Source organism: Vicia villosa, unplaced genomic scaffold (genome assembly GCF_029867415.1).
Source record: "Vicia villosa cultivar HV-30 ecotype Madison, WI unplaced genomic scaffold, Vvil1.0 ctg.000742F_1_1, whole genome shotgun sequence".
Classification (NCBI taxonomy): Eukaryota; Viridiplantae; Streptophyta; class Magnoliopsida; order Fabales; family Fabaceae; genus Vicia; species Vicia villosa.
The window spans coordinates 653,571-725,659 of record NW_026705331.1 but is presented as its reverse complement, the minus strand read 5'-3'; the positions used below and the strand labels follow the sequence as shown (position 1 = coordinate 725,659).

The window sequence follows — 72,089 nt, the reverse complement described above, 5'->3', positions numbered from 1 at the left end:
ACAAGGAAAATACTGAGAGCAGGATATTATTGGCTGAGGATGGAGTCAGATTGCTACCAGTACGCAAAGAGGTGTCACAAATGTCAGATCTACGCCGATAGAATTCATGTGCCACCATCTCTTCTCAACATACTCTCTTCCCCCTGGCCTTTCTCCATGTGGGGAATCGACATGATTGGAATGATCGAGCCAAAAGCGTCCAACGGACATCGCTTCATCTTGGTAGCTATAGACTATTTCACCAAATGGGTTGAAGCAGCTTCATATGCAAACGTTACAAGACAAGTTGTCGTCAGGTTTATCAAGAATCACATCATCTGTCGCTACGGCATTCCTAGAAAGATAATTACTGACAATGGGTCAAATTTGAATAACAAAATGATGAAGGAGCTTTGTGAAGAATTCAAGATTGAACATCACAACTCATCTCCTTACAGACCAAAGATGAATGGAGCTGTAGAAGCAGCTAACAAAAACATCAAGAAAATCATTCAGAAGATGGTCATCACTTATAAAGATTGGCATGAAATGCTCCCGTTTGCTCTTCATGGTTACCGTACATTTGTACGTACTTCGACTGGAGCAACTCCTTTCTCCCTTGTATATGGCATGGAAGCAGTCCTACCCATAGAGGTTGAGATCCCATCAATGAGAGTCTTGATGGAGGCGAAATTAACAGAAGCCGAGTGGTGTCAAAGCAGATTCGATGAATTGAACTTAATCGAAGAAAAGCGCATGACAACTTTATGCCACGGACAGCTATATCAACAAAGAATGAAGAAAGCTTTCGACAAAAAGGTTAAACCTCGCACAATCAAAGAAGGCGACCTTGTACTCAAAAAGATTCAATCTTTTCTCACAGATTCGAGAGGGAAATGGACTCCCAATTATGATGGCCCCTACGTGGTCAAGAGAGCTTTCCCAGGAGGAGCCTTAATACTCACGACTATGGATGGAGAAGAATTCACCCGTCCTGTGAACGTCGACGCAGTCAAGAAATACTTCGCCTAAATAATTAAAAGAACAGCTCGCTAAGTTGAAAACTCGCAAAGAGCGGCTTAGGCATAAAAGAGCGTCTCGGTGAATCGAAAACCCAAAAGGGCGATTCAGGCAAAAGTTAGAGACATAAAAAATATAATAATCAATCCCGGTAGACTTAAAACCCGAGAGGGGTAGTTTACGCAAAAGTTAGGGATATATGGCAAGTAACTGTGTTCAGGACAAACTTGATCATTCAAAAATCCATAACGGAGTATTCATTAGCAGTAGGTCATCTTCTACGAAGCACGAATACAGCGCAACTCGGAGTGGAAGGGAAAGATAACGGTCGTCACGTTTCATCGTAGCCCTTTTCCCAAAAAATTACCAATTTCCAACTTTGTAAATACTCCATGGAATCAAGCATTTGGCTGGTTACCATTCCATATATAATAATTTGAGCCTTGTGCTTTTTCTTTGCAAATCTAGTCTTATTCAGTTTCTTGAAATGCATTTTAAGTTTAAACAGTCATTCTCTTGAAATGAAATGTTTTCATAAAATAAAATGAATTTACTTGCAAAAATAGAGGTGAAATTTTCTTTCTAAGGTTTACAAACAATAGGAAGAATGCAAACAGTTGCTCCGAGAACGGTTGAGACTCCGGGAACCAAGATTTCCCCATGAGGTCGCTTTGCGAACATCTCCCGATGACGGATCTTCACTTCAATTCATATTACTCACTTTGGACAGCGGACAACTGATAACCAGGTATTCCCAACAGAGTTCGAACTACAAGAAGAAGACATCTTCTGATCAACAAGATTCAAGTCGTATCCTAGGATTTTACATCCGCGACAATTCTATTCACATTCACTTTGCATTTCATAATCATCGTAATATTCATGCATTTTGTCTCACACCATATTTGCGTAATGAGCATAGTCTAGCCAGGTTTTGATCGTGTTAATACCCAAATTACTTGGACATATACTCGAGATTCCCCTGCGAAGTTATGAAAGGGTTTTCTTCTTCATGAAGAAGGTTCATACACCCAAATTCCCCAAGCAAGTCAACAGATGGTAGTCTCCCTCAAAGAGATAGTTTGTTCACTTTTGGAGTTCCTCAGCCGAGATTCTCCCACAGAGCGACACTCGACAGTCTTCTTCAGATGAGCGGTTCTCCTCTCCAAGAAGTGTGGATTCCCCGACATAATTGACAAGTGGTAGTTTTTCCTCCTGGAAAACAGTTTGGTATTTCCCCAGCAGGGTCAAGAGATGCCACTCTTCGTCAAAGAAAACAGTTTGGTATTTCCCCAGCAGGGGCAAGAGATGCCACTTTTCGTCAAAGAAAATAATTTGGAATCTCCCCAGCAGATCGACAAATGATCCCCGGCGGAGTCAGTGAATGGCAGTCTCTTTCGGCAAAAGACAGTTCACTCACTTTTTCGGACAAAAAATAACGAATGGCAGCCTTCTTCATGAAGACAGTTCGTTTCGCTTAAAGATTCCTCAACAAAGTCAGCAAATGGCAGTCTCTTTCGACAGAAGACAGTTTGCTCACTTTCTTTCACGGCAGGGTCAACAAATGGCAGTCTCTCCCAGTAGAAGACAGTTTGTTCCCCTAGCAATTGGCAAATGGCAGTCTTTCCCCAAGGAAAGACAGTTTGTCTGTTAAAACATTCAAGAGATCGACAAATGGCAGTTTCTTTAAACAATTTGTCTGTTTCTGGGATGTTTCATCCCCTTCAGAGTCGACAAATGGCGGTTCTCCTCTTAGGAAAACAGTTTGTTGGTTCCCTGGCACAAGTCGATGAATGTGGGTTTTCACCCCGAAAACAGTTCGTCTACTTTCAAGCAAAGTCATTAGCCCCTCAAAAGATCATGAGACCATATGACATTCTTTCAAGACGTCAAGTCAAAAGGGAAGATGGTGAAGTTTCTTTATTACCATCAAATGGCGTCTCATCTCCAAGTGCTGATGAGAAGTTTGATGAGGAAACAAACCTTTGAAGTTTCTTTATTACCATCAAATGGCGTCTCATCTCCAAGTGCTGATGAGAAGTTTGATGAGCAAACAAACCTTTGAATTTTCTTTATTACCATCAAATGGCGTCTCATCTCCAAGTGCTGATGAGAAGTTTGATGAGGAAACAAACCTTTAAAGTTTCTTTATTACCATCAAATGGCGTCTCATCTCCAAGTGCTGATGAGAAGTTTGATGAGGAAACAAATCTTTGAAGTTTCTTTATTACCATCAAATGGCGTCTCATCTCCGAGTGCTGATGAGAAGTTTGATGAGGAAACAAACCTTTGGAAATTTTCTCTTTATCTGAGATATTGTCCAAACACGACTGAGACCAGTTTCGAGATATGGACATCCGAAACGAGGGGAGGTTGTTTACCTTTTTCTAAGTATCAACACTTAGTTAAAGAAGATGGATTGTGCATCCTACATTGCCATCCATTCACCAGAATCCACATAACGTATTCCTACAGGAGTTTGTCTCCTCATCCCCCGCTAAGTGCGACAACGGGATCAGTTCATGAAAAGATTTTATCAATTACAACATCTCAGGAGCGCCCAAAATTCGGGCATTCTTTGATATTTAAGTCTCTTTCACGCAGGAGAGATCGAGATATCAATCTCTCTCCCTCCGGATAAAAAAACTTAAATAGGGGCATCTGTCATACCCTAATTTTTGACCCCCCTGAGATGACATATCTTCAGGATTTTCATCAAGTCAAAGCAAGTACCCAGAGCAGTCACTTCTTCATCTGGCATTTAATCAAGGATGTTCAAAGACAAGAAAAATCAGGAAAAGGATCAATCAATAGAAGGATTGGTCTCTACCACAATCATAGGACTCAAAAGCTTCACTTTTATGTTCACCTATGATTGATTAGACACCCAGTCATCTGAATACAGGTTTACTCAGGTCACCAAACTAGGGTTTTTGAGCCTATCAAGGACTGAAATCAGGGATCACCTTTGGGAAACCCTAAAAAGCTCCAGGACATCTATTAAAGACTTCAATCATCTTCAAATGATCCATACAATAAGATCCACTGGACATCACACCTCAATTCAAGATCCACAGTCACCAATTTCATCTGGTCGACAATTAGGGTTTTTAACCTAATTCATCTAGATAGTTGACTTTTAATCAGGGCATGGATCCAAAACTCAAGACATGATTCAAGAACCTCTACTACCTCAATATAACCCATTTACATCACTCATTTGAGGAGGAGATCTTAATTCCACACAAAAGTCCAAAATCTCACTTTATTTGGAAAAAGTCAACTGTATGGGATCACCTTTGACTTTTAAGATTTTTGGTCAAACCATGACTTTCAAAGATCAATATCATCAATATATGGATATTAAAGTCATTTGACCAAAGAAATTCAAGAAAAATCATCAAGGAGCAAAAAGTCGGGAATTAGGGTTTTTGAGGGCATTGTGGGAACTCAAAATTTCACCTACACAACTCAAAAAACTTCCAACATGAAAGTTGTAGATCTTGCAAAATAAAACAACATCTTACATAGGAACTTTTTTCAAAAGATCAACCATTTAAGAGATTTGGAATTTTGAAGCTTTAGGTCATAAAAACTTAGAAATTTTTCCGAGTGTTTTTAACCTAGTTTTCATCCAACTTTGGGCTCATTTTTCACAATTTTCCCAAATGATTCTGAAGGAACCATAAACTAATGATTTGAAGTAGATGTTTAGGGCTTTCCAAATTGTGTTCAACCTTCTCCAAATTCATTTTGAGCTAAGAGTTATGCTTGTTCAAAGTTGGCCTCATGAAGTGAAATTATAGGTCATGCCTCATTTTTGAACTTTGAAATTTTGTGCACATGACCTCACTTATGGATGCTACACGACCTCTAATGCATCTGAAAACATGCCATACATCCAAATTCATCATTGCATAAGGATTAGAGAAGATTCCCCAAAACAAAGGCATGTGATTATGTAATGATTGCATTTTTGAATTTATGGCAAATGGTGAATCATCAAGGAATCTTTCTCTAAGCCAATTAGAACCCTCCTCTGAATCAGAAATGTTCCCTAAGATCATGCAAGATCAATGGTTGGGGAAGCTAGCCCGAAATTGCATCATTGCATTTGGGATATTTTCAAATTTTCTTCATGGCTAAGAGACCAAACTCACTTCACTAAGCAAGCTCACTATACACAATTGCTCTGAATCAATTGCTTATAAATAGAGGGCTCTTTCTCATTCAGAAAACACACCAAAGCAACTATAATCCTCGCTTTCTCTTTCTCTTCTCATGCTTATGGTTTTTCAAAGTTCTTTGGCAAGAAGAATCGTGTTCTTCAAACCAGAGCTCTTCTTTGGAAAGTAAGCATTCTAACATCTCAAGGGGGTTCATTTGAGGTGATCCAAACACCTGGATCACTTCTGTAAATGGAGGAACGCCATTGTTTCTTACACTTTGGAGCATTTGCAGTTGGAGGTCCACAGAGTAATTCAGGAGGTTCCAAGCAAAGCCAGTCATCCAGACACGTTCCATAGGAGGTAGTGAAGCTATCGAGATAGTCGCAGCTCATCTGTAACTGCAGATTCATCATCCTCCATGTTCACTTGAAGCTCAAATCGAAGGAGTCGAGTAGAGAAATTCAGAAGGATTCAGGCCACAATAAACATCCAGTTAGCATCACTGAGTCCCAAGGAAGCTTTTAGGATCATTCACACAAGCCCAGAAGTTCTCCGTCACTCGTACGACCTTCAGTTTCAGAGGTAAGTTTTTGAACTCCATCTCTTTAATTTAAGTACTCTTTGTGATAAAGCTCGATTCTATCTTGTTCAGCATCATCAGAGGATTGAAAACCCTCTATCATCATTCATTTATTCATCTTGCTTGTCATTTAATTTCAAATTTAGGGTTCATGTGTTCTTAGAGTTCTCTGAGAAATTAGATAGTTATAGCTAATATAAATAAATTTTAGTTACATATTTGAATTCGTGAGGGAATTTGGCGCAAGATTGATGTTTACATCATGCCATTTGGTTGAGAAACCAGAGAGTTAGAAATTTGAAAATCTTTGAGCTCGAGGAAGAAGATGAACATGGCGCGCGCAAAATTTGAATCTTCTGGCTTGTTTTAAAATATATTATGTTGGATGCGTGTGAATAACAAACTGCGCGCGTAGCCCAGATGGTGGGAGTTTTGGCCAATGACTTGGAGGGCGCGAGTTCAAGCCCTCTAGGTGACAAAACCATTTTTTTATCACCTTTTCCACTTAATTTCTTCACAACTTTAACCAATTAGTTAACCTATCAAATTAGCTCCTTTTTAATTCATTTTTTATGCACTTATTGATTAATATATATATTTTATAAATAATCAAAAAAATCATAAAAATATTATTGATTTTATATGTTCTTATTAGGTTAAAAATGGTGTTGTTTTAAGTATTTTAAAATATATTTCAATATATGTTTTCATTAAAATTTCAAAACCTAATATTTCATAAGTGTTTTAGTGTTAAAAACCCTAATCATTTAGGTCTTAATTAGGTATAGATTTTGTCTGTACTTCAATTAAGTTGACTTTTGTCAAAATTCAAATTATGTTCAAACTTCAAAGTAAACAGACGATCGAGGTTTTCAAACAACAGAACCCCGTATCTTTTCAACTGTTATCATAAACAGTAAATCATTTTTAAGTGGGCCTCTAATAGAGTGTAAGTCCCAACACCTTTTTCTTTTCTTAGTTTGTTTTTTTCAAAACTGTATTTACAAAATCTCCTTTCTGTTTTCAAAACATTCTTCTGGTATTTGAAGGGCATTATTCCCGGTGAAACTCTTCAGATACCTATGTGACCTTTGTCCATCTTCACTTCTTCTGTTTTCAAAAACCTTTAACTATTTATAATAAATATACAACTGGTATCAACAAAACAACAAAATTGCTGGTAAGGCTTTGTACATACTTCTTCAAAGGCCTCCACTCCATCCAGGTTAGGCTTTACAAGCTTTCAATTTACAGTCTTTGTTTAAATTACTGTCAAATATAAACTGTGCATATATATATATATATATATATATATATATATATATATATATATATATATATATATATATATATATATATATATATATATATATATATATATATATATATATATATATATATATATATATATATATATATTAGAACTACGTTTGAGTGTAAACCCTAGGACAGTTAAACTATATATATATTATAGGAATATGACCTAGGACTGAGAATGTCTTCCCGGTGAAGGCTCTTTCCTAATTAGAGATCTGTAGTTCAAACCCCCAAGATGAATTATTCCCGGTGAAACATCTTGGCAAAAACCTTAGAATCCAAAAAAATAGGACACATCCACCCAAGAGGAATTATTCCCGGTGAAACCTCTTACCCATTTGCTTAGAGCCAAAATAAGTTCAAAATTACATAGCTTTCTCTTGTGCTATAACAAGGACCCTCGATGACCCTCGATTAGCCTCATCTTGGGCTTTGTACAAGGACCCACAGGCTTCTTAAAAGCATTTCCAGCTTCCTCTTGAGCTTGTATACAAGGACCCATCAGGTTTCTTATAAACATAGGAACAGGTCTTTAGTCACCTTTTAACATATCCTGGTGAGTTTCTTCCAATTTAAACCAGACTTTAAACAAGCTAAGATTGTCTCAATCTCATATTGAGTACACCTTTTGGAATGAGAGGCATGGACAGTCTCTGTCACCCTTATCTTCATTAATCTTCCTTCGCAGAGTCTAGGATCCATGTTTTGTTTATCCTCAGTCAGTGTCAGCCTTCATCTTGGGCTTTAAACAAGAAGTCTCATTAGTTAATCTTTCTGCCATTTTTAACAAAAATCCCTGGAAAGGGTTAGCCTCCACATCATTCTTTCATCTTAACAAAAACCCCTGGAAAGGGTCAGCCTCCAAAATCACTCCTTCAATTCCAAAGATTCATTCTCTTAAGAGATAAATTCCCCAAAAGAGTCAAAACCCCTGGAAAGGGTCAGCCTCCAAAAACATGATAAAAGTTCAGTCTTTTAATAGACTATTTCTCTAGCTGAGTCAAAATCCCTGGAAAGGGTTAGCTTCCGAAGAACATAAAAAAAAAATTAGTTTATCCTCTAGCAGAATAAAACTCCCCCAGTGAGTCTTTCATTTGTAGCCACAACCTTGGGCTTTGTACAAGGCAGATAAACCATATTCCCATGTGTCAAAGATTCCTAATCTCTAGGATCTTTTCCCCATAGAGTCTTCCATACTCAGTTTCTTTAAAAGTCCGCCACAACCTTGGGCTTTGTACAAGGCAGAAAATAATATTCCTCCTAGTTAGAGTAGCCACAACCTTGGGCTTCATACAAGGCACAAATTAATAACCATCCTCAGTAAGAGTCAGCCACAACCTTGGGCTTTGTACAAGGCACACAAAATAGAGTCATCTACAGTCTTAAAAAAACTCAGTTATCCTCAGCAGTTAGCCACAACCTTGGGCTTCATACAAGGCACACAAATAGAGTCTCCCTAATTAGAGTCAGCCTCAATTCTGGGCTTTGTACAGAACACAAAAACTCCTTAGTTTAAATTCTCCCCAGTAAAGTTATCTCCCAGAGTCAATAAATCAATGAAAAAGCCTCAAGCTTGAGCCTCATACAAGCCAGCTAAAAAATCAAATCTTTCAAACAGTAGATAGACATAGCTTATCTCTATAAAGAGATCTTTCCTCTATCTCACCACATTCAAACAAACATTTCAATTTCAATTTCAATTTCAAACATTCTCCCATTTAGGACTCTGAAAGGCATGCTCTGAGGCAAACAAACCCAGACTTGTACACTTTCCCTAATTTGGATGAGAATCTTTCTTTCATTTAAGAGAACGCGACTGGCATACTTGCAAACATACAAGTAAGGTCCCTATCTTAATGAAATGAATTCAGTTATTCTGTCACTCTTTTAATGTTTGTGGTGGAATAGTAGAAATACCTCTCTATAAAGATGACTTCATGTCTCTTTACTGTAAACAGAGATTTAATTCAAGCTTCAACCTTGAGCTTCAAGCAAGGCACCCAAAAATAATTAATAATTAATTAGTTCCCCGAACTACATTAAGCTCTGACTTCCATTAGGGATATGTAGGCATGAGGTTCACAAGGAATCTCAGCGAGCTAATAAAATACCAAAAATAGTCAGTCTGTCTGTCTGTCTTTCTTTTATCCAATTCAATTCCTTCTCCTAATACAAAGGAGAAACTTTCCCAACAATCATTAGCAGCACAAACACATTTAGACACAGAGAAGGTTCCTGTAGAGTACTACAGATATGTAGGGTGCTTAAACTCTTCCCTATGTATAACCGACCTCCCGGACTCCAGAATTTCTAGTCTAGGTGAATCCCCACACTTAGCAAACTCCTAGGGTTTAGTTGAGATCTTTTTTCTCTTTCCTACTTGTAGGACAATAAGAAAGTTTATGTGATATCGTAGGAAGAACTGAAACAAAATTCATTCCATCCCGGGCGCATTCGCCTTCCAAATTTTGCGTGAAGGGTCTAGCGTGCCGTCCTCCCAAGTGAAACGGGGAGGTAAAAAAAAACGACACCACACCTTGTTTGGAAATCGTATGGCCCAGGTAGTCAATCTGTGTAAGGCCGAAACAAAACATGGAGAGTTTAACACACAAGGAATATGATCCGCATTCGCACACGGGTCAAAAACGAGTAATTAAAAAACGTAGTATATGGAAGCGACACCTGAGTCATATCACAAGGATTCTTGTATGAATTTTAACCAACCGATTGAACAATTGGGGGGTTGAATTTCGGTTAAGATTAACAAAAATGATTAAACAAATTTGATTACGAATAATATTGAAATATTAATCTAATGTGTGTTCTCCAATGCTGTCTGTTTGGATAAGTTTGATGAGGGTGGTGCAAGGTGAACCATATGGCGAGAGTCCAAATTCAAGTTCAAGAGCCCTAGTAGGGCCAATCAAAGACAAGAAGGGGATAACGTCTTTGTCCATGTGAACAATGTTGATGGTCAAACGATGCGCATCTAGTGTTGAATAGAAATCAAATAACTGCTCCATCTTAAAGATCTAGTGCAGCACATTAGTGCCATAACAATGCAAAAAATAAAGCTTCACAGTTCGAACCTAAAACAGTGTGGATGTCACATTTGATTTCGACCCACTTGAGTGATGGGAAATTAACACACAATAACAGAATAATACGCAACACATATAAAGCTCCCTTCATTGTAGGAACCTTAAGGATCAACAACAAATATAAGATGGCAAATCGAACAAATAAAGGCACAAAAGAACACTGATATTTTAACGTGGAAAACCCCTCAATATGAGATTAAAAACCACAAATCGTCCAAGCCAAATAAATAGCTCCATTATAATAAAATAAGGGTACAAGAGAGTCTTAAAGTGACTCACAAACTATTGCTAACAACTGCAAATCAAAAAGCAAACTAGCTTACAAATAAGAATAGAAAAGTTGAAAAATTACTCAAATCTACAGGTTCAGTGCGAAGTAGATATCTCTTAGCTTAGACCTTATTTTGAAATCCTGAACAGTCAAAAGTTATATACAGCTGTTGCGAACCTGCCCTTCAAATTTGAGCTTGATCTAACAATTAACAAATTCGAGATCGTCAATTTAGTGAGACTGATTACAGAAAAATGGGAATAGGTTTCTCTCATCTTTTCTCTCTTTTCAATCCTTATTTTTCTCTCTACTTCTCTCCACCCTAAATTTACGCTCTCCACTTAAATAAGTAAGAAAAATGAGCTAATCATATTTGGGCCTTTCTCCACATAGGAAGGGAACCGAAACCCAACAAATCTCCCCTTAAAATTTTGTGGAGGAAATCCCCAAACCGATGATATCTCAACAAGCTTAAAATTTCCGTCTTGGTAACACTTTAGTCATCATATCAGAATCATTATCATTTGTATGAACTTTAGCTAACTCCAACAACTTAGCATCCAAAACATCATGTATCCAATAATATCTCACATCAATGTGTTTGGACATATTATGAACAATTGGATTCTTACCAAGATGAATAGCGATTTGATTATAAAAAATAACACATATTTGTCTTGAACAAAAACAAGCTCCTGCAAAACTTTATTCAACCACAATACCTCTTCGCATGCTTTGGTAATGGCAATAAACTCAGTATCTGTAGTAGACAATGCTACACACTTTTGAAATCTAGACTGCGAAGCCACAATCCCCCTGCAAATTTAATCATGTAGCCCGAAGTGGATCAATGTCTTCTTCCATATCAGAGTCATAGTACCCCACTAAAGTAGGCTTATCTTCTCCAAAATGAAGCCTCATACAAGTAGTACCGCGAAAATACCTTAAAACCCATTTTGCAGCATTCCAATGCTCTCTACCTAGATTTGACAAAAATCTACTGAATGTACCAACAACTTGTGTTATATCTTGTCTTGTACACACCATTGCATACAACAAACTCCCCACAACATATGTATAAAAAATATGTTTCCTATCAAATGCTTCATCTTCACTTGAAGGACTTTGATTATAACTCAATTTGAAATGAGTAGCAAGAAGAGTGCTTACCACCTTAGAACTTTCTATTTGGAATCTTTGCAGCACTCTTTCAATATAACGTTCTTGTGACATCCAAATTTTCTTCTCCTTTCTATCACGCATGATTCTAATGCCAAGAATCTATTTATCTACTCCCATGTCTTTCATAGCAAATGACTCGCCCAACTGCTTCTTTAACCTGTCAATGTTATAAATAATTTTCCCTATAATAAGCATATCATGAACATATAACAACAGAATAATGAATTCATTGTTAGAAAATTTTCTAACAAAGACGCAATGACCTAAAGTAGTCTTATGATATCCTTGATCACACATAACAAACTCAAACTTCTTGTACAACTTGCCTTGGAGCTTGCTTCAACCCATATAAACTATTTCTCAATCTACACACATGATCTTATTTGCCTTTAACTTGAAAACCATATAATTTTTTCATGTATATCTCTTCCTCCAATTCACCATGAAGGAAATTTGTTTTCATAACCATTTGCTCAACCTCTAAATCAAGAGTAGTAGCCAAACTCAACACGGTTCTAATTGATGACATCTTTACAACAGGTGAGAAAATCCCATTAAAATTAACACCCTTTCTTTGACGGAAACCTTTTACCACTAATTTAGCTTTATACCTTGGAGACTTAGAGTCGCTCTCATGTTTAACTCTATAAATCCACATGTTTTCCAAAGCCCTTTTGCCATTAGGAAATTTCATCAAATCATAAGTGTGATTATCCTGCAATGATTTCATCTCATCATGCATCGCATCCAACTTTCATACCCTAAATTTGTCCTACCCTTTATCAAATCATTTGGCTTATACATTTCATTATCTTCACATGCATATGTCCTCCATAGTCATACAATACATTATGCATTCATTGGTCTTTACTATGGCATTAGGATCAAGGACTAAAGCTAGGATTTTCTTAAGATTCAAGGCCACTATGCAACAATAAACATCCTCATTTCTCTAGGGTTTATAATATTTTTCAAGATATCATCAAGAGTCCAAGGTTCCATTGTTTCAAGATTGATCATAAGCTCCTATTCATCTGGTTCAAGAACTAGAGTTTTTGGTCAAAGTCAACTTGTGGTTGACTTTTTAGGCAAAAATTGATTTTATTGGTCAATATATGGTTCAAGACACCTATTTGTACATCACTAAGCTTGCCAAAGGGTTTCAAGAAGTTTCCATTGATGGAAGGAATAAAATTGGTCCAATAGGCAAAAAGTCAACAGTCATTCATAGTCAACTATGGACTTTTCTTGGTCAATGGAACATTTCAAGTCATTTTACTTGATAATATGAGGTTTCGTCAAGTTACATCAAGTATAGTAATGAAAATCAAGATAACTTGTAAAAAGTGCAAAATTGAAGAGTTTGGAAAATTTTCTAAGTACAAGTGTTGCATGGTCAAATTAGTGACTTTTCATGATTGCATCTCTCTCCTCAAGAGTCCAAAAAGTGCAACCTAGGGCTGGCATTGAAGATCAGTGTCCAAGTTATCAAAATTGACCAAAACACTTAGAAATATTTCTGACTGTTTGGCAGTTAAGCTTTGTGATTTTCAAGAGGAGATATATTTCTACCAAAGTTTGGTCTCAAGAAACATCCAAAACCAATATTGTAGTATGTCATGAGAGCTTTACATGAATATAGAGTTTGGGGCCATTGGAGTTGTGAGCATAAAGTTATGGTGCTCAAAAGTTGACTAGGTGAAACTGCCTAAGTCCATTTCCATGTCTAAAATTATGTCCAGCCTATGTTCATACCAACTTTTGGACTTCCAAATCAATTTAATTGCCAAAGTCCCCAACATCAATCCTCTTCATTTTAATCCCTCTACAAGTTTCATTCACACTTCAACATCAATAGCCTACTCCTTCAATGCCAAAAACACCTTTGAACCTTACTTGAAAACCAAGAAATCTCTTTATCATAACTTTCAACTTGAAAACTCAATTGTTCAAATCTGGTTCTAGATCCTTCTTGCAGGTGCCAAATCACCTTCATACATTATAACAAAGTTATTGAACACACTCTTAAGCTCATTCCATGCCAAATGCCTTGAATCCTAAGGTAACTCCAAACCTTCCATCCAAATTCAAAATTGATGTCAACTAACTCCAAACCTTCATCCAAGCCTCATCCAAGGATCCAAACCTATCCAAAACTTCTCTTGTAAGATTCAGATCATCTATATAACAACCATTTCCCTCCAAATTTATATCTGGCCATTGTTCACCAAATTTCACTCCAAACTTCTCTTTATTTGATTCTCCCTCATTATTCACTTTTTGTCACTTCTCTTCACTCAATCACCATCAACATCACTTGAACTTCTGTAACACTTTTCTAAGCATAAATCTCCATAGATCCAGTTCTGCCACTTCAAGCTTCATCCATGGAAGCATTTTTTGAATCCTCAATTTCAGTGTGGCTTTCTTTGATTTAAAGCTTCAAACTCCTTCTAAATATCATGTTCAAGCTATTGGATGCATCATCATACTTCTGGAACACTTAGTTCAAGAAGATCGATCTCCAATTTCTCCATCATTAAATTTTACTTGGACTGGATAATTGAGCAAGATCTGGAACAAGTCAAGCTTTGAATCTTCATTATGGGTCTTCTCAAAAGCTTAATTGATCTTTATCTTATCTTGAATCACCTTGAGAAGGCGCATCGAACGTACTCCGATCAGTAAGTTTTCTTAAACTTCGAACTCCATGAATTCATCATCATTTTCCACAAAGCTCGATTCTATCTTGTTTAGAATTCTTTATTGATCATTAGCCCTAAGGTTGTGTGGATTGATTGTTAGCATCAATCATTTAGTTTTAGTTTCAATAGTTAGGGTTCTTGAGAGATTTGGTTCGATCTGGAAAATTAAGGATGAATCTTGAGAAACCAGTTCGAGATTCATAATCAGCGTGAAATTTTGAGTAAGGTGATGACGTTGTTTTTTCTAGAGATTTGCACCACCGTTCATGGTGGTGCAGTGGTGGTCGGATTCTGGAAAGGATGAAGATGATGATGGCCTTGGCGCCAGTTTTTGAATTCAAAAATATGTGGTGGCTTGATCTTATTGGTCCACGTATTTTTGGTTTATTTTAAAATAATTTTAAATAAGAAAATGGAGATTGTGTGCATTGGGTCTGATTCACGTTTTGCTTCAGCATACCCCCCTTTGGCCCATTGCTCACGTTTTTGTTTGAACTAAGGGTATCTTTTTTGGACGTCTCCTTGGTCTGGGCTGCGCAAATTGCCATTAACAGATCTGGATTCATTTTCTCACCCCCTGGCCCATTCAATTTCTATTTTCTTTTTATTTTTTAATTGTTTTTTGGTTAATTTTCTTTTAATATTTTAAATACCATAAAACAATGATAAAAAATATTTTTAATATCCATTAATATTTTAGATTTATATTTTCATATTTTTTATTTTATCTTGATTTTTTAGGTATTATTTCCAATTGTTTTAGTCTTTAATAATTAAAAAAAATGACTACAAAATAATAATACTTGGTTTTTAATTTTAGAAAGAGTTTTGATTTTATTTTCTTGACAATAAAAAATAAAAAATTCCATGTCATAAATCTTTTAGTATTTTAGGGTTTTTAGATTTTATTTTTTATTAACTTTCCTTATTGTGAAATTACCAAAATACCCTTGTGCTTGTTTTGACTACTTATGTTGATTTATGATATAATTTTGATAATTCTCTTCATGATACTTGGTTTGATTGTTTGTTTGGCCTTGGCTTTGATTTCATGTAAGCTCACATGCTCCCTTAGGATTTGTTAATTCATTTTAATCTCTCGATTAATTTGAATTAACTAGACCTTAGGATCTTAATCCATGCATGATAACATTAGGGTAAATCTTCCCTCTTAGTCTTTTCTCTTCATAATAAAACTAAAATTTTCTTTTCCAATCAAACTTCTAAAACAATTAATAAATTTGGTATGTATAAATACGCCATGAGTCTTAAGCACCTGTAGAGGATTTTGGATATGAGGTGCCTGACTCGATCGTTCAAAGTATCTCATGTCTTAGACTTTAGTATTGTACTTATCTCAAACACTTTTCACAACTAAAGAAGAAATATTCAAGTACTTCTTGCCTAAGAGGACCCCTTGAGGATTTTTCTAACACAAACACCAACAAACTCTTTGCCTCGTTGGCATTTTCTTTCAGAGCTAGTTATTTCCTCTCTACCGCAACGAAGGTCGTGCCTAATGCTAGAGTCTGAACGTTAACGCCGCCCATTAAAAAACAGAAAACAAAAAATAAAAGAAAATGTTAAGGAGAACTACGAAACTCTGATTTCCCTATTGCATGTTAGATACATCGGTACAGGATTCGAATAATCTTGGCGAGTTCACCTATTTATAATCTTTTATTTTTCCTTATAGCCTGCATTTCCTTAGCAAGTAAGCATTAAATAACACACCTTTTTATTAGAAACAATAAGAGTGGATCCTGTAGAGTACTACGGGCGTGAGGGGTACTAATACATTTCCCTTGCGTAATCGACTTTCGTACCCTTCTTTTGGTTGTAAGACCATCCTTTCCCTATTTGAGGTTTGATGGCATTCCTTTTCCCCTGATAGGATAAATATATTCAGTGGAAACTCTGTTGTTTTTTTCGCGGTAGCGACACCAACCATTTTTTATTTTTATCACTTTCCATGGCCTCTTTTAAACACTGAGATTCACTCTCATTAGTCATGGTTACATACTCATCATAATTATCCCTTCTAGAAGGTTGTCTTCGCCTCTTAGACCTCATAAGTTGAACTTGAGATGATTTTGGATCTTCACCAAGATTTTCATCTTGTGACATATTTCTCTCCCTTTTATCATCATTTGTTGGAATATTTACCTTATCTCCAAGTTGTTGATCATCAACATAATCATATGGCTCACCAATAGCATCTAAATTATGATTAGGTAACCGAAGTGGATCAATATTAGACAAACTGATATGTTTATTGGGTGTAGTATTCTCTACCTTATCAATGTCTTCAATAGTTTGATCTTCCATGAATACCATATCGCGGGTTCAGATAAGCGTCTTCCCTACAGGATCATACAACCTGTAACCAGACTCATCTTTGTTAGTTAATATGTGCGCCTAAGAGGGGGGTGAATTATGTGATGGTAGATTTTTGTTCTTTTATTCTTTTATGATCTTGTTGAGTGTGTTGAAAGTAATAAAAGCGGAAAGTAAATGAACACACGATGTATACTGGTTCCCCTCACAGATCGAGAGTACTCCAGTCCCCTTGCCAACAAGCAAGAGATTTTACTATAATGTTATGACTCTTACAAGACTCTTCCTAGTCCTTCTAAAGAGACAACCACCAAGAACACCCTTCTTGGATTTCAATAAGTCCTTAAGAGAACACCCTCCCTAAGGATACCTCTTGTTTCCAAAACTATGGACAACAAGGTTACAACCTTACAATCTTATATCCACACTTGGAACAATAAGATGTAATCAATACAAACATAAAGAATTACAAGTGATTGAATATATTTGGTAATAAGTAAAGTTTTCTCACAATAGGTTATTATGTACTCAATGGAAATGATGAAGAAAATTTTCTAAGTATATGAAAGTGTATGCTGAAAATTTTCTTTAAAGAAGTTTGAACACAATGGAAATTTGAGAGCAAGAGCACAACAAAATGATTATGAAAAAATGATAGTATATGTGTTTTTTCAAAAGGAATAAAGAAGCCTTTATATATGATAAAACACCCTTCCAAAAGGCTGCAAAAACATTTTCAAAAAGATGCAAACTCATGGCTAAAAAGAAATTTCGTATGGCTGAAGAAATAATGAAAAGATGTGATGCTTCAGCAGTAATCGGTTACCAGAAGTAGGGTAACCGGTTACCCAATTGCAACGTTCATATTTTTCAAATTTTTAACAGGGTAACCGATTACTGAAACCAGGGTAATCGATTACCCATACAAAAACCAGAGAGAGATCTTTTGAGAAACTCAGTAACCGGTTACCAAAGCTTCAGTAACCGATTACTTCAACTACAAAACCAAAAAACACTTTGAAAAAAGCTTTTTATGTTGAAATGAGTTTTACCAAAAGCCTTTTAAATGCAATGCATGTTATGTGTGATATTTCCATTGATTACACAATTATATCTAAGTGAGTTTTTCTTTAACTTATTTACCTTACAATTGATCAAGATATATTGAAGATTAAACTTGTATATTGAGAGAATTCTTGATCCAAGTCCTTTGCCAAAAGCTATGGTGATGTTTTGTCTTCATCAAAAACCCTTGAAGAAGCTTGTCTTCACATTCTCCCCCTTTTTGATGATGACAAACCAATCTTAGATGAAAATATGAATAATATTGCTTTTGCCTTATGATTGACTTTTGCTCCCCCTATCACCAATACCCCCCCTTTATGTAAGAGTATTTCTTGATTTTGAAAATTAAGTATTCTTGAGCTTCTTGAGCTACATATGGTTAGTAAAAGCAATCATATAATTTTTGAGATCTTTCTCCCCCTTTGCCATTAACAAAAAGGAAAGAAAGACTAATAAAAGTTAGAATGCATAAAAGTTACAAAGAATATAGAAGATATTTTGAAACCAAACATAACTCAAATTTAATAATTCAAAACATACTAGCATAATGCAAACATTGTTTTTAGAACATGAAATTTAAACACACAACTTTGATGAAAATAACATAAAAGTAGAACAAACAAAGATGATAAAACATAAGCTAAATGATAATATGAAATGAAATGACTATTCTTGCTCATCCATGTTCTCTTCCTCTTCCTCCTCTTCTTCCTCTTCATTTTGGTTGTGAAGCATATCTATTTGGAGTTGCATGTTGTTAAACCGGTTGATCATATAGGTGTCCATAGCACACACCTTGTTGTAGGTTAACATTTGAAGATTGTAGATAGCTTCATTTGTGTATCCTCCTTCGGGTATATCGGGAGGTTGGTAGTGAACATTTGGTTGTTGTGGTTCAACATCTCGATAAACAAACCGACCTTCCCGGTTTTGAAAAATGCCGGTATTTTTGGTGATGGTTGAAGTGTCGATCTCATTATCATTAGTCATCATGATTTTAGGTTCCCTTCTTAGAGCAATATCAAATTGAGGCAAAAGGCGAGAAATCATTCTAGCATAGGGTAGGCCACCCGTCAATTTGAGTTGATGTTCCATATTCCTTAAAATCATAGTTGCCCAATCAAGTTTAATGCGGTTTTTGACCGCAAACATAATCATCAACTCGGTATCACTCACTTGAGAGTGGTTAGAGTGTTTTGGAATCAAAATATAGCTAATGAAAAAGTGAAGCACTCGATCACTTACGGTTAAATTCTTTGCCGGTAAAACCAAACGGTCCGCCGTGTTAGCCTTGGCCGCGAAACTCTCCCTAACCGATTCTCTTGAAATGTCATAAAAGTAGCCATACCTAGTATAGTTCTCCCATGGAGGTAACATACCGTGAATGATAGCTAAGCCGGTAGTAGGAATAGTTGAAAACTCCCTAAATTCTTCTAAGGTCATGGAAATTTGTTTCCCTTGAACCTCACTAGACAAAGATAGATCATTCCCAATTTCAAAACAACAATAAAAATCTTTCACTAAATCCGCATATATTTCTCCATGGTCACTAACAAATCTATCCACTTTGATATCTAAGCAATTCCGGAAATTGGAAACTAGTGTTAGGAAATTTATGCAACATACCATACTTTGTTGCCATTAGAGGTCTCTTGCGGACATTGAAGGTGAGACGTCGAGCTTTCAAGGAAGGTGCTGCCGGATGCCTTGAAGAATCTCCATCCATATGCTTGTTGCTTCTTGAAGATCTCATGATGAAAGTTAGGGTTTGGAGATGATAGAGATGTTAGGTTATGGAGGGTTTGAGGTAATATATAATAGGTAGAGTTTATGGGAATTTGAGAGATGTTAAGAGTAGTTATGAGAGTTGAATGTGAAGGTTGAATGAATTGAATGTGAAAGTTATGAGAGGTTTGAATGAGTTGAATGAGATTTATGAGAGGTAGGTGGAAGAGATAAAAAGGAGATTTGAGGAGAGAGGAAATAAAATAAAAAATATGATGCATGCATGTATGCCACATATGCAATATAGGAGAAAAAATAAAGTAAAAACACATTTAAATAACCTAAAAACGTGAACAAAACAGAGCTGGACGCAGGGTAATCGGTTACTGGGGTTTAGGTAACCGGTTACTCAAAGTGAAAAAAACAATTTTTGCGCAAAACTCCCAGGGTAACCGATTACTCTCATCTGGGTAACCGATTACTCAAAATAAAACTATTTTTTGCGCAAAATGCCCAGGGTAACCGATTACTCCCATCTGGGTAACCGATTACTGATGCAAAAAATGCAAAAATACATAAAATAAACATAGGAAAAACATGATAAGCATAGAAAGAAAGCACCTTAATATTTTGGTGAAGATTCATGCTAGATCACTTTCATCCAGAATACCAAGTTCTCGACGGATTTTATAGAAAGCATCTTTTGGAAGCGGCTTTGTGAAGATATCAGCAAGTTGATTTTGCGTATCTACAAATTTTATCTCAACATCACCTTTGAACACGTGATCTCGTATGAAATGATGTCTGATATCTATGTGTTTTGTGCGGGAGTGCGTCACTGGATTTTTTGTTATGTTGATCGCGCTTGTGTTATCACATCTTAGAGGAACACACCCAAGGTTTAAACCATAGTCAAGCAGTTGTTGTTTGAGCCATAAGATTTGAGCGCATCCACTTCCGGCTGCAATATATTCAGCCTCAGCAGTACTAAGAGCCACGCTTGCTTGTTTCTTGCATGACCATGACACTAGAGCATTTCCCAAAATGTGACACGTTCCACTGGTGCTTTTGCGATCAGTTTTACAACCTGCATAGTCAGCATCAGAATAACCAACTAAAAAGTATTCATACTACCTTTAGGATACCATAAGCCGACGTTGGTTGTTCCTTTTAGATATTTAATGATTCGTTTGACTGCTACAAAGTGAGATTCCTTAGGGTTGGCTTGATATCTGGCACATAAGCAGACGCTAAACATTATATCTGGTCGACTTGCCGTTAAGTATAAAAGTGAGCCGATCATTCCACGATATTTTGTGATGTTGACAGGATTGCCTGGTTCATCTGGATCAAGGTAGGTGCCAGATCCCATTGGTGTTGCACTATCTTTACTATTTTCCATCTCAAATTTCTTGATTAGTTCTTTGCAATATTTTGACTGATTGATGAAGATTCCATGCTTGAGTTGTTTTATTTGGAGACCAAGAAAGAAATTTAATCTTCCCATCATGGACATTTCAAATTCTCCTTGCATCATTGAAGAAAACTCTTTGCACATTTCATGGTTAGTCGAACCAAACACAATATCATCTACATAAATTTGTACAAGTAAAGTATGACGATTGAATTTTTTAATGAAAAGAGTAGTATCTACTTTACCCTTTACAAACCCTTTTTCGATTAGGAAGGTACTTAGTCGATCATACCAAGCCCTTGGTGCTTGTTTTAGCCCATATAATGCTTTCTTTAGTTTGAAGACATGAGTAGGATGCTTGTAGTCTTCAAACCTGGGGGGTTGCTTTACATAAACTTCTTCATTGATGATACCATTGAGAAAAGCACTTTTTACATCCATTTGGAAAAGTTCAAAGTCTAATGAGCATGCATACGCAAGAAGTAATCTTATCGCCTCCAATCTAGCTACTGGAGCAAAGGTTTCTTCAAAGTCAATACCTTCTTCTTGATTGTACCCTTGTGCCACTAATCTTGCCTTGTTTTGAGTAATTATACCATTTTCGTCCATCTTATTCTTGAATACCCATTTGGTTCCAATGATACGTTTGTTTCCCGGATTAGGAACAAGTTCCCAAACATCGTTTCGCTCGAATTGATTTAACTCTTCTTGCATGGCAAGAATCCATTGATCATCTTCTAGTGCTTGAGATACCTTGGATGGTTCTATTTGTGAAACAAAAGCCATGTGTAAGCAAGCATCTTTGAGATTTAATCTTGTTGCAACTCCTTGGCTAATATCACCAATAACTTTATCAATAGGGTGATCTCTATGCGTTCTCCATTCTTTTGGTAGATCATTGGTGTTTGATTCTTGTTGTATGCTTTCTTGTTGAACACTTTCTTGTTGAACACTTTCTTGTTGAACTTTCGGTGCCTTCACAATTGTTTCATTTGAAAGTTCTTCCGAGGGTAAATCTAAAGAATCATCATCACAAACAACTATTTCCTCCTTGGAGGTGTTAGTCTCATCAAACGATACATGCATAGATTCTTCAATAGTTAAAGTTCTTTTATTATAAATTCTATATGCTTTACAAGAAAGAGAATAACCAAGAAATATACCTTCGTCGGATTTCTCATCAAACTTACCAAGATTGTCTTTGTCATTGTTGAGAACAAAGCACTTGCATCCAAAAATGTGAAAGTGAGCAATGTTTGGCTTTCTTCCTTTGAAGAGTTCATATGGAGTCTTCTTTAAGATAGGTCTAATGATTACTCGATTTCCAACATAACATGCCGTACTAATCGCATCCGCCCAAAAGTATTTAGGAAGATTTGCATCACTAAGCATTGTTCTTGCAAGTTCTATTAGAAACCTATTTTTCCTTTCAACTACTCCATTTTGTTGTGGAGTTCTTGGTGCTGAAAAATTATGAGAGATACCATGTTCTTCACAAAATTCTTCAAATGATGCATTTTGAAATTCTCCACCATGATCACTTCTTATGGATACAATCTTTAATGACTTCTCATTTTGGATTTGTTTTGCATACTTTTTAAAGGCTTTAAAAGCATCACTTTTCTGCACAAGAAACAAAGTCCAAGAATATCTAGAATAATCATCAACAATAACTAAAGCGTATACATTACCTCCGAAGCTTCTTGTCCTTGATGGACCAAATAGATCCATATGCAACAATTGAAGTGGTCTTGTTGTAGTCACCACATTCTTTGGTTTGAAAGATGATTTGGTCTGCTTTCCCTTTTGACATGCATCACATAATTTATCTTTGACAAACTTTATCTTAGGTAAGCCAATAACAAGATCATGTTTGGTTAACTTATTTAAATGATCCATATGAATATGGGCTGCTCTTTTATGCCATAACCATGATTCATTATTGTTTACCAAAAGACATTTTACTTTCAAAGATAAATCATTTAACGAAATCATAAAGATGTTATTAATTCTTGTACCTTTGAGTTTTACCTCATTGGTGACTTCATCGATGATCAAGCATTCCTCCTTAGTGAATTTGATCTTGAAGCCTTTGTCACAAAGTTGGCTAATGCTTAGAAGATTATGCTTTAGTCCTTCAACATAAAGAACATCTTCAATGGATGTGAAAGGTGGTGCACCAACTTTGCCTTTGCCAAGAATTCTTCCCTTATTGTTGTCTCCATAAGTGACAAAACCCTTGGCCTTTAACCTTAGATCTGAAAATTGGTTTAGGTCTCCCGTCATATGCTTTGAACAACCACTATCTAGATACCATAGGTTTGAAGTGGTCTTCAAGCAAGCCTGCAAAACAAATTAAGTTTTGTTAGGTACCCAAGTGGCTTTGGGTCCATCATAGTTAGTTCCTTTCTTCACCCATACATAATGTCCACTAGGTACACTAAAGTTTCTTACATAACAAGCATTGGGTGTGTGACCAATAATACCACAATAAAAACAAGTAGGTTCAAAGTTACTTCTATATCTAGGAGGATAAGATTTCTTCTTAATAAAGTTCTTCCTTTTAGGATAATGTTGCATTACTTTAGGCTTGATCACTTTCTCTTGAATTGGTTGGTTACTAGCTTTGACAAAGATAGTCTTGTTGGATGTTGGTTTATCAAATTTAGAGAAACCAAGTCCGCTCTTATCATTGGAGTATCTTTGTGTGCTAAGAACATTTTCCAATCCAATTTGCCCTTTTTCATATCTTTCTAAAACACATTTTAATTGGACAATTTGGAAGGAAAGTGATTCACAATTCTTGCATGCAACATTATCTTCTTGAACACTAATCATTTTTTCTTTGTCATCTTTATGTTCTTCTTCAATTATCTTAACCTTTTCTTCTAAAGATGATATTATCTTCTTTTGAGATGAGATAGTTTTATAGAGAATTTTACACTCATTTAACAATTCATTTATTGCATCTTGTGCACCATTATTAAAAAGAGAATCATCGTAACTAACCTCGCCTTCTTCATCATCGGAGTGGTGTGATGCCATCAATGCTAGATTTGCACTTTCGTCACTATCGGAGTCCGATAAAGAACTTACTTCATTATCTTCCCATGCTATGTAGGCACTTTTCTTTTTGAATTCCTTCTTGCCTTTGAATCCATTCTTCTTAGAAAGTTTTGGACACTCCGGCTTTATGTGTCCTTGTTTCCCACATTCATAGCATGTTACTTCTTGTGATGAAGTGGATGCTTCTTTATCCTTATGCTTTGAGAATTTCTTCCTTTTGACAGAGTTAGCATTATCAATATTATTTTTATTACCAAAAAATTTTCCTAACCTTTTTACAAGAAGCAAGAAGTTTTCATCTTCATCCGATGCATTTTTCATTTTGCTTTCTTTTGAATCTACTTTTAATGCAATGCCTTTGGATTTCTTCTCTAAGTTCTCATGCTTTTCCAATCTTCCAAGTTCTGTCTCATATTCTTGAAGTTTTCCAAATAGTGTTGCGGAAGTAAGTTTTGATAAATTCTTCTTTTCGGATATCGCCGTCACTTTTGGTTGCCACTCCCTTGTCAAAGATCTGAGCACTTTAAGATTAAGTTCTTCGGTAGTAAGAGTCTTACCAAGTGCCTTCAAGTGATTTGTCAAATGTACGAATCGTTTTTGCAAATCGAGAATAGTTTCTCCAGGCTTCATTCTAAACAGTTCGTACTCTTGGCTTAAAGTATTCAATCTTGATCTTTTAACTTCAGCGGTACCTTCATGAGTTTCTACAAGAGTATCCCAAATTTCTTTTGATGTTGTACATGTTGATACTCGGAAGAATTCATCCATACTAAGAGCACCATGAAGAAGACTGATCGCCTTTTTGTCAGCAAGAACCCTTTTTCTATCATTATCATCCCATGACGCTTTAGGTTTCTCCGATCCAACACCATTAACGACCGTTGTAGGAACATGAGGACCTTGTAGGACAGCCTCCCAAACTTCTTCTCCTTGTGCTTCTAGATGAGCCTTCATTTAGATTTTCCAAAAGTCAAAATATTCACCACAAAACAATGGAGGCTTGTTGTTAGAACCACCATCTTTGAAAACCGGTCTTTGATTTGCGGAAGCCATTCTGGATCTTTAGGAACAAGTTACCTGTAACTTGCTCTGATGCCAAATGTTAGTTAATATGTGCGCCTAAGAGGGGGGGTGAATTAGGTGATGGTAGATTTTTGTTCTTTTATTCTTTTATGATCTTGTTGAGTGTGTTGAAAGTAATAAAAGCGGAAAGTAAATGAACACACGATGTATACTGGTTCCCCTCACAGGTCGAGAGTACTCCAGTCCCCTTGCCAACAAGCAAGAGATTTTACTATAATGTTATGACTCTTACAAGACTCTTCCTAGTCCTTCTAAAGAGACAACCACCAAGAACACCCTTCTTGGATTTCAATAAGTCCTTAAGAGAACACCCTCCCTAAGGATACCTCTTGTTTCCAAAACTATGGACAACAAGGTTACAACCTTACAATCTTATATCCACACTTGGAACAATAAGATGTAATCAATACAAACATAAAGAATTACAAGTGATTGAATATATTTGGTAATAAGTAAAGTTTTCTCACAATAGGTTATTATGTACTCAATGGAAATGATGAAGAAAATTTTCTAAGTATATGAAAGTGTATGCTGAAAATTTTCTTTAAAGAAGTTTGAACACAATGGAAATTTGAGAGCAAGAGCACAACAAAATGATTATGAAAAAATGATAGTATATGTGTTTTTTCAAAAGGAATAAAGAAGCCTTTATATATGATAAAACACCCTTCCAAAAGGCTGCAAAAACATTTTCAAAAAGATGCAAACTCATGGCTAAAAAGAAATTTCGTATGGCTGAAGAAATAATGAAAAGATGTGATGCTTCAGCACTAATCGGTTACCAGAAGTAGGGTAACCGGTTACCCAATTGCAACGTTCATATTTTTCAAATTTTTAACAGGGTAACCGATTACTGAAACCAGGGTAATCGATTACCCATACAAAAACCAGAGAGAGATCTTTTGAGAAACTCAGTAACCGGTTACCAAAGCTTCAGTAACCGATTACTTCAACTACAAAACCAAAAAACACTTTGAAAAAAGCTTTTTATGTTGAAATGAGTTTTACCAAAAGCCTTTTAAATGCAATGCATGTTATGTGTGATATTTCCATTGATTACACAATTATATCTAAGTGAGTTTTTCTTTAACTTATTTACCTTACAATTGATCAAGATATATTGAAGATTAAACTTGTATATTGAGAGAATTCTTGATCCAAGTCCTTTGCCAAAAGCTATGGTGATGTTTTGTCTTCATCAAAAACCCTTGAAGAAGCTTGTCTTCACAATCTTTCCCATAGTTGATGAAGATACACAATTTTGACTTTGCATCCAACTTGGATCTTTCATCCATTGGAATATGCATAAAAGCCTTACAACGACTCTCAAATGATCATACTTGACATTCTTTCCAAACCAAATTTTGTCTGGAACTTCACTGTTCAAAGCAACAGTAGGAGTGAGATTAAGAACATGCATCGCCGTGTAAAGTTACTCTCCCTAATATTGATTAGGCAACTTATCTTTAGAGATCATACACCTTACTCTCTCGATTAGTGTTCGATTCATCCTCTATGTTAAACCATTCATTTGAGAAGTTTTAGGAGGAGTCTTTTCATGTGTAGTACCATGATGCTTGCAATAGGCATCAAATGGTCCTTAATACTCATCACCGTTATCAAAACTAACACATTTTAGCTTCTCTTATGTCTTCCTCCTAACCAAAGCATGGAATTTTTTGAAATTTTCCAACACTTGGTCTTTTGTCTTCAAGGCATAAACCCATAGTTTCTGGAACAATCATTTATAAAGGTAACAAAATAAAGTGCACCCATAAAGGATTTTACCTTTAATGGATATCGCAAACATCAGAACGTACCAATTGAAGTAACTTTGACTTCCTTGAGGGAGGATGTCTCTTGAAATATACTCTAGTCAATTTACCAGTCGTGCAATGAGAGAACTTCTCCATATCTGCATTCTTTAGACCTGAAAGAACATCCTTTTTTGGTCAAAACATTCAGCCTCATTTTACTAATATGACTAAGTCTTTGGCGCCATAAAGATGCTTTCATGTCGATATCATTCACATTATCCATAGCAACCAAATTTTTTGTCCAATATAATTTATAAAGCTTTTCTCCTATAGCCACAACCAGGTTACCTTTGTTGAGTTTCCACTTTCCAAAGCCAAAGTGATTGTCATAACCACAATCATCAAGCATATATTTAGAGATCAAATTAAAGCGGACCTCTGAAGCATGTTTGACACCTCTAAGAAAAAATTGCATTCCCATGTTGGTTGTACGCAAGCATCACCAACACATATTACCTTATATATACCATCATTACCCATCTCCAACACTCCAAAGTCACCAGAAGTATAAGATGTGAAGAAATCCTTCCTTGGTGTAACATGCAATGTAGCACCACTGTCAACTATCCACATGCTCTCGTCCGATACAAGATTAATAGACTCATGATCATAGAGAATAACAAGATCAACACTAGTAGCAATAGTAACATGATCATAGAGAATAACAAGATCAACACTAGTAGCAATAGTAACATGATCATCATCGTGATCTTCATGATTTCTTTGTTTAGACTTACATTTCTTACCTTGTCTATCCCTTTTTCATTGATAGAAATACTTATATACGTCTCCTATTTTGTGATAATAATGACACTCCAGATTCTTGTATTATGGCTTGGACTTGCTTTTGTTGTTCTCTCTACCACCATTAAGTTCCTTTTTTCTAGCTTCTCCCTTATTTTTATTGACAAGTACCTCGGATTGAGATGAAGAACCTTGTGCCTTCCTTTCAGTCTCCTTAGTAAGAATGCCACCCTTATTCATTTCCAAAGAAATTGTAAGTATAAGAGTACGCCTAAGAGGGGGGTGAATTAGGACTTTGAAGATTTATCCAGTTTTAGAAACAAGTTGTTCTTATTTTTTTGGTTTGGTGCAAGAGTTTAGAAATGTGTTACTTTCTTTTCTGGTTATGATTTGTGAAAGCGGTAAATGCGGAAAAGTATAGAGCACAATGATATATCTTGGTTCCCCTCACAATCCGAGAGTACTCCAGTCCCCTTTCAACATGAAAGAGATTTCACTATAGTTAGAATGATTGTACAAGCCTATCCACACCAAATGTGATGCTTTACTATCTAACCTATAGAAAGATCAAAGGCTCTTAAAACCTTTAAGATCTCAACACTAAGTGAAAGAAGAACAATCCTCTTCAATGCACACACTTGTTTCCAACAATCCTGGACAACAAGATTTCAACCACCAAGAACAATCCTCTTGGATTTACTAACTTGACTATGAGAACAATCCTCTCACTAATCAAAAACCCTTGCTTCCAACAATCTTGGATAGCAAGTCAATAATAACCAAAATCTGGAAATATATTTGAGTAGTAAAGTTGATGAATATATATCAATCACTAGGATTGATCTTCTCTTCCAAACAAGAAATTTATGATAAAAATATAGTGCTCAAGTGTTTATGAGAATGATATGAATTTTCTAGAATGTTATGAACATACATATGGAAAATTCTTTATGAAATATTAAGAACAAAAACACTTGTTTGAAAATTTGAGTAAAAAATATGATGTTAAATTGCAATGGAAGAGGTGATTTTTAATTTGAAATATCATGTATTTATAAGTGCATAACACCTCTATGAAACATGGTAAATTTGAGACATTTTCATGAAGGTTTGCAATAGTTTAAAATAACAATGGTTCATGAAAAAACATAATTTTAAATTCTGCACAGCACTTCTTAAGTCAGTTAAAACGGTCACTTGACTTAACAAGTTCGCAGCATTTTTCAAATTTCAAATTTAAAAAATACTGGTTCAGAACGTTGTAAATTGTGGCGGTTTTTGTGTTGTTACGGCAGCTAAAAAGGCCACAATTTACCAAAAACTGCATGTTTGAAAGAATTAAAATAATTAAAGAATTGTCTAAATATTTGAACCAACCTAATGCAACATCTATTGATTTATTCAAGTCAATATATTATATTTGAAAGTGATTTAACATGGTTCAAACATGATAAAAAATTATATTTAAAATTGATTTAATATGGTTCAAATATGATTAAAAAAATATATTTGAAAGTGATTTTGTACACGAATGACCAATGCATGCAAGTGATTTTTTGGAGAATAATTTGAGCACTAAAATTATCAATATAATTGCATGTTTGTACCTCTATTAATCAAGATCCATGCTTAGCCTTCAACTTTAATCTTGAATAATTTGGTGCTAGCTTTTGCTCATGATAAGACTTGGACACTTGAATTGATACATTGTTCTTGAAGCTTTTCCATACTTTCTGATATGATTATTTGACATTCATTTTGTCTTCATCAAAACACATTGGATTGAGAGTCTTGACTTCACAGAAATAACATCTTTAGAAGCGGAACTTCTGATAGAAACCTTAAACGTCTTATAAAACTCTGGTAAAGATAACAATAGAAATAGTCCCAAAAGTTGATCATCAAATTTGATACTCATTCCTGACATCTAATCAAGGAGCCCTTGAAATTCACTCAAGTGATCTGAAATAGAAGTCTCATCCTTATAGTTTAAACTTATGAAGCTATTCAACAAGAACAATTTACTATTCCTTAATTTAGAGGCATACAAGAACTCTATCTTCTCCCACAAATTTTTTGCACGTGTCTCACTAGTAATATGATTATAAACATTATCTTTTACATATTGTCGAATAAAACCACATGCTTGTTGATGTTCAAACTCCCATTCTTCATCAGACACAAAATCTGACTTTACGGAACTAAAAAACGGTAAATGTAATTTCTTCACAAATAATAAGTTTTTCATCTTTACCTTTCATAAATGTTAATTAGAACCATTCAGCAAGACCATATTCATCTTTGTATTTGACTCCATCATTCAAACAAGTAAAATAACCCTTAACCAAGATCTCTGATGCCACCTTGATGGGAAATTAACACACAATAACATACCAATACGCAGCTGATATGAAATCCCGTTCACTTATAAGAACCTTGAGTATCAGCAACAAATATAAGACGGAAAATCAAACAAATAAAGACACAGAAGAATGTCGATATTTTAATGTGGAAAACCCCTCAACATGAGAGTAAAAACCACAAGCCGTCCAGACCAAAGAAATAGCTCCACTATAATCAAATAAGGGTACAAGAGAGTCTTAAAGTGATTTACAAACTGTTGCTAACAATCGCAAATAACAAAGCAAACTAGCTTACAAATAAGAATAAAAAGCTAAAAAATTACCTAAATCTGCAGCTTTAGTGAGAAGCAGATATCTCTCAGCTCAGACCTTGTTTTAAAATTTTGAACAATCAAAAGTTAGATACATGTGTTGCGAACCTACCCTTCAAATTTAAGCTCGACCCAATGGTTAACGAATCAGAAATTGTCGATTTAGTGAGACTAGTTGCAAAAAAACAGGAATAGGTTTCTCTCATCTTTTCTCTCTTTTGAATACTTATTTTTTTCTCTACCTCTTTCCACCCTAACTTGACCCTCTATGTAACACCCATAATTTCAGTTTATTAATTTAATTTTGATTTAAATAAAATAATTGGAATTTGAGAATTTAAATTGGATTTAATTGGAAAATGAGGGAGTAAGAGCTATTGGGCTTATGGTGTGGTGATAGTAAAAGAGGGGTGCTAATTAGTTAGGCCTTTTACTAAGTTGTGGTTAATTTATTTTATTTTATTTTTCATAAAATAAGAAAAAGGAACCATTTGGGGGAAAAAAAAGAAGAACACGTGAAAAGAGCAAGAGAAGAGAAAGAGGCAAGAACGTGAAACCGGAAGGAGAGCATTCAAGAAATTCATCGAGGTAAGGGGGGACTCTTCCTTTTAGTATCTATTATGTGATCTTAGGTAATAGGTAGATTGATGTATGGTTTGGTTCAATTCTATATTGGGATTGTTAGGTTAGAGTACTCTCATTTGGATTGAATTGATGATGATGGTGTGAACTATTTGGCTAATAATGATGTTTTATGGTGTATAATTGACTGTGTGATGATTATATGCCTGTATGTGATGTCTGGAATCGTTTTTGGATGAAAAGGATGTGAAATCGCAGAGTCTGAACGCAGACCCGTAATTCTGCAAAATCGCCAGGTCGCGCCGCGAACCTCTGTTTGCGCCGCGAACCGTTGGGCAGAATTCCAAGAAGTTGTGATACGCTCAGGTCGCGCCGCGTCCATGTGTTGGCGCCGCGAAGGCGTAACTTTTTCTCGTTCCGCGCCGCGAACATGGTTGGCGCCGCGTGCTGTTATTGACGGAACATTTCTTTAAAAATGTGTAACTTTCAAACTGTAGGTCCGTTTTTAGTGCCGTTTTGGGTGTTGTGCAAGTAATTAAATGTTTTATATGATGAATGTAGGTAGTGGCCGACTTTAGTTCTATAAAGCTTGATTTAATTACTTGATGAAAATTGACATTGTGTGCATATGAGATAGGTGTAACAATGTAATTGATGTGATGATGAATTGGTTGTGATTATTATTATGATTGTGATGAATGCATGACTATTTGAATGATGTTGAAAACATGTACATACTTATTCGGTGATGTGGTGATGATATGAGTTGTTCATCGTGATTCGATGTGTTTTAAGTATGTTATATGTGTTTCATTCATTCATATGCATTGATGTTGGATCCCGGTGATGTTTGGATTGTTGGTGGAAATATTTCCCATTGTGTGGAAATTGTGTTGGTGGGCCGTATCTCGATGAGGCGTAAATCGGTTAGGTGGATTGATTCCACGGTTTATTGGTACCACATGCATAGTGTCAGTTGTGTCATATGCATTCTGTCATAATATGATTGTATGGATTTCTGTAGTGTGTGTTGTAATCTATTATTGTGTGAATTAATAATGGATGTGAATCTGAATATGTATAATTGGGTGAACGGTATATTATGATGCTTGTTGCTTACGAATTGCATAATATTTACTAATTGAGAATGAGACTCACCCTTACATGTTGTCATTTTCAGATTTAGGAGTAGCGGCATTAGTGCTTGGTGAGGATGACTCGTAGAGTTTATCCGTTTATGTTGAGTCGTGTCGGTCATGCTCTGATCTGTAACACTGGGGAACGATAGTTATAGAGTTTTTATGAAATTATCCATTTTTTTTTGTGTTGAATTACGATTCCATTTGGTTGTATTTGATGATGTTTAGTATTCCGCTGTGATAAACATGATTATGTTTTGGTGAACCGTTTCCTAATGAAGTATGACTTTGACCTTAGTTGATTTAATTATTTTAAATAATTGTGGCACCCTTGTGCATATGTTTTTACTCTGATTAATTATTAAAAATTGTCGCGGGGTTTAGAAGGGTGTTACAATAGTGGTATCAGAGCATAGTCGGTCGTTTGAGTCAGAGTCTTAGTGTCAGTTAATCCCTCGTATGCAAATAGTGTAAGGTTGACACTATCGATACATCTTGTTCTAATGAATATTGTTTTATATTTAGCAGAACAATGGCTGGAAGAGGAGGAAGAAACGACGATGCAATTGCTGAGGCTCTGGGCATGATTGCAGGTGTACTGGGAGGGAATGCCAATTGGGCTGGTATTGGTGCTGACAGGCAGCTGAACAGTTTCCAGCGGAACAATCCTCCGTTGTTCAAGGGCACACATGATCCTGAAGGTTCTCAGAAATGGCTTAAGGAGATCGAGAGGATTTTCAGAGTCATCGATTGTGCTGAGAACCTGAAAGTGAGGTATGGTACTCATATGTTGTCCGAAGAAGCTGATGACTGGTGGATGGCTACCAGGGCTGAATTGGATGCTGATGGTGTAGCTGTTTCCTGGGCTGTGTTCAAGAGAGAGTTTCTGAGGAGGTATTTTCCTGAAGATGTTCGAGGCAGGAAAGAGATTGAATTTTTGGAGCTGACTCAGGGTAATATGACGGTACCAGAGTATGCTTCGAAATTTGTCGAGTTGGCGAAGTACTACGTTCACTACAACAATGACGAGGCTAGTGAATTCTCAAAGTGCATCAAGTTTGAGAATGGTCTTCGTGATGAGATCAAGCAGGGGATCAGGTACCAGAGAATTCGGCGATTTGTCGATTTGGTGGACTGTAGTAGGATTTTTGAAGAGGATAACCTTAAGCTGAAGTCATCTCACTCTCGCAAGTTGGTTGACAAGAAAGGTAAGAAGCCTATGGATAGAGGTAAGCCATATGGTAGAGGAAATCCTAGAGCTGGGGATTGGAAGAGGCCTAGTGGGGGAGATTCTGGTGCTCCCGTTAGGTGCTACAACTGTGGTGAGACTGGGCATAGAAGGAATGAGTGCAAGAGTGGAGAGAAGAAATGCTTCAAGTGTGGTAAGGCGGGTCATATTGCTTTAGATTGTAGGATGAAGATTGTGACTTGCTACAATTGCGGCGAAGAGGGTCATATCAGTCCGCACTGCACTAAACCAAAGAAGGATCAGGTTGGTGGAAAAGTCTTTGCCTTGTCTGGGTCAGAGACTACTCCAGAAGACCGTCTAATTAAAGGTACGTGTTTTATCCATGACACACCTTTAGTTGCTATTATAGATACTGGAGCGACTCATTCGTTCATTTCATTAGATTGTGCTAAACGATTGGGATTAGAAATATCTGTTATTCATGGAAGTATGGTTATTGACACTCCGGCGTCGGGTTCAGTAACTACTTCTTCTGCTTGTTTGAACTGTCCTGTTGACATATTTGGTAGAAAGTTTGGAATGGATTTAGTGTGCCTTCCTCTTGAAGGACTTGACGTCATTTTGGGGATGAACTGGTTGCAATTTAATCGAGTTCATATCAATTGTTTTACGAAGACGGTTATCTTCCCTGAAGAGGTTAGTGTTGAGGATTTGACTATGTCAGTCAAACAGATGAATTTAGCTGTCAATGATGGAGCAGTGGTATTTATGTTGTGTTATTCGATGGAAGTGAAAGGGGGCGATAGCACTGGTGAGCTACGGGTAGTGAACGAGTATCCGGAAGTGTTTCCAGAAGATGTTAGTGAGTTGCCACCTGAAAGAGAAGTGGAGTTCGCTATAGAATTGATTCCTGGAACTAGTCCTGTGTCGATGGCACCGTATCGCATGTCGGCATCAAAATTGGTTGAACTAAAGAAACAATTAGAAGAATTGTTGGAGAAGAAGTTTATTCGTCCTAGCGTGTCACCGTGGGGTGCGCCGGTACTGTTGGTTAAGAAGAAAGAAGGTTCAATGAGGCTATGTGTTGATTATAGACAACTGAACAAAGTGACAATCAAGAATCGATACCCTTTGCCGAGGATTGACGACTTGATGGACCAGTTGGTTGGAGCTTGTGTGTTTAGCAAGATTGATCTGAGGTCTGGATATCACCAAATTCGTGTGAAGGCAGAAGATATTCAGAAGATGGCATTCCGAACGAGGTATGGACACTATGAATATTCTGTTATGCCATTTGGTGTTACTAATGCACCTGGTGTTATCATGGAGTATATGAACAGGATATTTCACCCGTATCTTGACAAGTTCGTGGTAGTGTTCATTGACGACATTCTGATTTACTCGAAGAGTGATGAAGAACATGCAGATCATTTAAGAGTGGTGTTGGAATTATTGAAGGAGAAGAAATTGTATGCGAAATTGTCTAAATGTGAATTCTGGTTGGAGGAAGTAAGTTTTCTTGGCCATGTAATTACGAAGGACGGTATCGCAGTGGATCCTATGAAGGTAGAAGCAGTATCTCAGTGGGAGACGCCAAAGAATGCTTCAGAGATTCGTAGTTTTCTTGGTTTGGCAGGTTACTATAGAAAGTTCATTGAGGGATTTTCGAAGTTGGCATTACAATTGACTAAGTTAACAAGAAAGGGGCAAGTATTTGTATGGGATTCAGAATGTGAAAAAGGTTTTCAAGAGTTGAAGAGGTTGACGAGTGCTCCGATCTTAATTTTGCCTAATCCAGCGAAGTCTTTCAATGTGTACTGTGATGCTTCACTGATGGGTTTAGGTGGTGTTTTGATGCAAAATAAGCAGGTAGTGGCCTATGATTCAAGACAGTTGAAAATTCATGAGAAGAATTATCCGACTCATGATTTGGAATTGGCGGTTGTGGTGTTTGTGTTGAAGTTGTGGAGACATTATCTCTACGGTTCTCGATTTGAGGTATTCAGCGATCATAAGAGTCTGAAGTATCTCTTCGATCAGAAAGAGCTCAATATGAGACAGAGAAGATGGTTAGAATTTTTGAAGGACTATGATTTCGGTTTGAATTACCATCCTGGTAAAGCAAATGTTGTTGCTGATGCATTGAGCAGGAAGTCATTGCATATGTCTATGCTAATGGTGCGAGAATTGGATTTAATTGAACAATTCCGAGATTTGAGTTTAGTATGCGAAAGTACTTCTAATAGCATTAAGTTGGGGATGTTAAAGTTAACTAATAGTATCCTTGAATAAATTAGAAACGGACAGAAATATGACGTTGGATTGGTAGATAAGTTGACATTGATCAACCAAGGTCGAGGAGGTGAATTCCGAATTGACGAGAATGGTTTCATAAGGTTTGGAGACCGAGTGTGTGTACCCGATGTTGCTGAGATCAGAAAGAGTATTCTGGAAGAAGGACACCGAAGTGGATTGAGTATTCATCCTGGTGCTACCAAGATGTATCATGATTTGAAGAAGTTATTTTGGTGGCCTGGAATGAAGAAGGAAATTGCTGAGTTTGTTTATGCTTGCCTAATTTGTCAGAAGTCGAAAATTGAGCATCAGAAACCGTCTGGATTGATGGAACCGTTGTTTGTTCCGGATTGGAAGTGGGATGGAATTTCTATGGACTTTGTGTCTGGGTTACCTAGAACGAGTAGGAATTGTGATTCTATCTGGGTTATTGTAGACCGGTTGACGAAATCTGCTCACTTTATTCCAATAAGAATGGATTATCCGATGGAGAAGTTGGCTCAGTTGTATGTTGAGAAGATAGTGAGTTTGCATGGTGTTCCAGCTAGTATTATGTCGGATAGAGATCCGAGATTTACTTCTAAGTTTTGGGCAGGATTGCAGGAAGCCTTAGGTACTAAGTTGAGGTTGAGTTCTGCTTATCATCCGCAGACAGATGGACAGACGGAGAGAACGATTCAATCGTTAGAGGATTCGCTACGAGCTTGTGTATTAGAAAAAGGTGGTGCTTGGGATAGTTATTTACCTTTGGTTGAGTTTACCTACAACAATAGTTATCATTCGAGTATTGGTATGGCTCCGTTTGAAGCATTGTATGGTAGGAGATGTAGAACACCTTTGTGTTGGTACGAATCTGGAGAAAATACGGTGGTTGGACCGGAGATTGTGCAACAAACTACAGAAAAGATCAAGATGATTCAGGAAAAGATGAGAGCTTCTCAGAGTCGTCAGAAGAGTTACCATGACAAAAGAAGAAGGATATTGAATTTAAGGAAGGATATCATGTATTCATGCGAGTTACTCCGATGACTGGTATTGGGAGAGCCTTGAAGTCGAAGAAGTTAACTCCGCGTTTCATTGGTCCATTTCAGATTACTAAGAAGATTGGAAAGGTTGCTTATCAGGTTGCTTTACCGCCTGCACTTGCGAATTTGCATGATGTGTTCCATGTATCCCAGTTGAGGAAATACATTGCGGATCCGTCTCATGAGATTCAGGTAGATGATATACAGGTGCGAGATAATCTGACTGTAGAGACGTTACCTATGAGGATTGAAGATCGTAAAGTGAAGCAGTTGCGAGGTAAAGATATAGCAACGGTGAAAGTGGTTTGGGGAGGACCAGCCGGTGGAAATGTCACATGGGAGTTAGAGAGCCAGATGAAGGACTCTTACCCGGAACGTTTCGTCTAAGGTATGTTTTCGAGGACGAAAACTCTTTTAGTGGGGGAGAGTTGTAACACCCATAATTTCAGTTTATTAATTTAATTTGGATTTAAATTAAATAATTGGAATTTGAGAATTTAAATTGGATTTAATTGGAAAATGAGGGAGTAAGAGCTATTGGGCTTATGGTGTGGTGATAGTAAAAGAGGGGTGCTAATTAGTTAGGCCTTTTACTAAGTTGTGGTTAATTTATTTTATTTTATTTTTCATAAAATAAGAAAAAGGAACCATTTGGGGAAAAAAAAGAAGAACACGTGAAAAGAGCAAGAGAAGAGAAAGAGGCAAGAACGTGAAACCGGAAGGAGAGCATTCAAGAAATTCATCAAGGTAAGGGGGGACTCTTCCTTTTAGTATCTATTATGTGATCTTAGGTAATAGGTAGATTGATGCATGGTTTGGTTCAATTCTATATTGGGATTGTTAGGTTAGAGTACTCTCATTTGGATTGAATTGATGATGATGGTGTGAATTATTTGGCTAATAATGATGTTTAATGGTGTATAATTGACTGTGTGATGATTATATGCCTGTATGTGATGTCTGGAATCGTTTTTGGGTGAAAAGGATGTGAAATCGCAGAGTCTGAACGCAGACCCGTAATTCTGCAAAATCGCCAGGTCGCGCCGCGAACCTCTGTTTGCGCCGCGATCCGTTAGGCAGAATTCCAAGAAGTTGTGATACGCTCAGGTCGCGCCGCGTCCATGTGTTGGCGCCGCGAAGGCGTAACTTTTTCTCGTTCCGCGCCGCGAACCTGGTTGGCGCCGCGTGCTGTTAGTGACGGAACATTTCTTTAAAAATGCGTAACTTTCAAACTGTAGGTCCGTTTTTAGTGCCGTTTTGGGCGTTGTGCAAGTAATTAAATGTTTTATATGATGAATGTAGGCAGTGGCCGACTTTATTTCTATAAAGCTTGATTTAATTACTTGATGAAAATTGACATTGTGTGCATATGAGATAGGTGTAACAATGTAATTGATGTGATGATGAATTGGTTGTGATTATTATTATGATTGTGATGAATGCATGACTATTTGAATGATGTTGAAAACATGTACATACTTATTCGGTGATGTGGTGATGATATGAGTTGTTCATCGTGATTCGGTGTGTTTTAAGTATGTTATATGTGTTTCATTCATTCATATGCATTGATGTTGGATCCCGGTGATGTTTGGATCGTTGGTGGACATATTTCCCATTGTGTGGAAATTATGTCGGTGGGCCGTATCTCGATGAGGCGTAGATCGGTTAGGTGGATTGATTCCACGGTTTATTGGTACCACATGCATAGTGTCAGTTGTGTCATATGCATTCTGTCATAATATGATTGTATGGATTTCTGTAGTGTGTGTTGTAATCTATTATTGTGTGAATTAATAATGGATGTGAATCTGAATATGTATAATTGGGTGAACGGTATATTATGATGCTTGTTGCTTACGAATTGCATAATATTTACTAATTGAGAATGAGACTCACCCTTACATGTTGTCATTTTCAGATTGAGGAGTAGCGGCATTAGTGCTTGGTGAGGATGACTCGTAGAGTTTATCCGTTTATGTTGGGTCGTGTCGGTCATGCTCTGATCTGTAACACTGGGGAACGATAGTTATAGAGTTTTTATGAAATTATCCATTTTTTTGGTGTTGAATTACGATTCCATTTGGTTGTATTTGATGATGTTTAGTATTCCGCTGTGATAAACATGATTATGTTTTGGTGAACCGTTTCCTAATGAAGCATGACTTTGACCTTAGTTGATTTAATTATTTTGAATAATTGTGGCACCCTTGTGCATATGTTTTTACTCTGATTAATTATTAAAAATTTCCGCGGGGTTTAGAAGGGTGTTACACTCTCCACTTAAATAAGTGAGATAAATTGGATAATCGTATTTGAGTCTTTCTCCACATAGGAAGGGAGTCCAAACCCAACATTAAGATGATTGAATCACATTTGAGGGTACCCGATGAATCTTATGCATTTCAAACAACTAAGATTTATGGCTCGATGTTGGAGATATTCAGTGTGGCGTCTGGTTGCATCATTAGAGATCTTCTGCATGGTAGTGGTCATGGCATAAATTATCATTTGAAACTCCTTCATATGCGTGTTGTCAGTCATAATGGGGATGAAAGCACCAATGATAGAGTTAAGATGTTAGGGAGAATTAGAAAGTGGAATGTAGAACACTTCATTTAATTGATGTTGAAATCAAGTGCATAATGAGCAGTACATATGTGGAATATACTTCACTTCTTAATAGTACATAACGTAATTCTGAGGATAATAATCTAAGGAGACAAGGGAGAGAATAGAGAAAATTCAAAGTGAAGAATGTTACCGATTCATTCACTGATTGTGGTGTACCCTTAGTCTCAATCATAACAACCTATGTGTGGTTTAATGTAATTTCTTAAATTAAGAAATAAACTAACAAAATTAAGATGAATATGCGACTCTCAATCAATATGTTAAGGTTTTCTTTAAGAGTTTGGAGGTGAAAGGAGATGAGAACTTTGAAAAATAGGAAGGATTTGGTGAAAAGAATAGAAAGGTTTTGGTTACGAGGGTTTGTTTTTCTTCGTAACACAAAAAACACTCTAATTTGAGGAACTCAAAATTTGTATTGAACGAGAGTTTTGGAGGGTTTACATAAATTTTCCAAATATCTTTTACGTTATTATAATTTTTTAAAAATTAAAAATATAGTAATAATAACCACTATTTTATGATTCTATACAAAATCTTTTTTTTTTAAATATCAAATATTTTTTTATATTTTTTAAAAGATTATTTTCAAACTCACAAATAAAGTCTAAAGCAATTAAACAAATCACTACACTACTAATTATTTTTATGATCTAATTTGCAAAATAATAATATTTATAAATAAACAATTTAATTTGGACGCCTTATTTAAAGTCTAAGAAAATGAGACTTATAAAGTTCTAGTTTCACTTACCCAGGCATAGGCTTGACATGTCCAATTATTTTACCTTCACTCAAAAACAAGTTGTGTAGTTCAAGATAAGATGAAAATACTAAGCAAATGTCAATATGAAAATCCATTACATGAAGTTTAGATTGTTACTAATAAAATCGTGGAAGTTGAAAATAGTATATTTTTACTTGATCATAAAAGTTCTATGTCATTGATTGGATGAATACAATTTTAGATATGGTTTAAAAATCACACAAATGTCACTAATTAACTTCAAAAGTACTCCAATGTGAACTAATTTGGCGTGCTAGAACAAAAAGAATGGCAAAGACAAACAAGTATGCTACTTCCTTCAAAATTTTAAAATGAATGTCATTTAAAGTTTTTTATACAAATTAAAAAATATAATAATAATGTTATAAAATATTGTATTTTTACTAAATTAATTTTATTAATGCATTAGAAGTAATATACAATATTAATTAAAGGACATAATTAAAATAATAGCAATTATTTTTATATAATAAAGTGAGGACACAATTAAAAAAATAACAATTATTTTTATATAAAAAAATAGGATAACATTCATTTTATAACAATTTTTTCTTTAAAACGACGCAAACTCTCTTTAACATTACAATAAAACTATTAATAAGTATTTTTAAGAAACTAACCATGAACTTTTCTAATTATGCATGGCAACGGAGTGGATAGTGAACGGTTTTTACCTCCTCTAAACTCAAATCCAAATCTTCAATCAATCTCCGTTTTTCGCCCCAAACTCAAACGAAGATAGAGAATCAAAACTCAAACTCGTCCCTAACGACTTCGTGTATTTCCATTCCACAACCATCTATTTAGTAAAATTAATTTTTTAATAGAAATATTTATTTTTTCCAAAATCAAATTACATCAACTACCTACCTATTAATAAAACATATTACCAAACTCCCTAAATTACCCTTAATGGAAAAATGAATTACCCTTACAAAAGCTTTTTTTTGTAATTTGATAAATTAAACATTTATTCCCACCAATCAAATGTCTCCATTCCTCCAAATGACACCCCTCTTCCAATATTCCTATTGGGTTTCTCCTAATATCCTTTGGGTTTTCCCTATAACCTTTGAAAACCGAAAAAATCCTTAGGTATCATAGTACTCTCCCTGCATTCCTTTCTTTTTTTCCATCACTTTTGCTTTTCATTCTCTCTCTCTCTCTCTCTCTCTCTCTCTCTCTCTCTCTCTCTCTCTCTCTCTCTCTCTCTCTCTCTCTCTCTCTCTCTATCTCTGCATTCATAGCCTTTTCAGCTTCCTCATCCGCCTTTCCTTCTTCATCCCAGCTTCCTCATCCGCCTTTTCTTCTTCATCCCAGCTTCGCCGTCCGCCGTTCATCCTCCTTGCACATGGGGTAAAACTTCTTTTCGCCCGCTTTTCCTTTGTTTTTCTTATGCTTTGCAAGTTTGATTCTCTCTATCTTATGTTTTTGTCCCAAATTTTAGGGTTTTTCTGAGATATTTGTTTAGATTTATGTATTTTGAATTTGATTGGGTTATTTCCCCTAATTTTTTTTGCAAAATATTGAATATTTGGGTTTTGATTTGTGTTTCAGTATCATCCAGATGTTTGTAGAGGAAAAGATTGTGGTGTGAAGAACTTTGTCATCTTCTTCACAGGAATAGTTGAATCCGTTTCTATTTCAATATCACTATGTTAGTTACTTTTTCAAATACAAGTTTAGTTACTTTTTATACTTATGTTTTATATGCTTCCTAGCTCTAAATAAATGAGATATTGAGTCTGTGATGCTAAGAGAGATTTTTTTACTTTTACAGATGCAGAGAGGTTTTTTGGCTTGGAGAGTTGAAACAAAGGAAATATATAATGTTTGGCTCAGAAAAAAAGGATGGAGAGTGGAAACAAAGGAAATTTCAGTAGAAAGGGCAAGTTTTAAGAGATGGATTCGATGATTGGTAAGAAGCCTATAATGTTGAACTTGAGCACCAAAGAATTGATGAATTTTTCATGAAAGAAGCACTTTTTGAAGCCAGGAAGGCTGTTGATACTTGGGAAGTTCTTGTTGGTGCTGTTCTTTTGCATTAGTTCATTCTATCCTTGTGAGATATTGGATCGAACTCTAGTATTGTCGAAGGGTAGCTTCTTGGTTCGACAGTTCGACAGAGTTAAGCATGAAGTCGAAGGATTGTTCACATGCTGGTGTCGAAGTGTGCATGCTGTAGTCGAAGATGGGTCTAGCATGCAGATGTCGAAGATGCTAAGGTTTTTAGCATGTTAAATTAGGTTTTAGTGTTTAAACCCTAATTTGTTAAGTTAGCTTGTTTATTAAGTTGGCTTGTGTAATGGGCCTTGCTGAAAAAGCCCATTAGTTAGTATGTTAGGTTTTATTATAAATAGCATACTAGTCTTTCAACATTGCTAAGCTGCAAATCCTAATTTAGGGTGAGAGATGTTATTTGTTATTCTTGTAAACTTGTAATCTTGTTTTAAGAGAAAGTAAAAGAATAACAGTTATAACCAATTATTGTATTCTTCTTATCTTCCCTAATTCCTATTATACTTTGTTATTGGTATCGTTTTTCATAACAAATTGGTGCGGTGAGCGTGGAAAAGATGCCTTCAACAAAGTATGAGATTGAAAAATTCACCGGAGTGAATGATTTCGGTCTGTGGCGCTTGAAGATGAAAGCCCTACTGGTTCAGCAGGGTTGTTTGGAAGCGTTGAAGGGAGAGGCAGCCATGAATGCAGAATTGACGGCAGCGGAAAAGACGAATATGATCAAGAAAGCACACAGCGCAATTTTGTTGAGCCTTGGTGATAAGGTTCTCAGACAGGTATCAAAGGAGACGACGGCATCAGGGTTATGGGTGAAACTTGAAAGTTTGTATATGACCAAATCGCTGGTAAATCGACTCTACCTGAAGCAAGCTTTGTATTCATTCAAGATAGTTGAAGACAAAGTGTTAGCTGAGCAGTTGGATGTGTTCAACAAGCTGATTCTTGATCTTGAAAATATTGATGTGAAGATCGATGAAGAAGATCAAGCGTTGTTACTATTGTGCGCTTTGCCTCGATCACATGCTCACTTCAAAGAAACTCTCTTGTATGGAAGGGAGACCCTGACGTTTGAAGAAGTTCAATCAGCCTTGTATTCTAAGGACTTGAATGAACGAAAGGAGCATAAACCTTCGACTCTTGGTGAAGGTTTGGCCGTTAAAGGAAAATTCTTGTGAAAGAATGGTAAGTTCGACAAGAAGGGCAAAAGCCAGTCGAAGTCTTACAGTGGCGAAGCATCTGGCATTCGATGCTATCATTGTAAGAAGGAGGGTCACACAAGAAAGGTGTGCCCTGAACGCCTGAAAGATCATGGAGGTAAGGATAATGGCAATGCAGCCATTGTTCAAGATGATTTTGAATCATCTGATGTTCTTGTGGTTTCAAGCAGTGACTCAAGAAGAGAGTGGATTATGGATTCAGGTTGCACTTGGCACATGACTCCAAACAAAGACTTGTTCGAGGAATTATGTGATCAAGATGGTGGATCAGTATTGCTGGGAAACAACAAGGCTTGCAAGATTGCAGGTATTGGATCTGTTAGATTCAAGCTCCATGATGAGTCAATAAGGTTGTTGACTGAAGTCAGATATGTTCCTGATTTGAAGAGAAATCTGCTTTCTCTTGGTGAATTCGACAAGAAAGGATATGTTTTCCAAGGAGAGAAAAGTATCCTAAGAGTCATGAAGGGTTCGAAGGAAGTCTTGAGAGGCGTGAAGAAACAAGGCTTGTATATCTTTGACGCTGAAATTGTAAGTGGTTCGACAAATGTTGCATCCACGAAAACTTTGTCGAAAACAGAAATCTGGCACATGAGATTGGGCCATGTCAGTGAAAGGGGTCTGGTCGAATTAGGGAAACAAAATATGCTTGGTGGAGACAAAGTCGAAAAGCTAAAGTTTTGTGATCCCTATGTACTTGGAAAATCTTGCAGAGTGAAGTTCAACAAAGGCAAACAAAGAACACATGGATCCCTTGATTACATCCATGCTGATCTTTGGGGGCCTGCAAGGTGTCCATCACATTCAGGAGCAAGGTATTTTCTATCCATAGTAGATGATTATTCCAGAAAATTATGGGTATTCATCCAGAAGAGTAAGGATGAAACTTTTGAGAATTTCAAAAGTTGGAAGACTCTGGTTGAAAATCAGACTGGCAGAAAGGTCAAGAGGTTGAGAACCGACAATGGCCTTGAATTTTGCAATGAGGCATTCGACAGTTTTTGTGTTGCCTCCGGTATTGCAAGGCATAGAACTACTGCAGGTACTCCACAGCAAAATGGTTTGGCTAACAGGTTTAATCGAACTATTTTGGAGAGAGTCAGATGCATGTTGACTAGTGCAGGGTTAAAGAAGGTGTTCTGGGCTGAGGCTGTTTCGACAGCAACATATCTGATAAACAGATGTCCTTCGACAGTGTTAGATATGAAGACACCTGAAGAAGTTTGGTCGGGACATCCACCAGATCTCGACAAACTGAGAGTATTTGGCTGCATAGCCTATGCTCACATTAGGCAAGACAAGGTCGAACCTAGAGCTCTGAAATGCATGTTCATGGGATACCCTGAAGGAGTCAAAGCTTATAGGCTATGGTGCCTAGAGCCAGGTCACATGAGGTGTATCACCAGTCGAGATGTAGTTTTCAATGAAGCTGAAATGGCTTTCAAGAAAACTGATGATGATGGTCGAAGTGCAAAAGAGCTAGAACAGGTAGATATTCCTGTTGAGGTGGAGCATGTTGATGCTGAATTGCATATCCCTGATGAAGTCAAAGAAGAAGCAGAAGATGCCGAGGAAGTTGAGGAAACTGACGATGACTACCTATTGTCGAGATATAGGTCGAGAAGAGTCATCAAGGCACCTCAGAGACTTGGGTATGCAGATCTTATAGCTTATGCCTTAATCTCTGCAAGTGAGGTTCTAGATGAAGAACCTAGAGACTACAAGGAAGTTATGAGGAGTCGAAATAAGACTGAATGGCTGAAGGCCATGGATGATGAGATAAAATCTCTTCATGATAATCATACTTGGGAACTGATCAAAAAGCCTGCTGGGGCAAGGTTAGTCAGCTGTAAATGGATTTTCAAAGTTAAGGAAGGAATTGAAGGAGTGACGTCGAAAAGATACAAGGCAAGGTTAGTTGCAAGGGGTTTCACTCAAAAAGAAGGTGTCGACTTCAATGATGTGTTTTCTCCTGTTGTGAAGCATAGGTCCATTCGAATGTTGCTTGCCATGGTGGCACAGTTCGATCTTGAACTGGAACGGATGGATGTGAAGACTGCGTTCTTGTATGGTGATCTAGATGAAACGATCCTGATGAGGCAACCTGAAGGGTATGTCGAAAAGGGGAAGGAAGATTATGTGTGCAAGTTAAAGAGATCTTTGTATAGGCTGAAACAATCTCCTCGACAGTGGAATAGGAGATTCAACAAGTTCATGGCACGCATAAGTTTCATTAGAAGTCAGTTCGACCAATGCGTTTACTTCAGATTTCGACCTGGTAATTCATTTGTTATTTTGTTGCTTTATATGGATGATATTCTCATAGCAAGCAACAATGTTGAAGATGTGACGAGGGTGAAGGCTGAACTCAATAAGGAGTTCGATATGAAGGATCTGGGAGCTGCTTCCAGGATTCTTGGTATTGACATTCAAAGAGATAGAAAGAAGTCGAAGTTATGCTTATCTCAAGAGGCATATCTACGAAAGGTTCTTGAAAAATTTGGTATGTCGAATTCGAAGCCAGTTGTGACTCCAACAAACCCTCAATTCAAGCTGAGTATTGATTAGTGTCCCAGTACTGATGTCGAAAGAGCCTATATGAATGACATCCCATATGCTAATATAGTTGGTTCTTTGATGTATGCTATGGTATGTACTAGACCCGACATAGCATATGCAGTAAGTCTTGTAAGCAGGTACATGGCGAACCCTGGAAAGGCTCACTGGCAAGCATTGAAGTGGATTTTAAGGTACATAAATGGGTCTCTGAATAGAGTCCTAATTTATGATGGAGCCTTGGGTGAATATAGTAAAGCAGTAATAGGAGGATATGTCGACTATGATTATGCAGGTTGTATGGATTCCAGAAAATCTATTTCTGGATATGTTTTCACTATGTTTGGCACTGCAATTAGTTGAAAAGCAACACTTCAGAAGGTTGTTGCTCTATCAACCACTGAAGCGGAGTATATTGCCCTAACTGAAGCTGTGAAAGAAGCATTGTGGCTTGAAGGTTTTGCGAAGGAGCTGAAACTTCAAGGTCGAGGTATCACTGTTAAATGTGATAGTCAAAGTGCAATACACCTGTCGAAGAATTCAGCCTATCATGAGCGAACTAAGCACATTGATGTGAGGCTGCATTTTGTCAGAGGAGTAATCGAGCGTGGAGAAGTCCAAGTGCTGAAGGTTTCGACTGAAGACAATGCTGCTGATATGATCACCAAGACATTGCCGAGTTGCAAGTTTTTCCACTGTATGCAATTGATAAAGCTGCATGAAGAAAGCTAGTTTGTTCCTTGACGTTGTAGAGTTAGGTCCAAGGTGGAGATTTGTGAGATATTGGATCGAACTCTAGTATTGTCGAAGGGTAGCTTCTTGGTTCGACAGTTCGACAGAGGTAAGCATGAAGTCGAAGGATTGTTTACATGCTGGTGTCGAAGTGTGCATGCTGTAGTCGAAGATGGGTCTAGCATGCAGATGTCGAAAATGCTAGGGTTGTTATCATGTTAAATTAGGTTTTAGTGTTTAAACCCTAATTTGTTAAGTTAGCTTGTTTATTAAGTTGGCTTGTGTAATGGGCCTTGTTGAAAAAGCCCATTAGTTAGTATGTTAGGTTTTATTATAAATAGCATACTAGTCTCTCATCATTGATATGCTGCAAATCCTAATATAGGGTGAGAGATGTTATTTGTTATTCTTGTAAACTTGTAATCTTGTTTTAAGAGAAAGTAAAATAATAGCAGTTATAACCAATTCTTGTGTTCTTCTTATCTTCCCTAATTCCTATTATACTTTGTTATTGGTATCGTTTTTCATAACAATCCTGTTACCTTAATTTTTGAATTTATACCAAAATATATGTTTCAGAGTAGAAGAGTTGCGGGATTCCACAACCCATGCATAGATGATCTATATACGAGAAGCTTCAAAATTTCTCCACTCATGGAGATTATCAGTAAGTTTTCCTGGTTTTAAGTTCAAGTGTATTTTTGATGTTATAACCAAAGTTTAATATTCATCTGATATGTTTCTCTTAAAGTTTCTTAATAGATTTGAAAGATAAGTAATAAGAATGCCTCTAAGGACATGTTTAGTATATAGTTACTGATGAACCTTTTCCCTAAAGAAATCCAAACTAAGAGCTAATTTGTGCAAGTGCAATATTATATGAGAAAATTTATCAGGGAGGCGTTTAGTCCAAGTGCAATATTATATGAGAGAATTTATCAGGGAGGCGTTTGGAAGAGCTAATTTGTGCTTATTTATTTTAATATGAATGCTTGTGTGATTTTTATGGTTGATTGACTTTAGTGTGGGTATTAAACAATATGGTCATTTTGTCTTAGATTTGTTGTTATACCATTACCAAATGTGACGTTGTAAATTTTAATCTTTTGCTTACAAAATTGTTGTCTTTTAGGTTGCTGCTTTGAAGGAACACTTCTTACCAAATGGTGAACTTTCCGCTGTAGAGCTAGAAGATGTGAAAGTCAATGACAGTAGCGAGCAAGAGGCTCGTCTAAATTTCACTACTCGTGGAGCAGCTACGCAGGCCTTCATAAAAGGTAAATGCTGGAAGTCCTTCAGAGCTTACGAAAAAGGAACGAGATGAAGATCTCCTGTGTACCATCAGTCGAGTTTCTTCGGTCGAACAGTCACCGAAGGACAATGACTGTTGAGAGGATCTGTTGATGGTCAGATTTGTATAGCGAGGTAAAATTTTAAGTCTATTAAACTCTAACTTTCTGGAGACGCATAGTTGAATCAAAAAATTGTACTAATAAAATTATATTTAATATTAAAAGGTCATTATTAATTACTATATCCACAAGAAATATTGTTGAGAAGATTACTCTTGATTTTTTTTAACTCATATTTTATCATTTATTGTTAATACATATCTGATGTATTAAGACATAGACACAAACATTCAGATTTATTTTTAAATATTTGCAATTATTTGTATTTTATAATAACAATTATATATTAGTAACAACCAAGTCGATCTAAGATACTGAATTTTATTATTGAAACTCACTATTTTTACGGGTCACTATCACCATAATACTCTTCTTATATGAATTATATCACTAGAACTCACTATTTTTACGGGTCACTATCATCATAATATATTTTTTATGTAAATTTTATCACAAAAACTCACTACTTTCACGGGTCGCTATCACCATAATACCCTTTTGCCTATTGCATTTCCATTTTTTTAAATAGATACTATATATAGCTTCATTACATCTATATAGGTTTTATGAATCTTAATTTTAAACTTCTTTTTATGCGTTTGTAATACATTATTCATCTTAAGATTTGAATTACCCGTGCAGACGCACAGGCCTTCTACTAGTTATAAATAACAAAATAAAACAATCTAATTTTTTTTAAATATTTTAAATAATAAATACAAATTAAATTATCAAAACATCAATCACATATTTAATATTTTAAATTATAAAAATAAATAATAATATATATAACAAAATAAATAAGATGTTTACGCTATCACAACCATCAAAACCATGTCGTCTGTGTCATACATCATGATCATGACATCGGTGTGGTTCTTAACTTCATCCCACCAGTTTCGTGATAATTGACGTCCTCGTTCTCTGCCTCTTAATTCGTCGGATGCTTTCACCAGTTTCGTACTTCCCGTCTAACGAGCGCATCAACGACCTCTTCAGATGGTCCATAGAATGAATATTCCAAATTTTCATTTTAAGCGGAAGCTTCACAGCTGAGAAACAAACATGGTCATCTCTTTTAAAAATCGGCAAAGCTTCCATGACAATAAAATCAAAGAGAATGTGAGAAAACAGTAAAGAAAAAGTGTGGAAAATTAAGGGGGTTGGAAATATATTTATAGAAAAACTCTAACGAAGCCACCTCATATGCCTCTATGTACAAAATATGTACATAGGCGCCACCAACAGACAAAAAATATTCTAAGGTGCCATGGGGTGACTCCTATGTGTAGGGCACCTCAAATCTGATTATTTAAAAAAATAAAATTTATCACCACCGATTTAGTCCGATTCAGGGTCAGTTCTGGCATCAAGTGGTTTCAGTCTCCACTTAATCGCAGTTGTGGGAATCGAACCGTAGTTCCCCTACCATGTTTAGCGACAATCACCACTAAAATAACTAACAATTGATAAATTGTTATTAATTGATGATTTTTTAATGATTATACTTAAAAGCAAGTTTGAACATTGAGCATAATAATGAAAAAGATTACACACAGAAATAGGTAGTGGTTCCAAACATAATGGTCATGATGGTAAAACAGATGCACTTGCTTTTTTCATAACATGTCGTAAATAATACAAGAGGCACAATAACAGGTCACGTGATTTGAATTTGTGAGATTACTCCCACTTTCCAATTTCATATAATTACCTTAAAATTCTCAAATTATATAGTAAGATAAATAGACTAATTAAATATGTGTGTTGTTCATTAGATTAAATAATAAAAAAAATAGTTTCTTTCACTAAACTTAATTTTATTATACTTTTATTGTTAAATTAATAATATGAGATAAATAGAATAATTAAATATGGTTTGTTTTCTTCAATATGAATGCAAATTATGCAATGGTGGCTTCAGCACTATATATAGCATCCTCTTTATGTAAATGACATCTGACAGGATAATAAAAGGTGATAGGAAAGTTATATTTTGTTGCAATTTATAAAATAAAATATAAAAATATGTTGCACTTGTCAATCAAGAGCAATACAAAAAAAACATTTATATATAAATTAAACTTTTTCATTAATTCAATTTTTTTAAATAGCATGTAGTTAAAAGACATATATTTTTAATTATATTATTTTTAAATATAGGTCAATTGTATGGTATTTCTACATAGAGTACCTTATAGAAAAATATTAAAATTAGAATGAAAGTAGTATTAAAGTACTCCTTTTATTTTTGAGGTGTTAATTAAAATTAAAATACTCTTCCTATGTTGATTTATTATCATGGAGGACTTAAGTGGGGAACATAACTTTATATGTAATCTCCAAAATTAGTGAATAGAGGCTTTGACAAATTGGAGCCACAATACGTAAATGATGAGAGAAGATTGGGGAAGAAAAAGTTTGTTGTTATTTAATATTTTCTCCCCACCCAACTAAATTGAACATAGTGATGACTCATGACTCACCACCTTATCATCATTGATATGGATGTATTTAATGGAGCATCATTTTTTTGGTACATATGACATTCCACGGAGCACCATATATCCTAGTATGTCACACACATTAAAAAATTAGATTGCAATATATTGATGTAAAAATATTGTAGAATAGTATCACATTTTGGTACACATATGATAGTATATGGAGCACCGTCTATATATTTACTACTACATTCTTCTCTAACTATTTATTGTTATCAATATTATTATTATTTTTATAAGCAAATGATTAAATGATTGAATATAAGTGAGTAGAAAAGATACCCAACCCATATACAAAGGAAAGCAGTGCAAGAAAAAATTACAAAGAGTTTGCAAGAATACAAGTAATTGGATCCACTAACCAATCTTTTCAATTACACCTCAACTTTCCCTTAAGCCTAGATCCAAACTATTTCCAAGATAGTTCTTTTAAGCCAATGCAACTATCTCGATAACTCCTTAATGGCACCCTTAAAAAGAGTTTTGTTCTCAACTAGCCAAAGGAATCAAACAGTAGCAAGTCAAAAAAGAAAACAGACGTATTTATTAATCTTCGGTTTGAGTAACAAAAGGTAACCTACCAAATGATCACAAACAGAGACATGTGAATAATAGGACCAAGACCAATCCAAATATATAAGAGATTTCAAATCTTTGTTGCTATTGGGCACAAGAAAAATAAATGAATGAGATTTTCCTTCGGACCAAAACACATAGGACATACAAGGTTATGTTGTCCCTTCAGAATCCCTCTCTTTGTTATTTGATCCTGTGTTTATAGCATGTTAAGCAAGAGTCTCCTGGCAAATACTTTGATAATGCTTGGGACCTTTGACTTCCAGAAAAAAAGGCTCCAGTTGTATGTTAAAGCGGGCACCTGCAGATGATAAAGAATTTAACCTTGTCGGAGCTGCTTTGACAAAAAAGTTACAGGCATCATACCCACAAATAAAAATTCAACCGAAATAGGCTTGATATCCATCAAACAATTATGAAGATCTTGAAGCTCTATCACAACATCAGTATATAAATGAAATGTTCAAAATTAAGATCCTAACTCTAATCACCATTTGACTAATTCCCCATATCACCTACTGTACTTTGGTTGGACTGCACACAACTTAATAAAGAAGGAAATTGCAAGCTCAAGGGTGCAGCTCCAAGCCATTTATGTCGCCAAAAATCAATTAATGGTCCATCTCTCAATCTGCCCGAAACATTATTCCCAAACCAATTGTTGTCATCACCCTAAGAGCCAAGGGCGGGTCTTAAGTTCCTCCACCATAAAGATGATTTATTATCATTCACATACCAAGAAGGATCCATAATTAGCCCCCTTAGAATCTCCATATTTGAATGCAATCAATGAGCTCCAATATGAATCTTTATGCGATAAAAAGCGCCACCGCCGTCTACTTAAGAAGACCCTATTGAACGATTCAACATCCCTAACTCCTAACCCTTCTTTAGATTTTGGCTTACAAATAGTGTCCCACGCAACCTAGTTGATCCTCCTTCGATTTTCTTCACCTATCCAAAAAAAAGGATCTCTAAATATTTGTGATTTCCTGTAACACAATTTTTGAAGCCTTGTAAAAAGAATAGAAGAAGAGGGGAGAGAAGGCAACACAAAATTTGTCAAAGTGACACGGCCAGATATTGAGATGTGTTTTCCTTTCCACACAATAAGTTTACTCTGAAGTTTAACCAAAATCATGTCCCATGAAGAAGCCTTGTGAGGGTTGATCCCTATAGGGATCCCTAGGAAAACAAAGGGAAGAGAGCTAATAGTTCAAGATAAAAAAGTCAGACGTGTAATTCTGGTATCAGATATGAGATGTCGAATGAGATGTCACGACACTAATATCTAAGAACTAACAGCTACAGAACCGGTTAATAGTGGTAGTAAAACAGTACAGAAAACTAAAAAGACACCTATAGGGATCCCTAGGAAAACAAAGGGAAGAGAGCTAATAGTTCAAGATAAAAAAGTCAGACGTGTAATTCTGGTATCAAATATGAGATGTCGAATGAGATGTCACGACACTAATATCTAAGAACTAACAACTATAGAACCGGTTAATAGTGGTAGTAAAACAGTACAGAAAACTAAAAAGACACATGGAGTTGTTCACCCAGTTCGGAACGACCTTCCTACTCTAGGGGCTACCAAGCCAAGTATGAAATCAATATACGATACTATCAATTTGAAGTTAAACTCCCCCGTTTACAACTTCTCACTTAATCACTACCCTTCCTATGACTTCTACCTAAGACTCACCTAGGTATGAGGCCCTCCTCAAATCCCCACAGTCACAACCCGTGACAAAAAAACAAACAATCAAAAGTAGAAAATACTCTTCCAAGACACACAATTCTCAATGCTTAAAAGCTTATGAGAATTGACACTACTCTCCTTGCTTAACAACTTCGGAGATTAAACAGCGTTCAACATAATACCCCTCAACTCAAATACTCTAACTCTAATATCAAATAAATATTAGAGCAGGTTACGATTCATAATCAAGGACTCAAAAACCTAATAGCAGGTAAGCACAGAACACATAGTCCAGAAAAAAGCCACCCAATAAGTAGGATTTAGCAAGACATTATATAGCAGTACCAGCAGCAGCAAGCAAGAGTGGGCTTGGGCCAACAAATAGGGTTCAATCTTCTTGTAAAAACCTCCATGAATTCAGGTCATAATTACCCCAATATTGGTGGAGTAGCTCAAGTAAAATCATCCTGAAAAAATGCAAACACAATAACCATAACGCACAAACAGACACCTGAAAAACAAAACCCTAAAATAGAAACTGACACTCAGTTCAGTTTCAGAGAATAATGTTAAGACATTTGCTATGACACCTCGCAGAACATCCCAATATTATGTTTTACCAAAATTGTTTCCAACACATAACCTACAAGACGCTACCTCAAAAAATGAAGGATCCACATTACATCCCAAGATCTTACTTTTACGAAAATTCACTCATAGGCTGGATTCCAACTCGAAATCCACACAAGACTGATTTAATTGACCAAATATTAGACCAAGAAGTGTTCCCCATGATGATAGTATCACCAACAAACTGAAGCATGTCAAAATCCAGATTTTGAGTTAGTTGAAACAGTTGAAAATTAAGAGCAACACGGGCATTTGACAACAAACCTGATAAACCTTCAACAACTAATATGAACAAAAATGGCGAGAGTTGACTACCTTGTCGTAATCCTCTTTTGGCTTGAAAATCGATCGTTAGGCTTCCATTTATTAGAATACACGGAGAGTTATTGCACATACAAGCTTGAATCCATTTCATCCACTTGGAACCAAAATTCATTCGCTTTAAAATATATATTAAATAGTCCATCAAGACCGAATCAAACGCCTTCTCAAAGTTCACTTTGAAAAGGAAAAACTCATTCTTATTCCTTCGAGCATAACCCACCACTTCATTAACAATTAGCACTCCATCCAGCATATACCCATTCTGAATAAAAGTTAACTGCTTGGAAGAAATAATCTTCCCAATAATCTACTTTAACATGTGTTAAAAGTCCCACATCAGACAATATATGGCTTGAACATGTGCTTATAAGTGGGGTAATCCTCACCTTACCAACCATTTTTGTAGGGATGAGTTAGGCCCAACCACATTTTTTAACATGGTATCAAGAGCCTCGTTTAAGATTCGGTGGGCCACCTATTATGGTTTCCGCTATTGGGTCAGCCACCATTTATTTCTATGTTGCTTATAAGTGGGGGCAATCATCAACTTACCCGCCGGTTTTGTAGGGATGAGTTAGGCCCAATCACTATTCTTAACAACCTACTCGCCAGCAACTTTGAAATAATTCCATACACACTTCTTATCAAACAAATGGGATGAAAATCATTTAGGTTTTGAGAATCGTGAGACTTTGGGATCAAAGATATGAATGATGCACTAAAAGCCTTAAGGAGGTGGGTTGTAAGAAATAATTCGTTAATGCATACCCATAAATCGAGCTTAATAATTTTCGACGCCACTTTGTAGAAAGCCATGTTGAAATCTTCCAGAGGAGTTTTATCACATGCAGATGACTAGACCACTTTTTTAATACCATCTGATGATAATGGAAGCTCAAGGTTTGCACTTTCAATCGGAGAAAGAACCTTAAACGATACTCCATGTAGTTTTGGCCTCTTAATATGTTGTTCTTGTAATGTATCTTTAAAATGGTTAAGAGCTAAAGATTTTACATCTTCAACCTCTTCTACTAACGTATCACCATATTTTAATATTCAAATACCATTACGCTTAGATCTTGCTTTCATGGAAGAATGAAAAAACTTTGAATTCTAATCGTCTTTCCTCTTAATCAAAGACATCTGGATTTTTGTTTAAATGACGCTTCTTATTCACAATTAAAATTGAGTAATAAATTTTTTATCATAACTAGTCGGAGCTCCAATTTTTTTAATTAGTAACTTAATCAGCTGTGATATATGAGAATTCAACATGACAACCTTCAAATTAAACATGACATTCCTAGACTTTGAATGAAATGATTAAAATCCCTATTTTTTAACTAATAAAAGAAATTGAAAATTAAATTTTTTTTATTTTTTATTTTTCAAAAATTAATGAGACATTTTGGAGTTGTGTAGCAATGTTAAGATATTTATAAGAGTTTTTTTTCTCTTCATAAGTTTATCCCGGATTTTATATAAAATCATGAAACATAAAGTATAAATGTATTAAATGTAAATTTATACCTATACTTTTTTTTTTGTAAAACCTGATATAAATGGAAAGGGATGTATCGGTTTTTAATATATTTGGTATAAAACATAAGGTTGTATCGATTTTTTATATATTTGGTGTAAATGCATTGGTTTTTACTAGTTTTTTAATATAACCGGTTGAAATGCATAGGTTTATACCAGTTTCTTTAATATATTTGGTAGTTGTATGGGTGACACAAGATTTTTTCCAGACATCCAGTAGACAAATACATTTTTAATTGTTCGATTTATTTTATTTTTAGTGAGAAAAATATGAATAGATGGTAACATCATACCTAGATTGAGCAATAGATTTGTTAGGGATGTTAACATCATACCTAGATTGAGCAATAGATTTGTTAGGGATGTTGCAGAAAGCAATGATGGAGACGATAGAGATTATTTTGATGGTCATTTGCGAACTAGTGCAGATAAAGTATCTCCAACTGTTTCTAACCGCAAGAGGATCAGAGGGATTCATAGACTACGTATTGTCCGGCGTAGAAGATGTAGAGTTGGACGCTCTAGAGGCGACGAGGAGGAGGCACATGCAATTGTACTTGATCATGTTGAGCCAAAAGCGCACACGGAGGTACCTGATCAGACTGATACATGTGACTATCATGATGGCATGCTGCCGCTGGTGGATTGTTTGCTCACGATGCTTGACACTCCATCATTATCTTCTTTTGTTGAGAAATTGTATAACGAGACATCTATATTTCATCTTCAAATTTATTAGATAAAGATTATCATTACGATCTCTCTTTCATATCTCATCTCCCACTTACATGTAAGTTTTTCACCCCTTCGTTGATAAGCATCGAGCTTGGAACTATGAGTGTTAAAACATACTTAGGAGTTACATGAGGGATGATATTTTAGGAGTTTAGGTTTAATAGGTGTTCTCATTCTTACCTTTCTTGGCTCTAGGAGAATTATGCATCATTGGTGGAGCATTCTATGTACAAAGATGCCACCACGGTATACATAATGCATCTTATTGGATGCATTGTTTTGGCAGATAAATTGGATGTCTACATTGATGTGTGATACATAACCTTGTTTGTTGTTCTTGGATTTCATAGTTCGGATGGGGTTGTGCGGTTGTGAAGCTACTCTATCATGCTGAAATTCTGGTATTCAGATCTCGGGTGTCCTAAGAGATGTCGAGACATTGATCTTTGAACAACACATCATGACAAGGTATATAATAAAACAGTGCAGAAACTTAAATGAACACAGGAAATTGTTCACCTAGTTCGGTGTATAACAACACCTACTCTCGGGGCTACCAAGCCAGAGATAAGTCCACTATGATAGTATCAGTTTGAAGTTCTAGGCAAACAACCTCTAGTTCACACGTAAACAACCTCCGGTTTACAGGCTTCTCGCCTAATCACTACATGTGCTATACTTATACCTATGACTCGCCTAGGTATGAGACCCTTCTCAATCCCCCTCAATCACAACCGTGATAATAAATTTCAAAACTTTAGAAGAGACACTTCCAAGACACACAGTCACTCAATACTTAAAATCTTATGAATGATCAATAGAACTTACAACTCAAAGACAACATCCTACTCTTCTATCAATATGATATTAGAGAGACTCATAATTCACAAGATTGCATAAACCCTAACACAAAATACAATTTAAGTTCTACGCAACAATTAGGTATGTTGCTTGCTATTTAAAGCAATCTTTTGGACTGGATTGGGCTTTCAAAATGCAACAGGGCACTGCTGAATCTTCTCCAAAAAGATAGGGCTCATATTATTAGTTTCCTAAATATTCTCAATATTTATAAACTAATCATACATCTTAAAAATAGAGATAATATTATATCCCTAAATCAAGCGCCACATAGGATTGCATAATATTCTAAAAATATTCTGCAACTGTAACTTAATAACAGCGATATTTGCTGCAGAAAAAAAACATGTAACACATGTTAGTCAGTGGACTCTGCAATCTGCAAACACAACAACATAGAGAAATCAATTTCTCAACCAGTCAGTTGAATGTCACGACATTTTTTCTGCATATCTGCACCATATGCCAATCCAGCAACCTGCTAAGAGAATCAAAAGCTTCTCTCCCCCTCCAACAACTCATCAGCAACACATCAGAGAAAAAATTATTCTCCCCCTCAGACAGTGGTAAGTGCACACATAATATTACTCCCCCTTTTTAGCCATAATATGACAAAGCAAAGGTAAGTAACTAACCAAAACAGAAACCACACAAGTACATTCAGAAAATAAAGATAAATAAATCTTGGGTATTTAACTCTTACAAACAAAACAAACAATGAGATTCTTGGGTCAAATGGTTAACCTTGTTGATAGTAAGTGACCACCCACAGAGAATTTTTTAATAAAACTATATTTTCCTGTATTAATGATGCACCAATCACGTTAGGGGAGAGACAGTGTTTCAGTCTCCTTTCTCACTCTTTATTGTTTGATTACCTTCCAGTCAGTAATTGCTACAATTCTTCACACACATAAATGCCAAGGTTGCCTCTTAATTGTTCAAACTAAATTAAAACCAAGGCCTTGGTAAAAATATCAGCAAGCTGATTTTTTCGTTTTCACAAGCTCAAGAGAGATGACTCTGTCTTTAACAAGATCTCTAATTAAATGATGCCTTATGTCAATGTGATTAGTCCTACTGTGTTGAATAGGATTTTTGGAAATATTTATAGCATTCAAATTGTCACAGAATAATATCATAACATCTTGTGTGACATTTTATTTAGACAACATGTGCTTCATCCACACAAATTGAGAATAGCTGCTACCTACTGCTATATACTCAGCTTCAGCAGTGGAAAGAGATACACAATTCAGCTTCTTGGTAAACCATGAGATCAGATTGTTGCCCAGAAAGAAACATCCTCCATAGGTACTCTTTCTATCATCATCACTCCCAGCCCAATACGAATCATAATAAACCAATAACATAGAGTTTGATTTATGTGAATACAGTATCCCATATTCACATGTACCATTCACATACTTCAGAATCCTTTTGACTTGATTAGGATGACTTACTTTTGGATCTTCTTGATATCTAACACTCCAACAGCAAAAGTAATATTTAGTCTACTAGCAATAAGGTAGAGAAGGCTACCAATCATGCTTCTATACAAACTTTGATCAACACTAACCCCATTTTCATCCTTGGATAACTTCAAGTGTGTATGAGCAGGAGTTCTTTTGAGAGTGGTATTCTCCAACCCAAACTTCTTCACAATATTCTTTGCATATTTTCCTTAGCAAAGAAAAATAGATTCCTCCATCTAATTGATTTGTAACCCAAGAAAGTAGATTAATTCACCCATCAAGCTCATCTCAAACTCAGATTGCATTTGCTTGAAAAAATGTTAGACCATCTCATTTGATATCCCACCAAAGACAATGTCATCCACATAGATCTGAGCTACCATAAGTTTTCCATCCTTCTCTTTGACAAAGATGTCTTATAATTTCCACCCTTTTTATATCCATGATGGACTAGAAACTCGGTCAACCTCTCATACCAAGCTCTGGGAGCTTGTTTTAGGCCATACAATGCCTTCTTTAGTTTGAACACATAATTTGGAAAGGCGAGATCGCTGAACCCTTTTGGCTATTCAACATACACTTTTTCATTTAGATACCCATTTAGGAAGACAGTCTTAACATCCATTTGGAACAGCTTTAACTTGAGAAGACATGTCACTCCAAGTAGTAACTTGATAGATTCAAGGCAAGCCACATGAGCAAATGTTTCATTAAAGTACACTCCCTCAATTTGAGATTATCCTTGAGCAAAAAGTATGGCTTTATTTCTGGTAACAACACCTTGTTCATCTGACTTGTTCTTATAAACTAAATAGAGACTTCCTAAGACAATCTCCCAACACAAATAAGATATTTTAACTAGTTTAACTCATAACCAATATATCAACTTCCTATGGAAGAATTATTTACACAAGAGAAAATACACTCTTGGTAAATTTACAATTTTATCCTCACCCATAAAAAAATATCTTCACTTAGACTCAAGGACACTCTCGAAGCATTTTGGCTAAAATATGTGAGAAAATATGAGAGATTTAGAGAGATGATGAGAAAAATGAAAATTGAGGTTTTTCATGTTTTCTAGATGTGAAGAAGTGATCGAGAATATTTCTATTTATAGGCCAAGGTGTGATATAAGTTTGGAAATAATTCATGACTATATTTAATACCCTAATCAATTAAGTAACCTAAATAGTCAATTGCTAAGGCCACAAATTGAAGGTTTTGACATAGAGTCGTTACCAATTATTAAGAGATTGTTCCAATCAATTATAGAGTTAACCAAGTATCATCTAATCAATTATGAAAAATATATAATCGATTAGATAATTAGAAGAAAAAAATCCATCAATTAATTTGACACTCCCCTAATTAACTGGTTAGGCCTCAAAAATAATTTTTTGGTGATTTAATTTAAAAAGTGAGAGGCTTATCAATGTTGTGTATGTGTGTAATAGAGAGAGAGAGGGATTTAGCCATAATGTTTCCAGAAATACCCTTATATCTTTACAAGACAATGGTCATTTATACGAGCACGACCAGACGAGCTTTCATACTTTTTCTCTTTCACACTCTAAAGCTTCAAGTTTTAAGTCTTCTTGATGAGGCTTGAGATATTTCGTGTTGATTACCATCATCTAAAAGTTTGAAAGATTAAACCACTAATGATCCTTAAAATCTAAGTCTTCACTTGAAATTTATTAGATTACAATGTTGAATTTAAATATATGTCTTTAGCTTGATTCGGGAGGATAGATTAATCTATCATCTTGTATATCTTTGGCTGCTTGAGCTGTCTTTAGTAGTTGCTTAACTTTGAGTGTTGTCATCATCAAAACTAAGTATCCATTGGTTGCCTTGTGGCTTTTCTATCCATAAGCTTCATCATCTTAGATCACTTTGACTTTATCTGCAAGCACATAGATCCATATCTTCCCCATTTTTTATGATGACAATGCATCTATCAGGGAAGTGGTAAAAGAGAAAACTTATAGATAATTTTGAAGTGTTTAAACACTTCCTCACATGAGTAGATAGTATACTTTAGTCCCATAGGCAATAGACTTTTCCCACTTTAGAATAATAAAGAGGCCGGAAAAGTTGCCAAAAAGTAACTTTAAATATGCAAGCACATAATTCACATAGGTCAAACATATTTTATTAAAGAAGGGAAAATATTACTTTATTAATTCAAATACTAACAAAGGAAAATGCTAGAAATTATGAAGATTCTAGAAATCAGGAAAATATAGAAAATTAAACACGCTTAATTTCTAATACTAGAACACATAAGTGAGATTACTCTTCAATATCCTCCTTATCATCAGTGAACAACCTTGGAGGTAGATGCCCTAAGTCTTGGGTGAAGTCATAGGCCATGAAGTAGATCTTCCTTGAGAAGGTCTTCAATCGAGGCTGGTTCAGGAATGCCATAGTCTACATATTATAGACTCACATGAGCTTATTTTTGAGAGGATTGTGATTGTTTCATAGCTATTTTCTTTCCTTGCGGAGGCTTCAAAAATATTTCCCCATCTACAATTTCGTACCGCGTTAGTCCTAGTGTTGTCACTTCTACTTTTGTCACATTTTGCATTGATGTTTCTCCTTCAAAGTTATACCCTACATGTTCCAATATCTTTGTAACTAAGCCACCATATGGCAAGCATATTCCTTTCTTATTGCTCCCTAACATGTATTAGATCACCGCACTTGTTAAATTTGTCTCAATTTTGTTGGCAAGTAACCACATTATGGCAACAATAGTTCTAGTTAAGTGACAAGTTGCTCTTTCTTGGAAAAAATATATGATTTTCCATATAAGGAATTAGACTAATATCGATGCGCACAGAGTCTGCAATGAATGGGGAAGACACACAAGATTTTGGATCTAATAGAAAAAAAGACACAAGATTTACACATGTAATTGTCACCTTCTTCCAGTTCATCTGGCTTAAAACTAGGCCCATAATGAGGTAGATCCAAAATATCAACAAAATCGTTAAAAGGAAGAGATATCTTGTGTTTTCATATTTTGGAGTAGATTATTTCATCAGTGAAGTAGAGATTTGAGTATAACATCTTGATTAAAGAAGAATACACTTCTCTTGGAGGGTTGCAGATGAAAGCCTTTAAGTTTAATTCTTCGAAGGTCTTGAAGAATTCACATTCCTGAAAGATTTTAGCATCCAAGGTATGAACGCCTAAGATTGTCTTATCTGCATATTCTTGAAAGAATCTTCCTTCTTGTTCTTAAGATGAGGAGTCATTAAAGAGAAGAACAATGTGTGGTCTAGCGGTGAAACGCTTGGGTCCTGAGAGTGTGCTCCTCTCAAGGTCTCAGGTTCGAAACCCGCTAGATACAAATTGCTTATTACAAAAAAAAAAAAAAAGAAGAACAATAGGGCGGATCTTAATCTCTTAAGTGCCATGATGATGATGATGATGATGATGATGATGATGATGATGATGATGATGATGATGGAATACTAAAGTAATATTCTTACACACATAGAAAGAACAAGGGAATAACCACCTATTGCCCACACTCTTGAGAGATATTAGTGTTGTTACTTGGAGACTAAGATTCAAGCCCAAGAGACTCTTATAACTCCTATAAATACCTCTACTTTAAGATTGTGGGGAACATTCAATTTACTCAGAAAACATCAGTATACAGAGCTTCTCACCATCCATGCGTGAGCTTACTTTAACACCAACCTTAAAACTCTCGGACAACCTACATAGTTAGGGGTTATCACCTATTTTACTTTTAGCAACTACGATTATGTTGTTGATGTATTTTAGTGTTATTGGTGTATTATGTTGTTGAATTTGATTTAATAGAGTGTTTATGTTCAATATGTTTATTTATTAGATCTACGACATTCGGATTTTAGAATCTAAGAGGTTAAAAATATTCTCCAAAAATTCTAAAATTTGAAGAATATTTTGAAATCTTCAAAGTACTTATAAGATAATATGTTGGGGGAAGTTCACTTCAAATTTTGATTATCATGCAATTGCAACTTATTCTTAAAGAAAAGAGCCCTTAGAGATTCATTCTTTAGTCCTTTAGTTCCTTATTAAAGTAAGCAACTCATTTGATTTGGAGGACCTTTGAGTGCTCTCTTAGTTTAAAAAATATCAATAAATTTTTTACCATCAAGAATGAATATTTTATTTTTTTTAATTTTCTTTTTATCAACATGATGGTTTAATAATTAGATCAATTACAGAATCATGGTTCAATTGATTAGGTCAAATACAATTTTTCCAGTGGACGTCCCTTGATCACTACGCCTACGAAATATTGTCCAAACACATGTGAAAACAACACCATAATTTTATTCTTTAAAAAATGTGCTTCATTGGAAGAAAAAGTGTGTTATATATATATACTATATTTGACATCGATTCTCAAACATTCTAAGACTTTAAAATGTTCGAAACAACACTTTAATCATATCAAATAATCAAATAAGTAACAAATTTAAAAGTTTTTAATAATTTCTTCGAAAGACATATTGTTGTTGGTATATGTATTATACCCTTGTCAGGATTTGAACTTGAACCTCCAACTCCTTTTAACCGGCTCAAGTTGATGTGCATAAGGTATATTCTTATGCACGGTGCATAAGTCTCGTAAAAGTAATATTTAAAACGAGTAATAATATCATAATTCATGAATAATATATGCATTATTTGTACACATCTATTAATTATGATATTAATTTACATTATTCTGAGTAATATTTATTAACCATGCACAAGGATATACGATGGATATACCTTATGCACATCTATTAACCATGCACAAGGATATACCTTATGCACATCAACACATCCCCTTTTAACCCTTATTAATCTGCCGTTCAAATATTTATTGATCGATGACTAACAAAGTTGTTTTTTATCGGTCCAATAATAATGCAATTTTGCTTGATTGAGCCGTTTTTGTTGGTACAATGTCTTAACAAATAAAATTTCAATATACAATGTATTTGGAGCTTATAATTTGGGGTATTTTGATTTTGCACTATAAACAATTAATGTGGTCTTGCAAGAATCATTTGATTGATTTTTTATCACAATTTCGTCAAAAACAATAAGTGCACGGTTGAACTTGAAATAAACCTCATTGATAAAGCTAGAATGAAGGTCTGTGTTGGTACTTGGTAATCTGTTTTGTACAATTTACTCATTCATCATGTAGCTGCATCTGTGTTTTTATTACTGAGTTCTTTGTAATAATGGCTACTGAAGGAGATATTTAAGTGATGAACCAACATCTCTTTTTATATAGCTTAATTTTTACTTGTAATTCTGAAAAACTAATGAAATTTTTTGGATCTGACATTACAAGAACTGATGATAATAATTCACATTGAATAGTTCTTTTTAATAGAAAAAAAATTATAGGAATTTTAAAATATAATAAAGTTAAGAGGAATTTTATTAAATAAAAAATGATAGTACATGTTTACAGTATTTGCAGAGAAATCACCATGAAAAGGGGCTAGCTCCTAGCAAAAATATTTCATTTTCCACGTCTTTTATCCATTGACAAACACGGTTGCACGTCTTTATTGCCAAGGCCTGCATATACTCGATGGTGCACAAACATTTGAGAACTTATCAAAAACCAGAGTGGCAAAAAATACATGAAAATCCATAAAATTTGACCATTTTCCATTTTAATCCATTTTGATGCAATTTGCACAATGTTGTCAATTGCAGATCGCCAAAAACATGAGTTCTATAGCAGATATTTGACAATACTCCGTGCTAAATTGGCGTATAACAGAAAAACAATAGTTGTTTTTGTTTAAATTCAGCTATGCTATAGCACCCTATTTGACAATAATGGATATAAAAATGCTAAGAGATACATAATGATAGATTCAAACTTGTAATATACAACATTTTTCCTAAAAGGTTTTCATTGAGAGTTAATTATGAATCTATGCCTAGACACTGATAGATAACATAAGGGGAGGGACATTCATAGTTGTAATGGAAAGTGATGATATAAATAGAAAATAAGAAAGAAATTGTACCTTGTCTGCAAGGGGATCAAAGGCTGCATAAAGCTCAAAATCCGGTGTCACCCAACATAAAAGAACTGCCACAAAAGAGATTGTATGAGTTTCATCTTCTATTGGTTTATCTTTTATTGGCATAAGTCTAAAAATGTCCTCATGGTGAACAAACTAATTCTCCATAGAATTATGTCTCGTTCTAAAATAACCATCAAAGCTTAAAACTGAGGACAAAGCCATAAATAAAAACATGAACTTATTATGCCCCGCCGCTCCTATTTCCCTTACACAGTCAAAATGTTGATGAACAGTGCAGACATTCATTTTACTTTAGACAGAAATGCAAGCAGTAAGAGGTTAGATAGAGCCACAATATTTCTTACCATAGTTTTCATCTCTTCTATATTGAGTTTTGTGCGGTCCGATTCCTTTATCGTGCATTGATGTAAAAAGTTTCTCGTAAGCTCTATATAATCTGCAACAATTAAGAAAAGTTATACTTCTGACAAGAAAAATACGTAGGACAATAAAAAATTAAAAAGGCTATGGCGACAAAAGGCATAAAATGCAAAAGGTCGAGATAACAATTAATAATACCTTTTCTGCTGTTGACGAGTACTCATTGATGATGAAAATTCTGAAGAGACATATTGATCCAGGTATATACTGCGATAAATGAAATGCCACAATCCTGCAGGACCCCCAATGACATGATTAACTTCCTTAAATCTCTCAGGAGAATCTGATGGAGGCGTGTGCTGGCCCAAATGAGATGTTCCAGATTGAGGTATTGGTGGTAGATCCTCAACATGCATTCCTCCATCTAGCAAGGATCTCTGAACTTCACTAAGAACATTTGACTTCAAAAGGACCATTTCAATACGAAGCCTACAAATTTGCATAGAAAGTTAATTGCTAAACAAAGACATGTGGTCGCTTTGTAAAGTTAAAGTATGCACCACCAACAACAATAGTAAGATTGGATTATGACTCATCATTTACCGGCAATCTTTAAGATGATAAAATGCATCTGAATTAGTGGTTAGCAACATCAAGTATGTGTCATCCTGCCACAGATATACAAAGCACTTTCAGTTGTGTCCTGATGTTAAAATAATAAAAATGACTGATGCTAAATGTATTAAAATCTAACTCACGTCAAAATAATGGATATAAGCATACAAAAACGCTGAAGGATTATATCTTGGCAAGCAAACTGGAGAAAATGATTCTGACGTCCTGCATAATTTTAGCCCATGAAATAGAGTAAGAGCGTGCAGAAAGAATGCTCAATAAGAAATCCATATACTGCTGCAAATATTTAAGCAGATTTGTAGTATGAATGCTTAATAATCAATAGCAATAGTAAATGACCTAGACTGAATATTTACACAATGTTAGAGCCAAATGAGAATGAAGCTGTAAAGCATGACTATAGTCCCCCGGTCTAAAAAATTGATCATTAATTACACAATGGGAGACTATTCAAACCTACTTAGTTGTGTCAAAACTTTAGGCAGAACTCTACATGTTAACTTAAACTACTATGCAATAGAAATAACATTCGTGAGAACTGGAGGATCGTCTCAATACTAAACTGGAAAACTTTATACATCAGGTTTTCATAAATCATAATTTGCCGTATTAATCTCTAAAAGAAATAAGTCAATTCTACTTGCCTGAAAGATTCTGATGACATAACAAAGTTGGCCAGCAGCAGCATATCATCTGGATGAAGGGAAGCTTTCTGAGCGCCAACAAGACTGATCACCTACATTCAACCTTCAATGTGTTATTCTAAGTCAGTACTCAGTATATGAATAGAAAAACTGAAGTAGAGTCAAACCTTGTGCCTGCACATCAGTGTTGCAAACAAAACACCAGAATCAGCAGTGTCTTGCAAGACAGCACCGGCAGCTTGCCTTGTTGCATAAGAAAGGGGAAGGCATGTATAGGCATGAAGAAATGTAGCCGGGTTCCTGAAATTGCCAGACAAATAACAGTATAACTAATTTTCTACCAAGACATAAAATAAAATATCGGAAAACTGGGCATGCTAAGAGCAGAGAAACAAACCAACTGAAAGAGTGGATTAACGAAGAGAAGACGGCGTCTGTTCCACCAAGTAAGGGCGTCATATCGAACTTCGAATTCTTCTCAAAACATTTGTTTATTGATTTTGTTAATATAACAAGCATCTGCACACATGTAGACAACAAGGAAGTGTCATATAACCACATAATACATCCATCCAAATGTCCTAATTAAGCAATAGAAATTCAAGAAATAATCAAATCCAGTAATTTTCACAATACAACTCAACAATACCTGGCCATAAATTAATTCCAACTGCCCTCTTAACGACTCATAAGGTTCTTCTGTGGAGCTGATGCAGACCAAGTAAATTGGTCCTTTCACAAGAAAAACAACCTGCACAATAATTTCAAACTTTAATAAAAAAACATATAATATTGGTAATGATAATAAAGTATTCAAAATTCAACCATAGTAAAAACAATAAAAAATTAAAAAGCATATGATCCAAACCTGATGCTTTCCAGCTCTCACCAATTTGACAGAATCACCCCTAACAGAGAGTCAAGTGCAAAATCATATCAAAATATATACACTACAGTAGTGCTATTCAATTAATTAGTTAACTAACAGTAAACATTATGAGCCATTATTTTAATGTTTAATACCCGTTCTCAACAAAGGAAACGATTGCTTGCAGAGTTGCTGAAAACCCTGCAAGCTTGTGTTCATCTCCATACCTAAAAGGAAACAAAACAAATCAAATAAACAAGAATAAGTTCAACTGTTCAAGCGATTGTGAAGTGATGACTGATGAGAAAATAAACAAATCCAAAACTAACCTAGAATATATAGGTTTTCCAGAATTGCTGAGAATAAAAAAATGTTTCTTCCTTTTTCTCCATGATATAGAACCATCATCCTGCACTTTATTCATCAATCAAACAGAATATGATATTTATAGATAGATACAGTTATAGTTATAGTAATGCATCGGCATAGATCGGCATAGAGAGAAAATCAATTGTATATACCTCATCCTGGTGTCGTTTTCCGGGAATCCAAGAGGTGTTAGTTTCAGAGATTGAGATTTCATCGATTTGATTCTGAATCCTCATTTGTTCTTGTTCAATTTCATCATCTTGTTCAATTTCGATTAAGGAACCGGTGGTGGCGCTAGTGCTACCACCTCCTTCGCCGGCGTAGCCGCTGCTACTAGGGCTTGAAGGGAGATCCATGTCTTGCTCTGAACCGGTTCTTACCCAGGCGATGTCTGAACCGGGTTCGGTTGAAGTTGTTATAGGTATGTCTGTTTCTTCTGGGGCTGGTTCGTTGGGTTGTGGTGATGCCATGGTGTTGATTGTGTAGAGAGAGTGGAGTGAAGTGTGAGGATTTTTGGAGTTTTGAAATTCGTCTTGTTTGTTTGTTGTTTACGTTGCTGCCTGACAGTCGTTGGTTGATTGCCGTGGCTCAGTCTGTCTGACCGGTTGGTGCGTTCAGACGAGGCTACTGTCCTCATATTGTTGGGCTGGGCTAATGCATTATTTCTCAAGGCCCAACCCCAATACTACTGACAAACATATATGGAAATTTCTTTTCCCACCTCAGCGGGTTTTCCTAACTCTTGAAGAAAAAATGTGTGGCTAATTGATTTACGAAGGATAGTGTGATTTAAGTAGAGTGGGAATAGGTCAGGCTGGCCTACAGGGGCCTATGGCCTAACTTATATAAGGTCAGGTCAGGCTTATTTAACAAAAAGGTTAGGCTTAGGCTTTTTTAAAAGCCTATTTAATAAAATAGGTCAGGCTTATACTATTAAAAAAGTCTATCAAGCCTTATAGACCGGCCTATATTTTCATGTTTATTAAAAATAGGCTAAATAGATCGGCCTATATTTGCATGTTTATTAGAAAAAAGACTAAATAGGCAAGCCTACATATGCACATATATTAGAACAAAAGCTAAATAGACCAGCCTATATATGCATATATAGGATGACTTATAAGGTTTCTTAAATAATATAGATTAATTGAAAACCATAATGAAAAATAGGCTTTTAAATAGGCTTTCAGGTCAGGCCAAAAAAGAGAGCCTATTATAGGCCACAGGCTAGACTCAGGCCTTTCTAGTTTATCGTAGGCCAGGCCCAGACCTTATAAAGTCTAGCCTAGCCTATTTTCATCCCTAGATTTAAGGTAGGGGTGGCAAAATGGGTCGCCCGCCCCGCACCACGTCCGCCTAAAGCCCGCCAAAAAGCGAGCGGGGCGGGCATGTCCATCAAGTAAAATGAGCATAAAAATTATGTCCGCCCCGCCAAGGTGGCGGGTTGGCGGACGGCGGACTTGCCCGCCTATTTTTTAATTTTTTTTTAATAAATTAATAGTCTTTTTTACTTTTTAATTAAATTTTTCACTTATTTTTTAAAACAAATTTTTATAAAACATCTTTTAAATAAATTTTACCTAATTTTTTTTTTTGCATATATTTACAAATAAATGTATAAAATAAAACCATCAAGAATTTGAATTACTAGAATCTATAATATAAGAAAATTAGCGGTTTTGGAAAAGTCTACAATACCTCATCTTTACGAGCAGAACAGGTAGCCAGCAACTGCGAGGCTTGAACTTCGAGACGGTTGAGAGAAAAAAGGGGGTTGTACCTGCAAGGCACTCTGATGCCAAAGTAAGTGTTCGGACAACAAGGTACGGCAGAAAAGTGAGAGATTTTGGGTTGAAATGTCATTACCTTGCCCTCTGAGGCTAGAGGGTTATTTATAGGACGGGTTGTCTCCATCTTTTGAGGGTCTGTGCGTGATTTGCGGCCAGGAAACGCGGAGAGCTAGCCGTTACCGAGCACGAAGCTTCAGCATGCTCGGTCCTAGCTTGCTTTTGCCCGGAACGTGTCGGGGGAGGCTGCCGCGTGTTTGGTCCAGAACGGTTGGGTCAAATAGTGGATTGGGCCAATTTGGATAATTGGGCCAATCCAGAACAGGAGCCCCCCAAATCGTTGCTTCCGGTCGTGGGAGTGACGACTTTAAGGAAATCGGGCAGGGGAGCTTTGCTGGGGAAAGAGAACCTGGCGTCTCCGTTTGGAATAAAGAGGCACGGGGAGAAGGACGGTGGAGACGTGTCGTTTGGGAGCCAGCCGTTTATGGTGCGTGTCGCATTTAATGCGCAATGATGGCTAGGCTAGCCGTAGGTTCCTAGGGTTAATGATGACTCTCCCACTTACAGGAGTCACGTGCGGTGCGTATGACGTTTTAGGCGCCTATAAATACTTTAAATCATCCCCCATTTTGAACTTTTCACGCCTATTTCCAGTACATTTTCTCTGCTGCTCCGGCCACCGATCTCCGCCGTGACGTTTCAGCAACTATATTCTTCGTTCTCACCAGACTCTTAATCGTAAGTTCCTACCCTCATCTCCTTCTATTTCCTGTACTTTTTTGATTGTTTAGAGATAGATGGAATACAGTTAGGGTAGGATTTTAGCGTGACTTAGATGTAAGCTTTGTAGCTTGTTGTTGGTTGACGGTGGAGATGGTAGGCTTCTTCATCGTTGACGGTTGCCGATCGCAAGTTCTTCATTGTGGATCCAGTTTTTCGCTTCAAATTTTTAGGGGTTTCACATTTTACGTGCGTTTTTTTGTTGTGTTTCCCTTAATGCGTTTTTAGATTCGATTCTGGAATTATTGCTCTAGGGGCTATATGCATATTTAGCCTGGGTTAGTTTGAGCGGTAGTTCGTTGAAGACCAACTCTTCGAGGAGAGGCATGGTCGGGGATTCTCCGTCCTTTGATCGTTTATGTGCCCTTTCACTTGAACAGTGGTGGAATAGTGGATTTGATTGTGATGTCGAATTCACTATTCTCCCCTGCTTTTCAGGTGATTATGGCCGATCAAGGACGTCCTTCAACTTCGGATTCATCGTCGGCGACGCCGCCGGCTCAACATGGGGTACCTCCGGATTCCTAGGTGCTCGATGAGGTGCTTGAGTCTGAGAGTCACTTTTTCGAGGACATCTCACATATCTATTTGGCTATCGGGGGGTATGTGGACCCCGAGGGAGACGTGAGCAGGAATGGTAGGACCGTTGTTGTTCCCGGGGAGGAGGATCGGGTGTGCGACGCCTATACTCCCGACCATATACCTATGTATGAGATGGTCTTTCAAGAGATGGGTTTTCAGGTGCCTTTCACTGATTTTCAGATTTCTGTGTTCAATCATTTGGAATTAGCGCCCAGCCAGCCTCATCCGAACGTGATCGCCTTCCTCCGGGCATTCGAGCTGACTTGTTCCTTTTTGAAGATCGCAACGACCACTTCGTTGCTTTTTTATTGTTTTTGTGTGCGACGGAAAGTTGCCAACGATCGATTTGGCTGGGTGTCCCTAAAGCAATCGAAAAAGATCTTCAAGTCGTACTCTAATTCTCTAAAAAATTACAAAATGTGTTTCTTCCTCATTCATCCTCAGTCGAGGGAAGCTCGAGACTCTGTATTTTCTCGGGAGCCGACTTTGGACGTGCATGGTCGTCCGGTTCTTAACGACATAGGGGAGCCCGTTACGACTAGGAAGCCAAGGTTTAGGTTCTTCTAGTCGTAAGACCATTTTTCTTATGGCGCCGACCAGGATTGATAGTTTGAATGTGGGTGGGCGGAATGATTTTGTCGTCCTTCAGGATTTCGTGCGGGGCCTTTCTCCGACCACGAAGCTGGATTGATCGGGGGGGCTCTGGTTGACGAGGACGAAGAGCCAGTGTTGGATCCTCGTCTCATTAATATTAAAGATTTGCTGGAAATTGGCACGGATGAGGGTGCCTTTGCTTATCTTGGTATCCGTTCGTTCTCGCTTTTTCCCCGCGTTGTTTTTTATTTATAAGTTTCTGTCTGTTATAGCGAGCTAACTCCTACTTGTCTGTTTGTCAGGATCGATGGACCGTGCGTGCCATGAGAGGATGCTCAAGCATGTGAACAAGTCCGAAGTGGTGATCAAGAAAGGCGCTGGCCCTCGATTGGCTGTAGTGCAGGGTGCCCCGGCGACTGGCTCGGGTACCTCATCTTCTTCCCCGATAGATGTTGGGTCCCCTCTCTGTGCCGTTGATCAGTGGGATTCTTTGAGACCTGCTACCGTCCACCCCTCGCCTCTACACTAACAACTAGATCCAGATGCATTAGTCCGACACAAGCGGCCAAGAGTTGAGGCTGTGGATCTGACTCAGGTGGAGACTGGCGATTCCTTCACTTTGTCCTCGTGTTTTCTTCAGCCCCAGTTCTTCGAGGGTGGCCCTTCTCTGACCATTCCTCGAGCGGAGTCTCTTCACATCGAAGGCCTGGATCCCTCTGTCCGTCAGAGGTTTTTGTTGCAGGATGCGGCCACTGTTGTGAGAGTCCTCGAGCTAGCCATTTTGTATGCTCGGCCAACGCCTAATTCTGCGGAGGCCGTGAAGAGGATAGAGGAGGACTGTGAGAGCAAGGTGGCTGCTCTAGAAGAGGCACAGGGGGAACTGAAGGCCCGTGATCAGGAGGTGGCGGATCTGAAGGCTAGTCTGGCCATTAAAGAGGATGCCCTGGCCGAAGTGCAAGGGCAGTATACGCTGCTCTCCCGGACCCTTGATGGTGTGATGTTGTCTTCCTCGGTTAAGGAAGCTGCTCTCCGTCGGTCTTTGGCCCCTTCCGAGGACGAGACGGACGAAGAGAAGGCTCTCTTATCTCGGACGGACCTGATCAAGTACATACAGGTTCTGCGTGACGACTTTGTGGCTGCTGTTGACGATGCCTACAATTCCACCATAGACCAGCTCAAGTTGAAGAATCTGGGGTGGAGTTGG

At 36.3% G+C, this 72,089-nt stretch overlaps 1 protein-coding gene across 1 annotated transcript; it reads right to left on the bottom strand.

The window, feature by feature from the left end:
- Positions 1 to 63,609: 63,609 nt before the first annotated feature.
- Positions 63,610 to 67,769, bottom strand: LOC131630822 (vacuolar fusion protein MON1 homolog). The gene is made up of 14 exons (XM_058901567.1): positions 67,295 to 67,769; positions 67,103 to 67,182; positions 66,929 to 67,000; positions 66,774 to 66,813; positions 66,555 to 66,656; positions 66,303 to 66,424; positions 66,073 to 66,205; positions 65,906 to 65,997; positions 65,384 to 65,465; positions 65,229 to 65,293; positions 64,824 to 65,114; positions 64,610 to 64,701; positions 64,245 to 64,309; positions 63,610 to 63,783 (listed from the first exon to the last, which is right to left on the bottom strand). Exons 1-14 carry the CDS (start codon positions 67,610 to 67,612, stop codon positions 63,688 to 63,690), a joined length of 1,650 nt encoding a protein of 549 aa, XP_058757550.1. The 5' UTR covers positions 67,613 to 67,769; the 3' UTR covers positions 63,610 to 63,687.
- Between the last annotated feature and the right edge of the window lie 4,320 nt (positions 67,770 to 72,089).

Bases quoted from the DNA above. Each gene is read 5' to 3' on its own strand.
- LOC131630822 (XM_058901567.1), bottom strand. From the start codon at position 67,612: ATGGCATCACCACAACCCAACGAACCAGCCCCAGAAGAAACAGACATA. The intron at 66,206-66,302 runs GTTTGTTTCTCT...TGGCAATTTCAG, and splicing joins TTAATCCACTCTTTCAGTTG to GAACCCGGCTACATTTCTTC. The intron at 64,310-64,609 runs GTAAGAAATATT...CTTTTGTGGCAG, and splicing joins TAGAAGAGATGAAAACTATG to TTCTTTTATGTTGGGTGACA.